The sequence below is a fragment of the Hippopotamus amphibius genome, chromosome 8, assembly GCF_030028045.1.
Source record: "Hippopotamus amphibius kiboko isolate mHipAmp2 chromosome 8, mHipAmp2.hap2, whole genome shotgun sequence".
Classification (NCBI taxonomy): domain Eukaryota; kingdom Metazoa; phylum Chordata; class Mammalia; order Artiodactyla; family Hippopotamidae; genus Hippopotamus; species Hippopotamus amphibius.
The window spans coordinates 133,178,066-133,240,259 of NC_080193.1; the positions used below are offsets into that span (position 1 = coordinate 133,178,066).

Genomic DNA, 62,194 nt, shown 5'->3' on the forward strand with positions numbered 1-62,194 from the left:
AATCCATGATAAAAGGAAATAAGAACAGTAAGAAAAAAATAAAATGCTCAGATGCACTTCTTGTCCTATTTCCAAAATCATGTTAGTCATCAGTCTTCTATTCAGTTTGGGGAAGAACACGTACGTGGTCTCCCACATGCACCCCACACTCCTATCACAACAAAGGACCAGCAACAGTTTTAATGGCAGCGACTATCATTTACAGAGTGCATTCAAATGACAAGAACTTGAAATAATTTTCTCTAGTCTTCACATTAATCTGCAAAACAGAAATTATTTCCTTCTTTATAGCTGAGTAAACACATAAAATGAGCTAACTTGCAAGTCACACAGCTAGGGAAGCAGTACGGTGTGGTATTTCAGCACCACGCTCTCATTTATTCCAGATCCAACTCCTTCCATCACCTCTTCACCTGTCTAAGTTTTTGTTTTTCTTACAAAGTGATACTATACACATATCTTCCCCCATTGGATTGTTGTGAAAATGGAATGAGACACTCAATGGAAAGAGTTTAAGAGAAGAGCATACGGGGTGTGTGCGCGCGCGTACACACACACACACTCACCAGCGTGAATTTCCAATCATGCTGGTTCTCAGAAATGTGTGCTGCCCATAAGTCTTATACTCTTTCTTCACTTCTAGATTTTTCTAATTTATCTGCCTTTCACCATCCAACCACTATTTCTGTTCTCTGACCACAAGATAAGCAGAGATAATTATGTTCTATTCATCCCTCAAGTCTAAGGATAGCATCTCCAAAACTCATCCCCAAAGAATCCAGGGCATGGTTCTCTCATAATACTTACTGTGTATTATATATGTGCTTACCTGTCTGTGTCCACCAATACACTGTGAGATCTCAAGAGACAAGAACTGTGTCCTTTTTACTCAGTGCCTTTCAACACCCACCACAGGGCCTGAGCAATGGGACAGACTCAACAAATATTGGAAAGATGGATAAATGGAGACAGGGATGCGTGGAGGAAATTGCTGAACCACCAATGCTGCCCTCCATGTGGATATTCCAAACTGGAGTGCGCAGGCACTGAATAAAAAGAAGAACAAGAGGGGCTTCCCTGGTGGCACAGTGGTTAGGAATCCCCCTTCCAATGCAGGGAACACGAGTTCGATCCCTGCTCCGGGAAGATCCCACATGCCATGGAGCAACTAAGCTCTTGCGCCACAATTTTTGAGCCTAAGCTCTAGAGCCACAACTGTTAAGCCCGTGTGCCGCAACTACTGAAGCCCACACACCTAGAGCCCGTGCTCCACAGCAAGAGAGGAGACAGCAGTGAGGAGCCCATGTACCACAATGAAGAGAAGCCCCCGCTTGCTGCAACTAGAGAAAGCCTGTGTGCAGCAACGAAGACACAATGCAGCCAATTAATTAATTAATTAATTTTAAAAAGAGAAGAAGAACCAGAGATTTAAGAAACATGTTACCATTGCTGCACTTATCTGGGTTCCCTCCCATGGGACAAAGTACAAACCAAGTTAAAATGTTGTGGAAGGCAACACATAAGTATAAATTATTCAGAATCTTCCCTTCTTCCCTTACCCCGTCTTTGGGAGCCTAAGTTTATCTCAAAGCTGGGACTTATTACCCCTCCTGACACTGGAGTAATAAGCGTGCACATCACTGTCTGCGCATCACCCAGAGCTCCTCGGAGAACAGTGCTCCTGGGCAGTGCTCAAAATTTAGGGACAATGTTTATGGCAAGTAAGGTTAAAAAGCAGATTCTTGACAAAGAATGGATACATGTATATGTATAACTGAATCATGTTTCTGTACACCTGAAACTAACACAACATTGTAAATCGACTGTACTCCTATATAAAATAAAAATTAAATTTATAAAAATGCAGATTCTGATTCAGTTGTTCTGGGAATATATCATTTTTATTAGGTTTTACTCTGTCTGGGAGAAAATTTCACAAAAATTGTGGGCAGTGTTCAAAAATCCCAGAAATAATGGTGAGGCATTTTATTCTAGACCAGTGTTTATCAACTTTGGCTGTACATTAGAAAGACTTAAAAGGCTTCTAAAAACACAATGCAGACCAGTGGTCATCTTTGTCCCTTCCCCTATCAATTAATCAAAATTTGGGAGGATTTCTTCGGTATAATTCTACCATAAAGGTGTCTACCAGTCCACCAGTGCCACTCAGAGTCTGGTCCAAATTTTGGTTCAGTCTGCAAACGTTTGTTACATCTGTGACGAGATAAATACCCAAATCAAGAGTAAGAGTTTAGAAACTTTTACAGCAATATGACAAATTAACTTTATGTCTACCGAATCTAATAATAAAAATAGATGGACTCATTTAAAACAAAAAGTTGACTTAGAAAGAAACATTTCCATACCCTCCCTCAAAAAAGGCTTCTGAGTAATCAAACACCCCCCTCTGGTACTGAGGTTACGCTCGGCCCCTGCAATAAGCTGCTACCTCTCAAAGCTGAACCATTAAGGTCAGTGATTAATTGCTGGGGCAAATCACTCGGAGACCCGGGTACAACAGGGTTAATAAGCAGGAATGGGGTAGGTGGGGTTACAAACCAGGAGCACAGGCCCTCCACGTTAGAGAGCTTTCTTTAATTGCCCTGAACACACACCCGTTCTCACATAACACGGAAGGTGAGAGCTGAATGAAGTTTTCTGGGTAATGGCTTGAAATGTTTTCCTTATGAGAAGTGGTGTTGAGTTACAGCGTGCAGACCCAGAACGGGGAGGAGAGAAGCCGCAGCCCCAGCCCGGCCCCCACCTTTTCTTGGGCTCGTAGGAAGGTGGACATGGGCTGGTGGAGACGCGACAAGTGATCTGTTGAACTGTCTGGTGGCTGGAATGGACTGCTCCCAGAGTGACCAACGGGCCACGTTTAGCAGGGCTTAGCCAGGGGCCAGCCGAGCAGGCACAGATGCGGTGCTGTGAAATGCCACGCAGGCAGAGACTGACAAGCGGTAGGAGCTGAGCTTTCCCCTTGGACGGCTGCTTCCTGCTGTGTTTAGGGGGAGGGGGGCGCTTTCTGGCAACTCTGCTGCTGCTGCTACTGCTACTACTTCAGCTCCCTCTCCACGCAAGGTAAGCAGGCTCTGAGGGAGGGCAGGCTGCAAGGGAAGCCTTCGTACCATGAACAAGATCCGAAAGTTTTTCCGGGGAAGCGGGCGAATCCTGGCATTTGTATTTGTGGCTTCTGTCATCTGGCTGCTTTTTGACGTGGCAGCTCTCCGCCTCTCATTCAGTGAGGTCAACACTCGGGTCCTGAAGGAAGACCTGGTCCGGAGGGAGAGCGTAGGGTTCAGAGTTCCGCCAGACCAGGTGAAGAGCCTTGAGAGCAGAGCGAAAGAGGTGAAGCCCCCAAGGAGAGGGCATGGGAAGGGAGGATGGGGCAGAGAGAAGTTTAGAAAGACTGCGAAGACTGAGCTCAAGGTTGAAGTTGATTTGGACCCGACCCAGAAGGAAAGAAAAATGCAGAATGCCCCAGGAAGGGGCAAGGTTGCACCTTTGTGGCGTCCTGCATATTTGCAGACTGCTCCAGTGACTTTTTCCAAGCGGAAGACAGAGGGGCGAGACGTCAGACCTGAAGTTTCCTCTCGCCACATGACACCAAAGCAAACAGCAGCTCAGGGGGCTGTGAAAACCCCATTCATTGCAGCAAGGGGAACTCCATTGCCCAAAATATCTGTGCACACAGGACCTGTTGGTATAAACCAGGAGAACCTGAAGAGTCATAGTCTTGGCAGTGACACATCCAAACAAGCAGCTGAGAGGAACCCAAATGTGACCATCAGTCTTAATATTAACAGATCAAAGCAGCAATCCCAGGCAATAGCAAATGAAAGGACCTTCCCTGCCAGCCTACCAGTGCCAAAACCCAGGGAAGCCATAGCCTTAAATAATACTGAGACTCAGAGCAAAGAACTAAATGCAAATAAACACAAAGCCAATAAGGACCTTCCCTTTTCCAAGTTCATTGCCAATTCAAGTCACTTAAAGAAGCAATCTATTAATGAGACACAGTTGGGAGGCTTGCCAAAGGATGATGGAGCCAAAGTGGCTGATGGGAAGAAACTCAATTTGTCTGAAAGCCATGTTGTGATCATAACCAAGGAGGAGGAGCTAAAGACAGGCACCAAAGAGGTCCCCAATTCCAAAACCAAAATTGTATCTCCTATAGTACTGGGCAAAAGCCAAGAGAAACACATTGCCAGGAAGAGCAGGGAGGCATCTTTCTCTTCCCTTGCTCTACAGAGAGCAGCAGTGTCTCAAAGCAATCAAGCCTTAGCTGGGGGGCTGGAGCCTGCAAGAGTCAACTTAACTGCCAAGACCCAGCCTGCACAACTCAACCAACGTCACATAAAAGCCCTTTCACCTGAAGACGGTGGAATGCACCGTGTGTTAAGAATTGATGTGACACTTTCTCCAAGGGACCCCAAAGCTCCAGGTCAGTTTGGACGTCCAGTGGTCGTTCCCCATGGAAAGGAGAAGGAGGTAGAAAGAAGATGGAAAGAAGGAAATTTCAATGTCTACCTCAGTGATTTGATCCCAGTGGACAGAGCCATTGAAGATACAAGACCTGCTGGGTAAGATCCATTTCTCTTCTCTTTCCTCAGCCCCCAGTGTTTTGGGTCTTACATAGAGAAGATTGATTTCTAGATAACTTTGTGTGATTTTTGGTCGCCTAGAGAATTAGAGCAACCATAATCATTAGGCATGGTCCAAATAGCCTACCGTCCACACAGAGAAAAATTCTGATATCGGCATACCCATTGTACTCTCTTTACACACTTCCTTCTCTGAGACTTTGGCCCTCATTTCTAATAGCTCATGTTGTGTTCCCTTTCCTGTATTGAAAACCTATCAAAATGATTAGAGGAGCTCAATTCCTAATAAGGTGTATATTGAATGGTAGAGCTTAAAATGCAATTCCGTTAAAACAGTGACAATGAAGTGAATTCTCAATTTCAGAATTTTTTATTATTAGCAAGTTTGTCAGGAGTATATTTGGGAAAGGAGCACAGAGAAGGAGGCTTCTAGGCCTCTCTGGAATCATATCTTAACCAGCAGAATTTTGCCTAATCATGAGTAATGATCACCGTAAGTGAAGAAGTGACTCTACTCCCTGGAATTTAATATGCTTTATAGATGAGAACAGTAGATAGTTCAGGAGGTCAGTGATACAAGACTAATAATGTTGGAAAAAGTCAATCAGCCAACAAGAAGCAAACCTGCAGGACATACAAGAATATATTTTATATTTCTAGAGTTTCACCATTTATGAAGCAACTGCACACAAATCACATGAACTTCAGAGGAGCCCTACAAAGGAGGCAGCAGATATTATGGGTGCAAAGCAACAAGTGAAGGCACTCAGAAATCCTGTCGCTTTCCCAAGGCAGCACAGCTCTACAGCTGCCCAATGCGCCTTCATAAGCCAGTTTTTAAAGAATCAAATTCCTGCAACCAGAAAGTAGATCACAAATATTTGATCTGATTCAAATATAGTTGGTTCCTCACTCTTTTTGGTCCACTCATAAGTGATAGTACCTTGTAGCCATACGTTCACTACCTGTTAATTGATTGAGCTCCATGTGTGCCCTGATATGCAGTTCCTGGGCCAAACAATGTTTGCTGTGAAGTTGGAATTAGAGAATGTCAAGATTCAGACTTAGCACATGTGGTACATAAACGACCATGTCTGGCTTCTATTAAAAAACAAACAAACAAGCACAAAACCCTCTTCCTTGTGACCTGGGGATTCAGTGTTACTAGGAGGAAAGCAGATGGGGATGTGCCTGTATTCATAGTTGTAAGAGGAGCCTCTTCACTGTGGTATTAGCCATCAGCTCTTAGCCATTGGCAGATGGCTGTCGCTAAGGCACTGAGCCCTGGTTTAGACACCAAGCACTTTGCCATTCGTGTTCCTCACCTTGGTGAAACTCACAACTTGAGGAGAACAAAAATATACCCAAAATAATGATGAAGAAACTGACGCCCTGGGAATTTATATTGTCTATGGTCATAGAGCTAGTAATTGTAGAGCGATTACTAGAATCCATGTTCAAAATTATGTTGTGCTGTTGATCGCTCATCTCTTGCTAATTACTACCAAAAAGGATCCCAAAAATTATGTTGGACCAGCTCTGATCTGAAATCCTGTATATCACATATCACATATGTCACATATGTTTATGATACACTATATGACTTTATTACTACGCATACACACTATATATGGCACTTCCAAATATGCCAGTATATGGCATATTACTATACGTACCTTATGTAGCATATACTATATGGCCAACTCTGAACACAAAACGCCAGCGAATGAAGTAGTAAAGTAGCTTTATTTTAACATCCCTTCCGTGGCCTGGCAGACTGCTATGGAGCTTGGGGAAAAATCAGACACTGCACAGGAGCCCAGGCTGCAGTTCCAAACTAGAGAAAGGTAATTGTGTGAGGGCCAAAAGCAAGTAATAATGATGTTATCGTCTATGTGATTTATGGAAGTCTCAATGTCGCCCAGTGCTTGTTAGTTTCTGAAATTTGGTCTGTGGAAGTTAAGCGTTGCTGCTCCGGAGAGTCACAGTCAGGCTTTGTCTTCTGAAGGAGGCTGTCGCGACTGTAGGAGAAAGTGACACGTGTGCTTGAGAGGATGAGTCAGACAGCATGTGGCCAGGCCCCCACCCTCTTATCACACAACCCACCCTGGCTAAATATAAGCGCTCTTGGCAAGCTGCCTACCTGATGCTCTACTCTTCCAACGGGATGGAGGTGACAGTTTAGCCACCAGGGAGCCTATGCACAGAACCCCATTTGTGCTATTCTTACAGGAAAGAGAATAAATCATTTTTCTTTTCTTTTACACAAACACTCTGACTACAAGTATGTGCAAATTATGTACATATTTGGATAAAGTATGTACATAGGTACATACTTTCATATCGATAAAGGTTGGAAGAAAATAAAAATGAAAACATTTGATTCACCAGGTTGGCATGACTTAAAGTTCTCTTGCTTTGATTTTATTTTTCTCAGCTTTGCTCAAAAGGTATACGAGATGCTTGTAAGAACACACGTAATAAGACTTTTTGAGATAAATTTTAAAAGCAGCATGGGGGGCATTGTTATAGAATATAATAAGGGTGTGTGTGTGTGAGAGAGAGAGAGAAGAAAGAAAGAAAGAAAGAAAGAAAGAAAGAAAGAAAGAAAGAAAGAAAGAAAGAGAAAGAAATGAAAGAAAGAGAAAGAAAGAAAGAAAGAAAGAAAAAGAAAGATCTGTTACAATGCAGAAGGACTGGCCTTAAAATTACCTATGGTAACAACCCACTGAAACCTTTAAATTTTAAGAGTTCTGGGGAATTTCTCTTTTACTGCTTTTTTCATTTCCCCCAAATCCACTTACGGATTGATTAACACAGTAACTGACTTATCATAACTGACTATTGAATATACATTGAACCAAAACAAGAGTAAAAGCCATAGATTTGTTAGTATGTTTGTTTAAATTTAGCTCCCCTCAGCAAAGATAATAGGCAGTTACTAGTTCTTAAGGATGATGATTCAACCAACATGCTCGGGTAAGGCTGACATCGAGAAGGAGAAGAGAGAAGCAGCATTCCCAGGACAACTTCACCTGCTCTTGTTCTAAAATCACTCTCTTTTCCCAACCTGCTCTTCTCTACTTCTCTCCTGAGTCCCAAAGAACCATTTCTAAGATGTTGAGATACAGTCACGGCCTTTTCCAAAGGCACAAAAACCTCTTTTTGTCATGGGCATTATTCTCACTGTCCTTTTCAGTGCCACCCAGATTTCTGCCCCTTGCTGTGTGGCGACTGCTAGCTGCATGTGACGGTGTTCTCCGATATACGCCCTCAGCATGAGGATAGGTGCCCTCAGCATGAGGATAGGTAGCCTCATCTCTCTCTACACATCATGTTCATTACCATCCACTGATGTTTTTCTTAACTGGTCCCTCCCCACCGCTTCCCACCATCCTCACTTTGCAGAGCCGTCACCATCCCCCGCCCCCCAAATATATTAACCTGACATTGGTCAAAATCTAATTGTAACTTACCTCCACCTGGACGTGATGTGACTGTGACCTCTAAGTTCCAATGACCCTTAATGCACTCTCGTGGTTACTGAAACATCCCTTGCTGTGTGATCTTCCCTAGTTAGGGTCTTGGGAATCTCTTTCCCCTTCTCAGTGAAATTGCAAGCTTTGGAAGGAGACTCTGTCTTTTATTTTATTTTGTATCCCCTTAGCACTGAGCACACTGCTGTGCACTCAAAAGATACAAGTTTACATAATATGCTTTTAAAGATCAGGTTTTCTGAAATTATTTTTGAAAGTTGACACTATGTTAAAAAAATAAATGCTACACAACTATTCAAATTAGGCTTATGAGAAGTCATCTTACAATTAATAATGACTCTCATTTTTCATTTTGAATATACAGAATACGTTAGTGTCTCATTTAAGGTAAATACATCCTATTCTAACACTATGGTCTATTCATTAATTCATGTTTATTCATTAATTCATATTTTTGTTGTTGTTTGGCTTGTCTTTTTAATGTTTTGACTTTCAATGGGTGAAAATCTCCTTGTTTTATTTATAAGAATGTTTTGTCAGTAAGTAAAATATAATTTCATATTTGCCTAGAATTTTTACCTATAAAATATGCTTCAAATAAAATATTTGTGATAGTCATTACAGATTTCCATTTTTAACCCTTTCTTTATAAGAAGCTAATCCTTGCAGTTCTTGCTCTTAATTACTGAAGTTTGTTTTAGCCAGCAATAAACAATACACACGCGCAGGCTTTCCTAAAACATGGTCCTATCAACTGGAAATGCAGGGCAATTCTACTTAGAGAAGTCTGTCCTGTGGCCTGCAGCTAGAGTGAAGATGCAACTCCAAAAATGAACTTATTTTGAGTGCACTTCCCAAATCTGCATTTAGAGAAAAATGACTCAAAGACATGTTTGCTGCCAGGATTTAGGTTTTTAGAGGACAGTAAGAATTACAGCATGCTTTTCGAGCACTGCTGCACCGTCATGATGTTAGCTGATTATTTAATTTAATGCTTTGCTTTTTCGACAGTACTCTGGCAAGCCCCTCAATAAAACAATTAAAATGCGCCTGTTCTCTTAGCCCAGAACTGGGACTGTCAACCAATAATTTGATTCCTTCCTGCACAGCTAAAAAGAGGTTTCTTTTGGCACATATTAAAGGTAAAAAGCACCATGCATTTGCCACAAACCAGTCTAATTTACTGAGGGGAAAGAAAAACCTTTCTAGAACCTTAATTTCCACCTCTCCCCTACTCTCCCAATCCTAGTGAGGTCAGAAGCACAACTAATGAATTACTGGAGGAGGAAGAGGAAGAGGAGGAGGGGCTAGAAGAGAGAAAATAAACTGACCACATAATCTTCCAAACTTCAGGTTTCTAAATGTGTGAATCAGGCTGAGAGACAAGAGAAACTGTACAGTTAAATGAAGTTCAATATCCTTAGTTTTATGTAGGATTAATATTTTAATTGGTGAAATGAGATAGCTTTTGTAACTAATAGTGATAGGAAAGCATTATCTAAAATTGCCTGGAGACGCTATGAGACTCTAAGAAACCAAACAAGGGCAGGGAAAAAAAAAATCTCACAAGATGGATTTAAAAGGGTTACTTCCTGCTTTCTCTTCTGAGTGTACACAAAGCAATGTTGCTTTTGAATTGTGTGTGTGTGTGTGTGTGTGTATTCATGTACATTTGTGTGTGTGTGTGTGTGTGTGTGTGTGTGTGTTAGAGCACAGTGTGCTATTTCACTAAAATGTTGTATCAGAAAGCTGGAAATGTAAAGCGACATTTGTTTAAAAGGGGCCCACTAGACCATAACAAAACAAAGGTTAAATGTGGCCAAAAGATGATCACAGAGCTTTCGGCATTTTTACTTATCACACTCTCCCCACAACTAGGGGAATGACAAGGAGAGAGAGGATCAGAGTATAGAAAACACACTTTTGCTACTGATTCAAAGAGAACAGTGAAACAGTGCCTAATTAATGTAAAACTGAGAAATGATCAAGCAAATCCATGACTTTGTCTCCTAAATACTACCAAAGACCTAGAAATATTTATGGGAGAGAGGCATTCGTTAATGTAGAAATTCGGAACTGTGTACACTTCTTTTTTACACACCTCATCCAGGGCCCAATTTAACCATCCTAAAATTATTTATCAAATTCTCGTGGTGACACTGCCCTGAGAGCTCTTCCCCTGGAGAATAGCTCCCTGGTGGCTGTTCTGGGAGACCTGTTTAGAGCAGAGCCTCTCAAGAAGGGAACATTTTTTGCTCCAGGCTCAGAAAAATTGGGGAAAAATAGCAGTGTTTAGAAGCTCTGTTTTGTTGTTTGCTTTCAGAATGAAGGGAGCTTTTTAGAGTCTCCTCAATGTTTAAAAAAAATCTATTTTATTCTAAACTAAAGTATCTTCTAAATTGGCCCCCCTTCTAAAACGATGGTATATAGATATGTGTGAGAGGGACCGATAGAGAGAAACTAAGTACAAGAGTTAAAAAGGCCCTTACCACGTGCCTTCTCATGTGTTCCTTAAAAGTATTCCTCAAGGCAGGTACTGTCACCATCCTGTCCCAGCTCCACCTATAGAGAAGCTGAGTCTTAGAGAGGAAGCTGAGGTTTCCGATTGCGGCAGGTCATGGGGTTGGTGGCAGTTCCTTTCAGTCCACGTCTATTTGCCCACTGCCTGTCATGAGCTGGGCAGCTGGCACCTTTCATCCTCCGAGTACACTATTTTGTCTGATCCTTATAACAGCCATGCCCAGTTGATAAAGGGCCACAGATGAGGGGAAAAGCACAGCGAAAGGTAACTTGCCCAGGGACCCACAGCTCATCATTTTGGGATTGGTTTGGGATCCAACCTTTAATCTTCTGATTCTTCCTCACTCGGCAATAATTCTGCTACCCCAGCCTGGCTCTCTCCTCACCCCACCTGCTCTGCCCTCATAGTGACCATCCCCACCACACCTCTCCGGGGTTTGTCAAGGCTCTCCAAACAAGGGGAGTCTCTCCCTTGCCGAGCCTCATCAAAAAGGCGCTCATTTATGATCCAGCAGTGATTTTGTGTGTGTGTGTGTGTGTGTGTGTGGAGATTTTATATGTATGTGGGGTTTTTTTTTTGTTCTAAACAATCCTCACAACCACACTATGAAAGACATACTATCTCTCATATGATTTACAGATGAGAAAAGTTAGGTTTTAAAAGAATAAATGATAGGTCTGCTGTCCCAGCAAGCTAATAGCAGATTTGGGGTTCAAAAGAAAATTGTCTGATTTCTAATTCTAGTGCTCTTTCCATAGGCCACAGCTCTTCCTTCGTTTCCTTATAATCGCATGACTTTAGCAGAAATTAAAACAGCTCTCGTCCTTAGGGGAGAGCGGCGGGGAGGGGGATAGCTTCAGAGATATACGAGGGGAATTAGTTTTGCACGTTGTCAGGGAGAAAATTTAAGGGCCATCATTTTCTATACAGCACTAAGCAAAGGTGATTCTTTAAAACTGCCCAGCAATCACAGCTCAGCAGTGGACAGATTTCTCTGAGCGCCTACCTCCTCTGCAATCTAACATCTAAGCATGGATCCTGCCTTCAAGGCAAGTAGAGCAAAAGGTTCTTCGGAAGCAGAGCGAACTACTGGGGCAAGGAAGAGAAATGCTGAGCCTGGCCTGAGAGAGGGCAGAAGTGTTTGAGCTGATCTGAAGGATAAGGAGTTAGAGACGCGGGGAAAGCAGGTAAAAAGAATGATGCATTGAGAGAGAGGGAAATCTGACATGGGGTTGGGAGAGCAGGGAGGGTGGAAATGGGACCATAGAAGTAAGTAGTCCAGATCACGCAGGACCTTGTTAAGGTGCTTCTAAGGACCAGAAAGAAAATGTCCAAAGATTTAAAGCTCAGTGCAACAATTTAACTTACCTTTTCTCGGGACTCTCGTGACCCAGAGGGAAGCACTTATGGATGAATGAGGCTAAAATTACAAAGAGCATCACTGAAAGTTAGTACTAAATGACGCTTCAGAAGAACTCTGGTCCTGTTTCTTACATTACAGAGAAGTCTGAGGAGGGACATGACTTGCCCACGGTCACAGACCCCAGGAAAGACAGAACTACCCCCAAGGTGCCCTAACCTCCACCCAGAACTATTTCTGCCACATTTCATTACCTCCTACTCTCCTCCCTCCTATCTCAGCCTCACTCTCACAGCTGCCTGCTCAAAATAGACTATTGTTGAAGTGGTGAGCGTTGATGCTGGTAGTTTATATTTCTAAGCCTGAGTCCAGTACCTTCGGTGGGTAGACGGTTACCTCAGGCACCACAGCTTCAGCCTTTGGAGTAGGGGTGCTGAGTGTGACTGAAAACTTCTTAGTAGTCAGGCAGTTCTGAATAAATGTCAGGGCTCGTCTACCCCAGAAAGAACAAAACATAAAAGTTTTATACAACTATACCCTCTTATCAGTGAGAGGAAAAGAAGCCCTAGTCATTCTAAGGTCTTGCAGAGAAGAATATAATTCCGGACAGAGCCCCTCAGCTAGATGCTCTATTCTCCTCTGATCCTCCGGCAGATACCAGAGCTTGGGGAGGGAAGGCCCCTGAAGGCTCACACCGAGGCAGCAGTTGAATTGCAAATAGAAGCTGAGAAAATATTCTCCTCGACCTTCTGTTCAAACCTGCGAACACTGAGACTTGACCCACATCGTCCATTTTGACTGTTTTGGAATAAAAATGAAAAATTCATAGACATGAGGGAATATTATCATTCCCTCAATCTTCTGATTTAAAACCTTCTTTATTCGATAGGCTACATTCAAATCAGGTTAGTGGCTGAGCCTTCAATGCATACAAGCCAAGAAAGCAAAGCACGTCACTTTCTGAGTCTCTTGGTAAATGATGAGCCCTTGATAGCTTCGGATTAAAAGACAGCCTGGGAAAAGGGCAGTGCGCCCAGTCAAAATGTGTGCATGTGCTTTGTGGATAATCATAGGACTTTGCACGGGTTTGTTTTGTTTTTCTTGTTTTTTTTTTTCCTTTTTTTACCATGGAGCTTACAGAAGCATTTTTTCTCCATTATCGCATCAAATCTTTACAGACATTCTGTGATGAAAGTATTGTAATCTTCATCCTAAAAGTGAGGAAACTGAGGTTCTGGAAAGTTCTGACTTGCCCATGGTCATGCAGCCAATAAATATCAGAAAGTTCTCAATATTTAGTTCCCTGTCATCTTCCTCAGATCCAGAGGGTTTCTATCCCACCAGATAGTGTATCCACTGTGAGCAGGACAGAGGAGCCCCACGTTCGAGTCCCCATTTGTTTTTAGTAGCTGGATGGACTACAGTAATTTGGATTTAGATTCCCCCCAAACAAACAGATTGGGTTAATTTTTACGTGTAGCACAAGGCCTGTAAACTCTGAATACCTCACCTGTATGATGAATGCACATATAGAACATGAATATGACTTCTTAACCTCCAAAAAGATTACAAACCCAGAAATATCTTGCATTTAAGTTAGACTCTACTTAAGCTGAAACTCCTCCTTCCAATACAGTAAAAAGGCTTCCAATGGGCAAATTGGAGGAAAGGAAATTTGCTTCAGTTGGGTCAGTGTAGGATAACTTGACACAGTTTTCACAACCTGTAGGAAGTAGGTGACAGTCAATAGGTAAGAGTGATGCAAGAGTTAAGGCTGAAAACTTTTCCAGTCTGACACACTGTGCCTTTGAACAAAACAAGCATGCTGGGTTTTCTAGACACCTGGAAACATGTTTAGCCTGTTTAGTAATGCAGGAAACCAGGGACCTATAAATGTTAGAGTGGCCTGACATCTCAACCACCCAAACCAAGACACTCTCTGAAACTTTGTATTTGAAACCTCTCACATCTCCTTCTGTGCCCTCTTACCCATCCTTTAATGCCACCCCCTTTTCCAGGCACCGCTATAATCTTTACAATGTAATCTCCCACAGGGTCATCTTCAATGTGGTTCCTCAAATGCATCTAAAATATATATTTGTCCATAATAGGCAAAGGTACTATTTCCTGGTATAGAAATCCACATGTGGATCTAGCAGAATCCTTCATGATCTACCCATATATGTTCCTGATGGGGAAATTAAGGCATCACAACAAGTTGAGAGGAAAGGAGGGGCAGATATTTGGCGAAGGGAGGTGCCTTCTCCCAACCTCTCCAATCTCCGAATATTCTTTCAACCTCCAGTTCAGACTGGCTTACATTACCACTTAAAACTTTCATCTAAAAGAGGCCCAAAAAATCGACTGATTTATATGAGAAGATTCATATGCTTGGTTTTATAATATGAGTTAGCCTGCTTGATTAACTCTCTCCAATATATTTTCATTTGTAACTAGATGTTTCCAAAGTCGACCAAATTTTAACAGCAAAGCAGCTCTAGGATTTCACAGCTAAGGCTCGTTGATTCAGGTGGCTCAGGTGAAATTTGTGCAGCTGACCCTTCCTTTCAGGAATTGATTTATTTTTTCAAGACCAAACGTTGTAAAGAATATTTACGTGTGAAATGCATATTTCCCATTCACTGACGCTATAAAATTAGAGATGAGGGAGTCACAGGAGGTCACTGTTTTCTTTACTCTTCCTTTCACTCAGACTAATAAACTCCTCTCAGCTTTACTTCCTCTTTCCCAACTTCGAGCCCAAGATGGAATATTTAACCATATTGCCCCAGTACCTTCAAAATCCTCCACCACTTTTCTTTCCACCTCATTTTCTCTGATGACCCCTAGATCTGGATTAAACTATTTGTTCACATTCCTGTATACATCCTTTCTAGTGAGTGGTATTGGGTAGGTCATTTAACGTCTCAAGCTTCAGTTTGCTCTATTTGAAGGGGAGTATAATAGTATACATTTCAAGTAGTTGTTATAAAGATTGAATTTAACTATGTACATAATAGCATTTTACCAATTGTAAAGTGCCATGCAAATGTGTTTTTCCCTGTGTCTTTTACTCTTATCTATTTCTTATTTATGGACTAAGCACAGTGCAGTTATGTTGTCTAGCAGAAGCGCCTACTCCCATAAAATGCCACATCGACTGCCAGCTGCTTTTATTCTTGTGGACTTCAAACTTTCTGAATAGTTATTTCTGGAGCTGAACTGGACCAGAGCTGCAGTCCCAACTCTGACATTTACAACAGTATAATCATGGACTAGTCACCCCATGATTTCAATTATTCTCCTATAGAAAGGGGAAGAGATGCTGTTGGTTTGAGGTTTAAAATGAAATAATGCAGAAGGCTGATAATATTTATTTATGATCATTGTAATTTAATTATTACATCACTAAGCATAGCTGCATTAGAAAGATGGCCAATACTCTTTGTGAGGTTCCACCAGATACCATCCTGTGAAGAGTTACTCAAACAGGAGATGGAAGATTGCCAGCAGTGAGACACGATGCACTTCGGGACATGGAGAAAACCCAAGATCAATTACAACCCACCTGAATACCAACTCCCACTGTAGCCATGTTCTCATTTCCACGCCAGCAGAATGACTTCTGTGGCTACCCTGTAGCACAGAGAGTCTCAGCAAGGACCCCTTAAATACACAAGGAAGCTGAAGGTTTTAATTAGTATATAATGCATATAAAATATATCCATAAATCCACTCACACGTAGTGAGAAAGAATATTTTCTTTGGCACTTGGCATAAGGCCAGTTGGGAAGGCAATCATAAACTACTTGGTAACATTAAATGATTTAATGCTAATGAAGTAACATTAAATAAGAGAATAAGAATGTTCTCTTGTGGTATATAATCTAAGTAGGATAGCAATAGCTGCCACTTGGTGAATTCCTGTGCCCAGAAACTGCTAGACATTCTATATGCATTCTTACTAAGCTCTAATTCTCACTAATCTCTGTTCAATAAGAACCATTACCTCATGTTACAGTTGAGGAAACTGAGGTACAGAGAGATTAAGTAAAGTATCAATAGACAAAGATCTGAGAAAAATTGATGCTGGGCTTCAAAATAGTGTCTTAACCACCTGCAAAGCCCATGTCCTACAGGGTGATGCCTCCACAGGAAGTTCTCATGTCTTGCATGGCTAGTCCTCTGATAGCAACAATTGTCGTTAGGTATCCTTTCTCTGCTCTTTTATTTTGTTTATAACTCTCCCCAACAAAAGCACTTGAGAAAATCATCAGATAGATAGATACAGATAAAGATATAGATAGATGATGGATGGATAGAGTGAGTGTGTATTCACACACAATTGCACTGTGACTTTTAAAACTGTCTTGTGGATCTTGCTGGCCCACCTTTGCTCCGCTTGTGTTCTGGCCCAGGTGTGCAGAGCAGCTTGTTCACAATAACCTCCCAACCACCAGTGTCATCATGTGCTTTGTGGATGAGGTGTGGTCCACTCTCCTGAGGTCTGTTCATAGCGTCCTCAACCGCTCTCCTCAGCACCTCATCAAAGAGATTCTACTGGTAGATGACTTCAGCACCAAAGGTAAGAAAACTACCGCTGGAAAATCAAAGTTTGATTTGAGGCAATAGCAGTTTGGATGAAAATTATAAACATTACAGGGTTATTTGATAAAGCATAAACATTTTACAAATGCCAAATCATTGTTTGATGTTGTGCCTTAGAGGCATAAGTCCAAACGTCTATGGGTTACAGAAAGTCAGCTCAACCATCCAGGGCTGTTCAGCTAGCCTCTGCAGACTCCCCTTCAGCTGTGAATTCTCTGCTGTGTAGGAGTGACTTTCAACTACAGCTTCTTAGAGATGGGCACTTTGAAGTTCTGGAGACCATAAGATGTTCTCTAAAATTGCATAAATACAAGCAAAGATTCTGCAATTAATGGGTTGACTTTCCTACTGATAATAGCTAGAGTTATAGAAAGCAATGAAATGGAAGGCCTATGGCTTCTTCTTCAAGAGCAAAGCCTATTATATGTTCAGCTAAGTGTTGAGAAGACAAAATGCCAATGGGACCAGAAAAATGAGATTCCAACAAAGTTCAAAGGCAGAATCCACCACTGTCTTTACTTTTGTTTTGCTTCTTACTGTGAAGAATCTTTCTTTTTGGACTGTCAAAAAAAATTGTGTATGTAAGTGGTCCAATGACTGCCAGAGGTCCTAGACAGCATTACAAATTCCCAAAATGCCACGCATTTCAGAAAATTTTAGAAAATAGTGTAGAGACAACAACCTTAATAGAACAGCTTAGCCTTGGTCATAGCCACAAGGACAGGATCCAGCTTCCTCAGCCTCAGAGTGCCTACCAGGGTCACACTGAGCTCCAGGAGCAGTGAGATATCTAAGGAAAACTGCTCGAAAACTTTAAGAAGTGGCCTTGATAGCATAAACAGAAATAGCATCTAGTTACCAGGCAGAAAATAGTCCCTTTAGGAATGGCCTACTAAGATTTTGTGGGACCTAAAGTTTCTATGGGGTCCTCTTTAAGAAAAAGAACACAGAATTAGTAGAAAAGTGACAAGCAGAAGTAGTCCTAGAAGCCATTCCTACCTGGGATAGGTCAATAACTTGATTACACATAGAAGTAACTGCAAGCTACATAAACATAGACCACAAAGCCCCCAAAAGAGCAAGAGAGCAGAGGTGTGGTAGAGGGGCTGTCATAATAGGAAATGACAGTGGTCTTAACCAATTGCAGTTGCGATCTTTCTTTTGCAAATTTTTCAGTTTGCATACAATGCTTAGCCTCTCCCCTATGTCTTAGAAGGGGCCTTAGCAAGGGGAAAAGGTTTTGCAGAAACCTGAGCTTTATTTACTTCAAGGTAAATTTATACCTGTCCTGACAAACACTAAAAAAAGTGAGCCCTCCTCTCGGTAACTTGGCTACACTGAAAATACAGATTTGGGTTTTGGGAGCAGCTTAGAGTATTGAACCCAGACAAAAATCCATCCAAGAAAATGACATCATGGCTCAAAGAATAAAATTTCCTGACTACAGTAAATGCCATAGTTTTGGGAATTTGATGTTGAACAGGAACTTCTGGTATCATCCAGATCTCGTTAATGAAAGTGTTTTCCTGTCTATCCTTTCCCTGATATAGACTACCTAAAAGATAACTTGGATAAATACATGTCTCAGTTTCCAAAAGTTCGGATTCTTCGCCTCAAAGAGAGGCATGGCTTAATACGAGCCAGGCTGGCAGGGGCACAGAATGCAACAGGTAAGAAGCTAATAATTTTCTATGTTGGTTACATTTTTATTTTGGTTTGTTTCCTAAATATACAGAAAATTTGAAATAATAATACAGTGAACACTCAAATATCCATCATTTCATGCCACCAAGTTTTAACTTTTTGCAATATGTGCTTCATCACATACATACACAGACACATACATAGATACACTGTTTTTTCTGGATTTTTGAAAAGGAATTTACAGACATCATGACACTATATCTCTAAGTACCTCAGTAGGCATCTCTGAAGAATAGAGACATTCTCTTACATTAGCACAACTCTCATCATGTAAATATTGGGTTGGCCAAAATGTTCATTCAGGTTTTTCTGTAAGGTTTTTCTGTAACATCTTACTTTTTGGCCAATCCAATATCATCTAATAAATAATCTTTTCAAATTTCCTCATTGCTCCCCAAATTTTTTATAACTGTTTCTCACTTTTGAAATTAGAAGTCCCATTCAGTGTCATGCACCGCACTTGGTTGCTTGGTCTCCCTAGTCTCTCAGTCTAAAATAGACACATTGCTTACTTACCAATGAGTTATTTTTTTTGGAGTACAGTCCATTTGTTTTGTGCAATTAACCACATTCATAAATGTTCTCACTGTTATCTCATAGGATGAGTGTTTTTCATGAATACTATATAGAATTCTACTACATAGGTGATGAGAATTGTGAATTTCTTATTGCTTCAAATTAAGAGGCATACATTGTCAGGTTGTCCCAGTGTTGGTGATACTAATTTTAAGCACTTAGTCAAGATGTTGACAACTAGAGTTTTCCTTTCAGAGTAGGAAGTCATTTGTGGGTGATACTTTGATCCATGTGAGTATTCTGTTTCCTCACAACATTTGTTTTTCACTGCTAACATTTACTTTTTATATTAAAAAAAATTTTTTTTTATTGAAAGGCATTTTATTTTAAATATAGCAATGTGTACATGTCAATCCCAAACTCCCAATCTGTCTCTCCCCCTCCCCCCTTTCCCCTGTGGTAACTATAAGTTCATTCTCTAAGTTTGCCCTCACAGCATTTTATCCAAAAGTTTAGCAACCATTGATGATCATTGCTTGAATCAATCATTACACTAAGGGCTGCAAAATTGTTTTTCTAAATCTCTCATTCCTTCTTCTTTTATAGCTGGCATTCAACTCGTAAAGAAGACATCTCTTTTCCTTTTTTCTTCTTCTCTTTGCCTCTCTCTCCCCTCACTCCCTCTTTCTTTTCCTCCTTCCTGCCTGTCATGCCTCCATCTCTATGGATTTATGCCTTAAAAAAGTCAATGTGTATATTATCAGCATTAGTATTAGCATTAGTATTCATATTTTTGTGTGTGTTCTCAAATCATCCCAAATTTGACCACTAGGAGCTCCTTCAAGCTTGTGACTTTTTGACCTGACCCCATCATTTTTGAGAACTTCAGAATTATCTCTTCCCTGACTTTTGTCTGCTCTTCCTATTGTCCGATCTTCCCAAATAGCAGCATGCCTTCTTTTCCTCACCTCTTTTTATATGTGGGTATTGGTGGGTGAATGGGGGAGAAAGTATATTTTGTCTGTCCCTAAGTATTCTAAAAATAACCTCAAACACTTTGGTTCATTTTCACATACTCTTTGGATGGACTTGTACTCCCATAATTATAGTTGACCTTATATACTAGGTACCATTCTAAAAACTTTCTGTACTAATTGATTTAATCCTTACAATAACTCTGTGAAGTAGGTACAACCATTTTCCTCATTTTATACGTGAGAATAAGGAGGCACATTAAGGTTATGACAAGTTCTCCCAGCTAGTAAGTGGTAGAGCCAGGATTAGAACCCAGAAACCTTAGCTTTAGAATCTACACTCATTTCTACTACAATTTGTTGCTTCTAGACATTTAGCCACCACTCTGCCCCTATAAGACAGCATTGCAGACCTCCACCATCTTGGATTCAAGCATTGTCTGATAGCGAATTATCTGCTCACCTGAGCTTCACTTCCTTTAGACCCCAAATTTGGAACTTTTCTTATCTCATTGGTTTGCTAACAAATTTCTTCTCTCTGTAATGGAAATTTTAAATTGACAACAAACACATCACACCAAAACCGGCATTGTAGTGACAGCTAAGATTCTTAATTACGGACTGAATTTGGAAAAATTTAATGAAATTCTCCATTTGATTTCCTTTGGAAAGTCATTATCCACAAATAATACAAGATACATTCTATCCACAAAGAGAATAGTCAAGAAATAGGTGGGTAACTTTTGAGCTGAGATCTGGGTGACGAACATTCCCAGGCAAGGGGAACAAGAAATGCAAGTGTCCCAATGAGGAAACAATCTCTGTATATTCAAGTTAAAGAAAGAAGTTTATTATGGCTGATGGGTACTGACCATGGAGAGGTTGGTAAGACATTCATCTGGGGAGAAAGGCAAAGGCAGGCTTTTGTAGTTTTCTGAGTCACTTAAGAATGCAGGCGATATTTAATGTGAAGCCAATGAAGGATGTTAAAGAGGAGAATAAAATTGTCTGACTTGACGTTTAAAAGCTCATTCTGGCCATTTTGTAGAGAACGGACATTAGGGAAATCAGAGAGGAAGTAGAGAGACCAATTAGAAGGCTATTGTTGTCCAGGTACCAGAAAGTTACCATGGCAGATGGAGGAAGTGGTCAGATTTATTTATTTTTTTGTTTTTTTAATTTTTTATTTATTTATTTATTTTTGAGGGTATGGTCATTTATTGTCACATTTTTTTTCTCATTACATTGGGCTAGGAAGAAAAAACAAATAAGCATATGGAATTGTGCCAGTCCTTTGTCCTTTGAATCAAATTGGGATGCAGGTTCCAACTGTAATTTCTCCATCTGACTCAGTGTCAGAGAAAGTTGACCACTGTTGCTGGAGGCCAGGGTGTCGGGGGAGAAACACAGGAAACAGGCATGGACTTGACTGTGGAAGGTTCATGTTCCAGGGCTCCAATCGGGGTAACTGAGGATCATCTTATGTAGATCATATGTGGGGGAGTCCACAGCATCTTCTCAAAGTGATCAGGTATTGCACAGGTGGGGTCTGGTACTCGGGTGGTGAGAGGTCAGCCACTTCTGCACAGGGAGGACCTGAGAAGTCCTTGTCGTCCCCTCTTTGTCCTAGGATTCTGTGAAGGGCCTCTCCATAAGGACATGGCAAGGGTCTGCTCCTTGTCCTCTGGTTAGCTTTTTGGATGGTCCAGTACAAGTCCTGCAAGTTTCTTAGCATCTGAAGACATTTTCTCCTGCACTTATTTATGCCCCTTTGCTTGAGATGCCTGGCAATGATTCTTGATGCTAGGTGAAAATTCTTCTTTAACTCTTCCCCTGCAAGGAGTTCCCATTCTTGTAGGAAACTCCTAATCTCATGATCGCTCCAAGGTTTAACACACTTGTCTGAGGGCATTTCCTCTCCCTGGGTTTCTTTTACCTTCTCTGCTTCCTGGAGGTGTGTAGTAATTTCATCCTGAAATGTCACTTTCTCCATTTTTATTCTGAGTTTTCTCTGCAGCCTCAGGGCCTAATCCAAGAGCTGAAGAGAGCTGGCACTTACTCTGCTTTGCTGGAATGCAGGAGGTTAGGTGGTCTCCTGAAATGTGTCTGCTGCTCTCTGCTTCTGGCAGTCTCTGAAGGAAGTGGTCAAATTTAGAATGACTATGCACATAGAGCCTACAGGACTTGCCATCAGATAAGATGTGAAGAGAGTGTTAATGAAAGGCATAAAAACAAACAAACAAACAAACAAAAACCCCTAGGCTTGGAATCTGAACAACTTGGTGGGTGGTGGGACTATAACCAGAGGAACAGGTTTCAGATTGCAACTGAGTTCTGATTTTGTCCATCTAAGTTTGAGATGAAAATTAGACATCCATACAGAGAAAGCTGAGGAATACAGGACCAAAACTGTACTGCTTATAAAAACTGTCTCTCTGCCTGCCTGGAGCACAGAGCATGCTGCTAATGTTCTCCAGAACAGTCCAAACTGTCAGACAGCACAAGTGGCCGCCTTCAGAAGGGGTGCAGTGAACTCCATCAAAGCTATTGCTGTTGGCCTGCTCAGTTACTTGTAGTTACAATCATAAAATAATTTCTTTGAATTTCATAAATCCAAATATAAAAGTGTACATTTGTTCCTCAATCATTCCTTAACGCCCTTGAACACATTAGCTCAGCTTTGGTTTAGTAACTTTCAAACTCTTTTGACCACGACCCATGTTGAGAAATGCATGATGGATTCTAATATCTTCTTTTCTATCTTTTTTATTTATTTTTTTAGATTCTGGCCAGTCCCACTAAATTGTTTTAATGACTCACTAAGGGGTCACAACTCTGAAAAACCCCAGCGAGGTGCATTTTAATGGCTTGCCACTGTGCAGCAGAGAGTGGCTTCCCAAACTATCACGGGAGGACTTTCTTTTCCTAAGTTCTATTTTTGTGGACCCCTTTATAAATGATGATAAAAATGAATTACCTAAAAGAGAAATGGGAAAAATATATAGCTATATATGCAATTATATACATATACGAATATAGATATATGCATAATTATATGTGTGTATGTATATATATACAACACACATATATATGAAATAGACAATAAATTAACAAATTACTCTGGCAAACTGCTATAAAGTTTCAAAACACTTGTTCTCAATTTCTGTCCCTATCTCCCTATAGATGGCAGTGTCTGTGGGCCTCCCTGTGAACAGCATTAGTGGAGGGCTGATGTTTGAGTTTGGAAAGAAGCAGAAAGGTCTGTTGGATGGGGTTAATAACAACCTTGTCTAAGGATAAATCCTACTGCCCTGAAGTGCACCCGAACCTTATGGGGAGTACGAGGGAATTCAGGGGATCCTGTACCAGCTTTAGCCAAGAATGTAATTCAGGGACCACTCAGGGAACACATTGAGCAGGGCTGGCTGGCCCAGTGAGTTCTCCCCAATTCCTGCAGGCATTCCCCTGACCTCACAAGTAGAGCATAGGCAGCAGAGGACTCTGGGTCTGAAGAGTCTCTGCAATCAGAAGTCAGCAAAGATACCACTGTAGAGTCTTCTCTTGGATGCCTTACCAAACAAAGAGATCAAAGATAAGACTCTGAATCCACAACCTGACAGGCCTTGACAGCTCTTGTTCCCTAAAGACTTACCCTTTAGGATTCAAAGAGAAGGAAAGGGAAGCCACAGTCAAGGTTGAGAACAGATATCCAAGGACATGCAGAAACAGAAGTTGAGTTGGCCCCATTTTGGTCTCAGAGTAATACCAGGCTCTCTGAGAGTCCGAAAGAGTCTTCTACAAAATGATAAGTAGCTCTCTGTAACTCTCTGGACTTCTAGCAATGTCCACTCCACATTCAGGTTCCAGGGCATGACAGATTCTTCCTCTGAATCTGATTCAGGCAAGAAGATCAGGTTCAATCAGTTGTTTCATATCAATGAGGAGTTAGAGCAGCCAGGCAGGATTTCAAAGATTGAAGGACAGGCCATGATCCTTTACACAAAGGCAACAGAAGTTTTAAAAAATGGGGTAATTGAGGCACAAAGAGGAAACCATCTATCCAGATCTCATGCCAGTATTGAACACAATGAGCCACTTATGGCCCTGCCAGAAGCAGCCTGCAGGCAAGCAGGTTCAATAGTGTACTCCAGAGAGTCAGAGTAGAGATCAGATTCCCATTTCCTTCATAACATGGCATTTAGCAAAATACTTGACATCGCTGTGAGTGTTCCAAAGAATCGGTTGACTAACTTTTAGTATGTGGACAACAAGTAACATCTAACTTCTGGTCAACTCTCAGGTCTCCTGAAGAGCAACGGTGCTTTTATAAATTTATACAACTTGTTTCTGCTGCAGGGAAAACACGTGGTTTCCTTAGCATCACTTATAAATCATTCTGTAAAATTAAATGTGCAGAAGGTCCACATTCAACAAGGAATTCTAAACACGACATTCTAGCACTAATTGGTGCTAGTAGCAGTATCCTAAGCTGGTCACCTAAATATAAGTGGAGGTTCGTGCTCAACAAAGAGCCAAAGCTATTTGGCACACTGAGCAGGTCTGAGTTGGCCAAAAAATTAAAAAATAAATGTTACAACCAAACCCGTCTGCAAACAATCCAGCATTTCTGGGATCTACTCTCAGGACACCCTGCCAGGTAGCCAGCAAGACTGGGTTAATTATTTTGAGCTCTAGCCTAAATAGTCATTGAAAAACAGTAATCATATTAGCTACCTATTAGGAATTTAGGTATGAAGTAGGTCTTAGAAATATCCCTATAAGGTAAAGCTCAAAGAGGTTAAGTAATTTATCCAATGTGGCTAAGAAAAGCAGAGCTGGGATGAAGGCAGTTCTGGGGGACTTCAACCCTATGTCCATTTCACCACGCCTCCCGGCCCCTTAGGGTCAGGAACAGTGTGTGAGGTGTGCACAGACAATGTCCACCACAACCAGAAATCCCACCTGGAGTCAGCAACACAGACAGCTCCCTGTTCCAATTCCTGGGATCTCATTTTAAAATAAAATGTCTGAATGTAGAGCCGTGACATTCAGGCATGGGAGGATTCTCTTATCTCCCAAAATAGAACAGTATGAAATTCCAGCCTATGTTTTGGGGAGATATTGCTTCCCTCGGGTCCTGGCAGCAAATGAATGAAAATCTTTGCGGGGATCTGTGCCAAGTAGGACGTGAACGCAAGTTTGGGGATCCATCCTGCTGCCCCTGGGGACTGAGGAAGTAGATCCAGACCCTTCCACCCAGCAAGCCTGCTGTGGGAATAGGGACAGTCAGTCTAGTAGGGACTGCTCTTTAGACTCTGGATCTGAAGGGATCAGGAGTAGGAGTGGTGAGAGAAAGAAGACTGTCTTTTATACGTGCTATACCACTAGCCCAGGAAAACGTTAGCAGACTTGCTTATATACCCTACAAGCCTAGATGAACCCTGAGAGCCTCCCCACAACAGGGGGAGAGCTATACAAGAGGACACCTTTAGGAGATAATGGCTTCCATTGTCAAGCCAACCATAATCCCTGGAAAGTGGAACCATCCCCCCGGCCCCCAAATGATCAGGAGATGTAACTGCTGTCTCCAAGAGTAGGGGATGAGGTGGGGGGGGGGGGCTTCTGCCTAGCACAGCCTGTTTCTGTCTAAAGAGACTTCTTAAGACCACACCCCATCAAGACCTTGGCTAAGTCCCTTCACCTCATGCAAACATTCCATTGTTAATCAGGTAATTAATAGGATACTGAATCTATTCACTAAGAAGTGATTTAGAGATGTCAGTAGATAATGATCTATTATCCAGGTATTTATTTGCACCTTTTTCTTTACCTGCTATTGTCTTCTGCTTTTACTTTAAACCTTCCCATACTCATAGCTCTGTCTCTTTTTGGCTTTTTTGGTGGGGAGGGGGGGGGGGGGGAGGGAGTGGACACAGGCAATGGAATGAACTATCTATCGTCTATCATCAGGCTGCCACTTAGCTGTGCAAACGTGGAAAATTTGCCTAATTACGTTGTTTCTCTTAAATGAGAATAAAACTTAGACCTCTGCTTTGGGTTTGTTGTAAAAATTAAACAAGACAGTCATACAGAATGCTTAGAACAGTGTCTGGCTTGGAATAAGCACCGAATAGACGTGATGTTATTGTAGGTTTGTCAGATGCTGAGGCGAGCAGCCAGGTGTCAGAGTGGTCAGTTAATACAATAAACTAAAATAAAAGTAACAGTCAAGTCTTTAATCACTTCCTGCGATCACATAAGTAAACAGCATAAGTAAGAGGGAAAACAGAAGAAAGCACTGATTCCCTGTGTTTCATTTCTCCCCATGAAAGAATGGGCTGGTGCATCAGAGCAGCTGTTGGATCATCTCACCTACTAAGGAGCCCCGAACAATTCTAGGGCCTGGGGACCAGGATGAGAGAAAGGGGGAAGGACTAGGGGTGGGGGGAAATGTCCTGAAGATCTACCCACCACCCTCAAGGTGAGGCAGAGATCTTGGCCTGAGCGAGCCTCCAACCAAATGAACCTGGGCCAGGAATGCGGCTCTACCTAAGAGCATGTCCAGCTGAGGGGGCAGGAGGGCCTGAGTCCTTGACTGTAACTTCCTTCAGGGCATAGGCTGTGAACCAGATCTGGTGTGGGGAGGGCAGCCTTCCCCAAGAGGCCGGCCAGGTGAATCTTTTGTAATTGCCTATGGTTGGGCTTGAAAGATTACACATAGGATTCTGGCCAGGCCCCAGATTCCTCTGGTTATTATTAATCACACACACACACTCCACTTGTATAAAATCATCTAGAACAATGTAGACCATTGCTAAATTTTCACTGGGCAGAGAGTGTTACTTCACACAACTAACAGGAAAGAAAAGAATTCATAACAATTATTTCTAGCCCCCAAGTTTCTTTCCTCTTTCTTCTCCTGTAACTCCTTTTTCTTTTTTTAATTATGGTAAAATACACATATAAAATTAACCATCTGAGTCGTTTTTCAAGGGTAGCATTCACTGTGAAGTACATTCACACTGTTGGGCAACCAATCTCCAGCACTCTTTTCATCTCGTGAAACTAAAACTCTGTACCCATTAAACAACTCCCCATTCCCCCTTCCATAACCCTTTTAAAACTACCTCCTAGTCTTACTAGTTCTCCCACTTTAATTTCTTTTCACTCCTGTAACATGGAACGATTTTTCCTCTTCATCATTCTTAAGGCCAACCTTCTAATCTCAAACTCTTCCTTGTCTTCTGTAAAACAAAGTCTCAGTCCTCCACTCCCAGAGTTCATGGGACCCACCCTCCTTAGAAGGGACAAAAGCAACTACCTTTAATACCAAATATTCCCTTCAGAGCCTTGGCTCCCCATTCTAAGGGGCTTATCAGTTTTTTCCAAACATGAATGATGTTTTCCCCAAGGGACTCTTAGAAACAAAATTTCCGTTTCATTTCATTATAGAATGAAATCAGAGAGACAAGGAAGAAAGTCAGGGAGAAGAAAAGACTACCGCCTTTACAACCATTTTTCTGGAGCAATCCTCAGGACCTCTGAACGTGAAGTACACACATTCAGTGTATTGCATTTGCAAATAATTGTTTTTTTTTCCTGGCTCTGTAGGTGATGTGTTGACATTCTTAGATTCTCACGTGGAATGTAACGTTGGCTGGTTGGAACCCCTTCTGGAAAGAGTTTATTTAAGTAGAAAGAAAGTAGCCTGTCCAGTCATTGAAGTCATCAATGATAAAGATATGAGGTAATATTATCATATTCCACAAGATACTTCTAAGTGAGTTTCTAACCAGCAGCAGAAAGTACTCGTCACACTCCTCATAGGCACATTGTTGCAAATCTAAGTAATAACAATTTATCTGTTTAAACAGAAATACTCTTGAGATCAAAGCAAGATCAATCCAGTTATTTATTTGACTATCATAAATGCTTAACCCTTAATGCCAATACATACTAATACTCATTGTCCAGGTCTTTCCTCTTTCTATTCAGCTGAACCCCAAAATACTTATTTTCCTTAAGATTAGTGCTTCTTTTTGTGGTGTGTGTGTGTATGTATATATATATATGTATGTATACATACACATACACGTATATATTCCTAAGTGGGGTTATTTTTCCTCAAAAATAGCCAGAACATTATTAAAAGAAAAGTATAAGTTAAAAGTGAGCAACCCAGCCAGTTAGTCACTGATGCAAATTATACTCATACATTTTATTGAAATGTTGTGAAAAAGTTTGTGACGATCTAAAATCATCTGCATAAGCACTTGTTTCATTTACTCACACAAGACATGATGTCAGGTTGATTAAGTATGTATATGGGATCTCAGGTAGCACTTTGGTTTTTTTCCTGGACTAGTTACATGACAGTGGACAACTTTCAAAGAGGCATCTTTGTGTGGCCAATGAACTTTGGTTGGAGAACAATTCCTCCGGATGTTGTTGCAAAAAACAAAATAAAAGAAACTGATATAATAAGGTAAGTGTGTGAAACTTAAGATTAGGAAGGAGTCGTGTATCTTTTTATAAAGGCATAGGGAGAATTCCCCAAAATAAGTATACGCTGTCAGTCTAGAGACCACCAAGAATTACAGTTCTAGCCAATAAATGACCAAAAGCAAAAAAAGTTTTCCTGAGAAATTAGTTTCCCACAACCAAAACTCACCTTTCAAGTGGGCAACTGCACCCTGTTCAACCCTGAACCAGAGAAATTCACAAGTACTGCTCCTGTTCTCTGGGATTTGCAAGCTAAGAAGCATAAGCCACTTAAATGTGCTGCATAAATGCTATATAAACACACATAATATTAGAGTCAACATGAGTAAAAATTAAGAGTAAATAATAGCAATAGAAATATCATACTAATTCTTTTTGCGTCTAATCCGATACTTTCTATGGAAGGGTGCCAAATTCTATGAATAAAATGAGAAATAGACACAAAAGCTGAATGAGAATTAAAATTGGGGCTTTATTGCTGGAGAAACTGAATTGAAGAACGCAGCTTAGACCCGAAGCCCAAGTGAGGGCTTCCTAACACTTCCCCCAAAGGCTAGACCTTCAGGACAAGCCCTCAGCCAGCCTCAGGCAGAGCCGTGGGAACCCTGAAGCTTTCCCTGTTGGAGTGAGAACTTGAGCAGACGTAAGCCAGCAGGTCCCAAGAGAAAGCCTGAGCCCAACCTGTGCATTGCAGCCTCCTTTGCCTGAAGTTACCCCTCAGAAAAGCATGCCTCATATCGTGCCAGATGTGATGCGTTCACAGTTGATCCTCCCAGCAAGTGAAGTAAGAGTACAACCATTTATTAAGCACTGAGCAACCTCTCTCTCATCCTAGGAGAAGGGTTGTGGTTTTCCAATTATAGAGATAAGGAAACTGAGATTTAAGAGAGTTAAGTAATTTTCCTGGGGATGTACAGCTTGTAAAAGAAGAAATTGGGATTCAGACCCGGATCTGCCTGGATTTAGCACTCTTGCTCTGATCCTACACCTACAGAATATCTTTGCCTTTTTCAGACTCCCATTGTGGGAATCTGTGTAGTGATTGAGTTCAGATTATATTCAACATAATGGTAGAAAGAGAATGCATTCTGTATAGTCTGGTAAGGACTTTTGGGATACAGAGAGAATATGCACATAAATCCTGCAGGAAGGGAGGTAGGTGTGGGACAGGAATTACTTTACCCTGGAGATAGCTGCACAGCCTAAATGCAAGGCAGGCTCTCCACACGCACCGCCTTCAGCTGGCTCCATGGTGACCACCGTGGGAAGTGATCACTGCCTTGTCTAACTGCTGCCTCAAGTGTAGTTTCTATTCCCCATGATCAATAGCAGTGAAGGCTCTGGAGTCAGACCCTTTGGGTTTAAATCTCAACTCTAGTACATACTAGTGGTATGAGCATTAAAAAGCTACTTAAACTCTTTGGGTCTCTGTTTCCTCGTTTTTACATTAAGACTAATAGAAGTAGCTACCTCTTGGACTGTTTTGAGAATTAAATCAGATAATCCTATATACAAAGTCCTTTTTTTTTTTTTTTTTGCTCTTTATTGGAATATAATTGCTTTACACTCTTGTACCAGTTTTTGAGGTACACCAAAGTGAATCAGTTGTATTTATACACATATCCCCATATTCCCTCCCTCCTGCGACTCCCCCCCCCCACCCCGTCTTGGCCCTCTAAGGCATCATCCGTCATCGAGTTGATCTCCCTTTGTTTTACAGCAACTTCCCACTGGCCAGAAGTGTTTGCCACATAATAAGCTGTCAGTAAAGTTTGTGTACAGTTGAGGCAGTATAGTGGAGCAGAAATCATAGAGTCAAGCCAGACCACCTAAACTAGAACCCCAGAGACAGAGCGCACCCATCTGTGACCTCGGGAAAGCTTCTTACCTTTTCTGTGTTGTAGTTTCTTAGTGGTACATACTCAGGATTTTTGTGAGACCTGAATTAATACATATATAACACAACAGTGCCGGCCAGGTCTTCCCTAAACAGCACTAAATAACTGTTATTAAAAATAACATCTCTGGAGAATTTGTGTCAGAGCATAAAGGACGAGTAAGAATCCTAGTTCCAGGCCCCATCTTTGCTGACCCTAATCAAGTCCTGAACCAGGGAATGTCACTTAGGTGCCATTTGTGACTTACTTCAAGAACTCCCCACACTTCGTAACTATTCTAAAATACCTCCTAATAGGGAACCCATTCTAAAAGTGGAGCTCCCAAGGCATGCAAAATTAAAAACCCAACTTTTCTTTTTGTAGATGCCCTGTCATGGCAGGTGGATTATTTTCTATTGATAAAAATTACTTTTTTGAACTTGGAACGTACGATCCTGGGCTCGATGTTTGGGGTGGAGAAAATATGGAGCTCTCTTTCAAGGTATCACCAAGTGTTTCTCAAATTCTCTTTACAATTAAGAGTTTATCATTTTGAAATTGCTTCATTTTACTAATACAATCATATATGTGACTGCCTCTGGGAGGAAATTTCACAGAAATATTAGGGCCTCTGGATTAATGTCTTCATATCCCAGATTGAATTTGGAAGAATCAATAGCTCTAATGAAATTTCTCAGCGCTCCCTCATATTTCACAACACGGTTTCTGCATCTGAGTGTGGGGGAAATAATTGTCTGCCATTCAGTGTAAATGCTGTGGGATGCATACTTGATACAAAATAACTCTCATGATTTTTTCTAATATATTAGAAATACTGAAATTAATTCGTAATGAGCCATCTTGGAGACCACAAGTGACAGAAAAATAAAAACAGCCTCTAGAGTAGGCCACCAACAGGCGATAGATAATACAGCAACTTAGGACATCTCAGATAACTCTGGGTATTTATATAACCATTGATCAATATCTGAGAAAGCGGTGGTAGCAGCCATGGTGGAGACCATCCAACACACCTCCTTCCTATGGACTGGGGTGTATATAGTACAGGGATATTACTTTGAGCTCTTGACCAAAAAGAATGGTCTTCAGATGTGTTCCACAAGTCATGTGGATCATTCCAAGATGTGAGAGGGGGATGTTGAAAAAATGGAAATGTATACTCTTTTCCTTCATTCTACTAAAGTAGGAACTCATGTTACATATTTCATACATTGGGATTCCGTGAGGATTTCTTTAGGAAAAAAAAGATTTACACTCCAGGATAGGAAAGGAGAAAATATATATTTTAATAATCCTAAAATGGTCCACAGCAAAATACAAAAATAAATAAACCTGTTGAGTTTAATTTTCTGTTGAAAAGGATTTTAGAAGTGAAGCGAATTACTGCAAACAGGGGGGAAAAAGTCATCAGATTTTTTTTTGTCATTGTTAATCTCCTGTGATTGTGGACAGTCATTTAATCATTGCTGCATATCATCAAACTATTCCAGGTGTGGATGTGTGGTGGTGAAATTGAGATCATTCCCTGTTCCCGAGTGGGCCACATATTCCGAAATGACAATCCGTATTCCTTCCCCAAAGACCGGATGAAGACAGTGGAGCGGAACTTGGTGCGGGTGGCGGAGGTCTGGCTCGATGAGTACAAGGAGCTCTTCTACGGCCACGGGGATCACCTCATAGACCAAGGGTTAGAAGTCGGAAACCTCACCCAACAACGGGAACTTCGAAAGAAACTAAAATGCAAGAGTTTCAAATGGTACTTGGAGAATGTTTTTCCAGACTTGAAGGCTCCCATTGCGAGGGCGAGTGGTGTGGTAAGTTCAAACAGCAATTTACAATCTGATTTTGTGAAAAGACAATGCAAAAATTCCTTTGAAAATGTGTGGGGAAGAATGAATTATTACATGATAAATAAACACCAAGTATGAGTACAGAGGAGACCAAGTGTGGTTGAGGACTACATACATCAGGTAAACTTGGGGAAGGCTTCAGGCGGCCGTGTTCATTGATTAATTCCACAAACACTTACTGAGTGTCAAGAAACCAGGCAGTATTTCAGAAATGCATTACAGGGTGATGAATAAGGTAGGCTTGATTCCTTCTCTGTGGAGATTAAAGTTGAGTAGGATAGAAAGATAATAACTTTTATTTAGGGAACTGGCCACAAGTGATGAATTCTTCTTAAGTCAACTCTATGGAGACATTGAAGGCCAGGCCTAAAAGACCAAGCGTTCGCCAAGGTGTAAAGAAGAGAGCCCTGGGCAGAGGATGCCCTTTGTGCGAGAAAGACAGATGATGGTTTGAGGCTTTTAAGAACTGGAAAGAAGATGGATGTTGTTATCAGGATGTGAAGGAGGGAAGAATGGCACCACATGCAGTGAAGAGAGAGGAAGGAGTTGGATCACACAGGTCCTCGTGGGCAGTGTAAGGATTCTCTCTCTTTCTCTCTTTCTCTCTCTTTCTTTCGTCAGAATATAATTGGAAGTTACCGGGCAGGGTTAAGCAATGGGATGACATGATTTAATTAGAGTTTTAGAGATTTCAAAGAGGGATTAAAAATAACAGAAATTGTCAGATAATAGCAGAGAAAATCCCAGGGCAAAGATAACATACCAAAAGGAAAGAAGCCAAACTTGATAGGTTGGATAGAGTACAAAGCTAAGAAAAAATCAAGGAAGGAGAGAAACTCTTAAAAAAAAGAAGCCATTTCAAACCCATTCTATGAGTGATTGGAAGAGGATGACAAGATATGAGAACCCTTGCCATAAACTGGGTTTAGAGATGGTTAGTCAAGCCTTGACCTAGAAGTCTTCCTCAGTAATACAAATTTTTAATCTCTTTTTAGGCCATATTTTTTCAGTTATCCCTAGAAAGTGGATTGTACAAACCAACCTTTCTCTGACTAGGGAATCTCCTGATAACAAGTACACTCAGTAAGGCCATTTCCCTTGCTGGTATAAGGGAGATCCCAGAAAAGTGGGAAAGAGAGGAAACAAATCTGAGAGTTTGTTCTGCTTTTATAGAATTCAACTGACAAATAAGTATATGTAACCTGTTTGTGTATAACACAGTTGCCATCTTTGTAGGTCAAAATACAATAACTGCTACTTCAGATGGTTCAACCTGATATTTTATCTTAGATAATCCATTAGGAAGAATAACCTGGGTTTATACACTGTTCAGATAATATGCCTGTAAAATAAATTTGCATTTTTAAGACTCTATTTCCTGAGCAGGATAAAATAAAAAGAATTTCTCACCATGGTAATTTTTTTCCTGTTCTAACAACAGAATCTTAGCAAGAGTATTACTGAACTTTAACCACCAGAGGGAACTAGAAAACTACCTTTTGCCTCCTCTTTAAGGCTTGCTTATATAATAGTTCCCATGAAATTTTTGAAGATCTCTCCTAACGAAACAGGCTTCTGCTGGATGCCTGAGCTATAATACAACAACAGGCAGAAAATATTTTTAAATGATTTTAACAAATTCTTTCCTTCTATTTTCCTCCCTATTTGTTGTCTTCCTTAGACAAATTTTAATGAAATGACATTTGCTCCCTTCTGAAGCAACCAGTAGGGAGCATTATAACTATTTAAAAAAGAAAAGATAAAAAAAAAAAAAGACCTTTCTCCAGGCAATTCAGAGTAAGATTAACTAGACCACTATTTTGGATAGGTAATCATGTAAAGTTCTAAGAAAATAAAATGCACAACTTTTTGTTACTTGCTCTATATTTTCCCTTCTTTCAACCTACACACTTAGGAAAGTTTGACTTTTTCAAAAATAAGAATAAATATTTTCTCACTGAACCAAAAATATTTGAAAATAAGTAAAAGAACCTCACCGATAATTTGTATTTATATTGGATTAAACTCAGCAAACAGCTTCTAGCCTAGTGTTCAGCAATTCTGAGATAAACCGTAGAGAACACCCACCTCCTAAACTGGAAATAAACTATTTCAAAATGGATAATTTAAAACTTGTGTACTTCCTGATTTAAAAAAAAAAAAGATTGACATGGTTTACAATAAAAACATGGGTATAATTTTTAAAAATACAAAGTGAAAAACCAGTTTTCAAAACAATTCATAATGAGATAAAGAATAACAATTCCTTAGCATTTCATAGACCATTTCTGTATGAAGGAAAGCCATTTCTCTAGTAATTTTCCAAAAAGGAGGGAAGGGAAACAGAGCTTCACATGAAGTAGGGGAGGGGGATGCAAGGATGGGAAAGTCTTCTTTCCTTCTAATGTCTTTCACTGCTTGGAAGAAGGGATTGTGAGAAAGAAATACAAAGAAATCAGTTAAACCAGTGGTTCCCAAACACTGTTCTGGGCAAAGTTATTAGTTGTGCTGTCAAAAATAGGATTCCGTGGTCAAATGTATTTGGCAAACTCTCGTACCACATTGCCTCTCAGAGCCGCAAGCGAAACATTAACCTGCCCTAGGTACTGAAGGTTCTGAGGAGTTCTGAGGCAGGGCAACCTGTTCAACTGCACTGAAGCCAGGGTTTTCCAAACTCACTTAAAGATATTTTCTGAATAATCTATAAGTACAGGACTTTATACTTATTTCTGTTAAGATCCAGAGAGCAATTGGGACACCCTTTCCTTTCTTTCAACTCCAGGATTATTCTACCTCCGTGCACTTTCATCAACTCTCTTCCCTGAAGTTCATGGTGAGGACCTCATGGTGAGGACCTCCCCACTTACTAATGGTGGATGATCTCCTCCCAAAATCTGTCACTTTAAATTGTAAATAGAGCTTCCTTTGAGGATTTCTGATGGAGATTGTCCTTTTAGAATTGTTGTGTGTGCCAGTCACCCCAGAAGTAATGAAACTGGTAGATTTTTATGTTTATTTCTGTGCTTTAAGGGTTCTGTCAGGGTTCCTAGTCAATGCTAGCAGTGTAAGTGTGCATCTCAAACCCAAATGAAGGTGGATGTAAGGTTTCAGATTCCCAAGGGAGACTCTAGCTTCCCCTTTGTCTCCCTGTGCCTATGGGTTGTTTTCCCTAGTAAACAATTCCATTGAGGGTCTAACTTTTTAGTTTTCCATCTGTGTGTGGAAGACTTCAATTCCAACTCTATGGTTTATCCATGCTCAATATTGGTCCCCTGCTTACCAATATTTGCAATATTCCCTCTTGTTTTTAATTTTTTTTTTCCCCTGCACTTTCTGAACCCTAGAGATGCCCCTTACTTTCTTGCAGGAAAAGTTACACATAGAAACGTGAGAACCAACCCAGTGAGCACTGTGTTATGAAGTCTGGCAACTCTGTGAGCTACACAGCCTGCAGCCTACAGTGCTCCAGAGTTAGAGCTCTTGGTTAGGCCCCCTGGAACAGGAAGGGGCACAAATAGTGTCCTTGGCAACAAAGACCTGCCCACTTCCCAGCACAGGGGGCTTCCCTGAGCGTGGACTTAGCTCCACACAGCTCTGTTAGAAATCCGAGAAGTCCAAATTGTACTATTAACCCAGCATCTCATTAGACCTGCCCAGAATGTCAAAGGGAAGCAAGGGAATCAACATTTTTCCACATTAAGTGGTGACTTATAGAAAGCTGCCTCTATATTGGACCCTGTAAATCCATTAAAAACCTGGGGGCCTGCCAGAAAGTGCCTTTAAGCTTGGCTCTGTATTAGCTTTCATGACTTCCCCGTAATGAATTGTAGCTTGCCTGAGTCATTAGGAAGATTCTGACCAGGAGTCAGCTGGACTCTGCTGTTTTTGAAGGACTCAATTTATCTACGATTCAATGCCTAAGCAGTCAAATAGCTTGGAGGGGTCAGCCAGGGAACAGAGTCCATAACCGCTGGTTTGATTAAATTGCAAGTATGTGCATTGACTTTTAATATATGCATCAGACAAACTTGGGACAAGAAAACAATGACTTTTCCTGCCACCTTTTGCTCGTTTCCTATTCAGCATTCCAGGCAAGGGTTAATTAAAAGCCTCTGTGGCTGAATCACAGGCCTAAATTGACAGATTGAAGCTGTACTTTAGCAAGATCACATTATGTGTCTGTTAGACATAGCAACCAATAAAATTGTATAGTGCCAAGTGATGCTAGGCTGGTAACTTAACCATCTTTTAACCGTATTATAGCTTTATCTTCTGTGTTTTCTGGATGTCTTGTTCTACTTCAAAATATTTTTTTCTTAATGCATATTTTATATTTTGCCTCCTAGCTTATTAACGTGGCCTTGGGTAAGTGCATTTCCATCAAAAACACCACAGCCATTCTGGAAGACTGTGATGGGAGTAGCAAGGTATGCTGAGCTGGGGTTTTCTCTCTCATAGTAGGTACAGTTGATAGTAGGTGCAGTTGATAGTAGGTACAGTTGATAGTAGGTGCAGGTGTAGGTGACAAGTGCAGGGTATGACATATTCATCACTCACCTGAGAAGTTCATTTTTGCCTATAGAAACAGTAGTTAATTTCTACATTTCTTTGTAATCCATACAGTTGGTGACACCAAGATCCACCTCTAAATGTAAAAGACAGTGACCCACCTCTAAATGTAAAAGACAGTGACTGAGAGAATAAAGGTAGATACTGTTGTCAACCCACCAGGGACCCAGTTCTGGTTCCATCACTTGTAAAAAAAAAAAAAATGTGTTAACTGCAAATTCCTTAACCCTTAGGTAAATGGCGTGATCATGGTGCCTACTCCAAAGCTGGTGTGAGGATGGAATTAGATAATACATATGAAGCCTGTAAAACAATATAACATTTGGTGCTCTGCAGATGTTCACTGCTATAGTAATAAAGACAAAAATGAGAAAAGTAACACATTACATATAAAGACAAAATGATAAAGAAAATAAATACGGTACATATTTTTAAATAATTAATCTAAGGGAGCAATTTTATTCTCTGATTCCACCCCTCATCCCCATTATCCTACATCTTAAGGGAGTAGTACAAATTGCACAATTCATGATCCATGGTGGAAAACTCTGTAGCAAAATTTCAACAAATTCAGAGCACAACATTTAAGAGGGAGTAGGGCCAAGGAGAACAGACTCCGCAGGGCTGGAGGTGAGCTCTGAACAGGGGCACCTCCCTCTCCAGCGTATTTTTCCTACCCCCTCTCATTCTGTGGGGATAGTTATCAGTTTGGGTACTAAATAGGAACATTCATTCAAGTTGAACTCCGCCCTGTAAAATTGCAGGTAACTCTTTGATAGATAGATTTTTTTGTGATGAGAATCTAGGCTTGCCAAGACTCACTCCTTTGCTTTGAGTTAGAGATATTGCTTGAATTTTCAAGCACATCCCATCCTACCTCTTAATTCAAAGCTGACACTAGGGAAAAAGGAAAGGTTTTTTGTCATCTCTGTTGATGTAATTCAGCTATGGATTGTAAACTTGAAGCTAATGGAGTTCTTTCTAATTAGAACGAGGAGATGGGGGAGAAGAAAAGTGTCAAAAATCAATTGAAAGAAATAATTTTCACATATAAATTATTCAAAGAGGAAATAAAGTCATAAAGTGTAAAACAAAACCAGAAGTAGTCCAAATTATGTGAAAGTAAAATATTAAATAATGTAATCCTTCAAGACTTATCATTATAGTGACTTTCTGTGTCTGATCAACCATTATTTTATTTGAAAACCCAAGTTCTGGTCTAAATCACCACTGAATCTCTTGAAGGGATGCTAGGAGACAAAAAGTGTGAATTATGTAACCCCTGTCTTCCACAAACGCCCATCTTACGTTTTGTCTTGTTACTCATTTTTAGCTCCTGCTTCTTTTGGTTGGTTTGCGTAATAAAAAGTAAAGGAACATGGAAGAAGTTAACTTAGTTTGGGGAATTAATGAGGCTTAAGAACAAGCAAGTGACTGCAGCATTCATCCAAAAAAAGTTCAAAAGGAATAAAACCCTAGGATTGAACCATCAAGTCCTACCCTTCACCTTACTTAAAATGTCTCCTTATTAACTTTTCAACCAGCTGAAATGTCCCTTTTAAAGGCAGCAGCTAGCTTCTCTTAGTAGCCACATAAATCTGTGTGTATCCTTATGACACATGCCCTTGCTTCTCAAGTTTAACATGCACTCAGATCACCCGGGAAGTTTGTTACAATGCAGATTCTGATTCGATAGGTCCATAGTGGAGACCAAGATTCAGGATTTGTAACTAGCTCCCAGGAGATGCTAATGTTGGTCCAGGGACTACCCTTCGAGTGGAAAGTTCTAACACAATAACATACTTGATAATATAAATCTCAGTCACATTACAAATGATTCATTAGATAAAAGTATTTAGATAGATTTTACCAGCACATTGTTTTTTTAAATATGTTTGTATTGGTGCAAAACAACAAATTTCCCACAGACCCAGAGCCTTCGAGTATATTGACAAGGCAGATAGAACTAGGTTGTAAAAAAGACCGGAGAAAAATATTTATAAACAATTAAAAACATGGTTCCATTACCTAAAACAATATTTATTTTAGACATTGGTAACTCCCCCAAACTGGACATCTCCAAGAGCAGTTCCTGTGAACTAGGGGATGCTGCACAGTGCAACCTGTTGAAGCCTTGTGCTATAAGCAAAGAAAGATGTTTAACCTTTCCTATAATAGAACAAAGCCTCTAGGAGTCAGTTGCCTAGTCTTAAAAAAAGAAGCATCATAATTCCCATCAAAATAATTTAGGACTGTGACTTAGATCTCCCTGTAGCCCCAGTGGCTGGGGCCTGAATCATGTGATGGTTTGAATGTTCCAATAGGTCAGGCACCAGGGTAGTCTGGCATTCAGAACACCTAAAATAGCATCCATTCACAGACAGGTACCAATTTTACTAAATAATTTTTATTATTGCAACTAACCCTTATTGAGGCCTTGCGGTGTGCTCAGCACTTGACAGACATTACCCCAAGTTTTGGAGATAGATGCTATAACTATCCAACTTAAAAATGTTAAGAATGAGATTCGACAGGGTAAGTAATATGCCCATATGATCAGAATTGAAACTGGCAACACCGGGATTTGAACACAGAACATCTGACTAGAGTGCCTATATTCTTAAGAGTGACTAACAAAAATGTTTGACAAAGCTGCTACTTGTGTGTGCTGCCGGAAGTCACTTTCTTATTCATTTCACCCACAGCTTCAACAATTTAATTACACCTGGTTAAGACTTATTAAACAAGGAGAATGGTGCTTAGCTCCGGTCCCTGATAACGGAGCCCTGAGGCCGCACCCTTGTGATAACAGAAACAAAGGGCTAAAATGGCTGCATAAATCAACATCTGTCTTTCATCCAGAACTGGTAAGCAAAATATTTGTACCTCTTCCTTACCACAAATCCAACTTTCAGTTAAATGGAACATAAAACGCTCATTGTCAGCTTCCTCAGTCAGAAGCTTGAAATGTGTTTGGAATGACAGAGGCAGTGTAAAAGTTCATACAGAGAGATAAAGAGATATTTTATAAATTGTCAAGTCCTTTTTTATTCTTTTTTACAAAATTTATTTCAAATCAGTTACTTTAAATGGAGGAGTCTCCAGGTTCTCTTGGTTATATTGCTATTATCATCTTTGTTTCTAAAAGTCATTTGCTTCAGTCAATTAACAATGCCAAAAGAAAGGCTTATGGGCTAGAATTGGTTCTCATTGGTTACCAGAAAAGTTTATAGGGACAGTATATGGGAAAGGCAAGAAGCAATGTGCTTCCCACAAGCCCTGCACTTTTTAGTATGAGGCTGGTTCCACATCCTGCCTCCTCTCCACGTAGAGGGACTTTCTCATGCCCTCTGATTCCCAGAGGCATAGGCTTTGACGGGGTGCTGGAGCCAGTTCAACCAGCTTGTGGGAGCTGTGTGTAGCTTTTGCCAACTTCACATTCAGCAGTGTCACACTGGTAACTTGAATCCGGCCATGATGGGAGAATTTACACCCAAACTTGTTGATGAAAAATTAGTCAATCTCAGAAAGAATTGGAAAATTTTATTTGAGTCAAATTTGAGGATATAACCCAGAAAGAGCATCTCAGAAAGCTCTGAGAATTGTTCCGTCCATTAGAAGTCAAGACAGTGTATATAAGTTTTTTGAGACAGAGGGCTACGCATTAAATGATGTATTATTGACAATTTACACAATCCAGATTTAAGCTCCATTGTGGTGGGTCATGTGACCCTTCACAAGATCGAGAAGGACAGTTATCTTTTAAGGAGTTGTTGATGCTAGGAGCATGTTGCTGTTTAGGTTGGGCAGGTATTCCTGCTGATGCGGCAGGTTTGGTCAGTTGTATAATGTGGATACACCATGCACAGTGGCGGGAGAGGGGAGGCCAAAGGGCAGAGAAGAATTTTTACATTTGAATTTTTCTTGTCTTGCCCTAAGTATGAATTTTATTTCACACTGCAGATCAGGGGATGTTTTACCAGAGGTCCAGCTGTGAATATTTACCAGAACATCCATGCTCTATCCTATTCACTCTCAAAGATCTGTTTTCTCCAATTACAATTTAATAGGATACAAAGTCATAAGCTTTGGTGTAGAATCTTGGAGTGGCAGGAATAATTTCAGGCCTGCCTTCTCAAATTTTCTATCTCCCTAGCAGGTAGCCACCAAATCCACTGAATACATTGAGTATGTAGGGACCATCATTTTGCTCAGGGATGACCCCGCAAATTAAGCACACTTTTTTCCTTGGAATGCCGCCATTCTTTTTGACGTCACAGGCGTGACTTTTCTCTTCATGACATTTTTCTTCCTGTTCAGGATCAAAATTAAGACCTAAGCAACACCTTCTCCAATCTTTCTATAGATGGTCCCTGTAATATTTCAGTTCCTTCTAGAAAATATTGTTTTCTTTCTAGTGATGATGGTTATGATTGAGTTATTCAGAAAAATTAGGAATTACTAGTGTGTAAGTTGCTAATTTCATTTTGCATAATGTTGGGAAAATTTGTAACCATCTATTGAATAAATTACATCTTACCTTCTGCTTTCTTAACCTTGTGCCAAAGAGGAGAGATAGAGAGACAAAGATAGATAGATAGATATAGATAGATAGATAGATGATAGATTAGATAGATAGATAGATATAGATAGATAGATAGATAGATGATAGATAGATAGATAGATAGATGATAGATTAGATAGATGATAGATAGATAGATGATAGATAGATAGATAGATAGATAGATAGATAGATAGATGATAGATAGATGATAGATGGAAGGAAAGGGAGGGAGAGAGGGAGAGAGGAGGAGAGAGAGGGGAAAGATTGAGATTGAGAATGAGAAAAAGAATACATTTCTCATCTTCAGAAGTGAATCTGTTATCAGAAAAAATTTTAGGCAGTTGAGAAAATATTTAGGAGCAAGGAGCCCTTAAATTACATAGGGCTTACTTATAAACTGGATTGGTCCCAGTGAGAACTGAAGCCTTTATTCGCTGATTTTCATATAGCCCCAATTCTGGTCTCCCTAATGGTAAGCCCATCTGTAAAGAAAGTAATTTAATTAAGCTGACAAAAATCAGAAAGCTGCTCTCTCCTCTGTGTTTGTGCCTATGACTTTGTAACATGTTACATAGCTACCTTCTGCCTTGGATTCCCCTTTTCATGATGCTAGATGTCATGGAGATGAATATCTTGACAATTATCTTTCTTCTTTTTTCAGTATTTTGGCAGTTTTCATACTAAACCTCCTAGGTCCCCCAAGATGTGTAAGTCTTAAAGAATAAGAGAAATGGAGAATAAGACTAAATAACAGGAATATGTCTCTTCTTTTAGAAAGTATTAGACATTGAGAGCTTCATGGAAGGAGGAAAGGGGATAGTGAGTTTGACCCAGGGTATTAATGAGCTATTGAAATTATACATTTCTGAATGTGCATTTAAAAGATGTTCCCTAGGTCAGCCCTCCTCAAATGCTGTGAAATGTGGCCACCTACAAGGAAAAGTCTCACAGGTGGCATCTAGGATTTGAATATGGGATGGCCCTCTAATACTGGTTTCCACGTTGTATCTTTTGCTGGGAACAAGTTATTTAGTTACCTCTTTACAACCCACCAGCAGAACACTGTAGATAATCCAGAATGATCTTCCCAGTGCCATCTCTTTTACAAAACCTTGAGCATATTGAAGCATCATATTCCCCAAATCCTACAAGAGTGACAGTGTTTTTGTAAGAGCATCTTTAAAATAAATTATTATGGAGTCACTCCTGTTTGATAAATTTTTAAAGCATTTCAAAACTATATACCTATAACTATATATATATAACTAAAATGACCTTTGTCGCAGTATTGGATAATTGAGAGGATTGATACGTTAAAAAATTATAAACCCAGGAGCAAGTTCTAAGTAGGTTATTGATCATTTCTAGGACATTCAATAAATAGTAAGCAATAATAGAACCCTCTGAAATACCTGTGACTTTTCTAATTATATCTGGACTTTCTGGACATCAGGCATCATGTACTATGAGAGATCATGGTAGGAAGCTCATAAATGAAATGCATCATTTCTAGCACTTTGTATTCCAAGTTTGCATTCTAAATCATGGACATCAGAAGTTAACTAACTCACTTTTTGTGAGTGTCAGCCATCGAATATAGTAAATGCCACCTGGAATTATTTCCTTTCAATAATACAGTTATCAGCCATATCATCAGAAAATTCATCTTTTGCCTCCTGAAGAATTAAAAGTCTTGTAGCTTGGAGAATGTGAGAACTTAGTTTGAGATAAAGACAATAATGCCTAAAACCTGTGTTTACGTTATTAATTTTGTTCAGGAGAATTCCTAAAATATCAAAAATATAATTACCTGGTTTTTTTAAAATTGGTTTTTGTTTCCTTGCATCACAATTGTCAAATTCGGTCTGTGGCTTATTCTCAGATCCCCTTTCTCTCCAGGTGAATCATATTGTTTTTGGAAACTCTCATCAGCTGTTATGCTTAGAAGGAAATTTTTCTCAGAAGACCCTGAAAGTTGCTGCTTGTGACCCAGTGAAGCCATATCAAAAGTGGAAATTTGAAAAATATTATGAAGACTGAGGAACTGATGTCTTTGTCTAATAAACCTATTAGACATGGTGACTATGACAGTGAACTTGGTGACAATTTCTCTGTGCTAGTTCAAAATTTTCAAAATTTAAAACATTTGAATGGACGATTTTTTAAAAATCACAGTATTTGAGCTACCAAAAGTTAACTCAGGGAAACAGTCTAACATTGTATTGGAGTCCTTCCACAGCACTAGGTGGCCTTTTCAATTGTCTGCTTTGCACCCTGTGCTGGAACAAAGCCCGCAAGTTTCCTCATACCATCTAACAGGTAACTGGAAATGAAGACAGAAGTACTTGGAGAAGCACAATGATACTGAGTCTGATCATACCAGCTCTTTTGGTCCACAAGTAGGTATAATCAATGAGAACCTGGTCCTTTATTTGCTATTTTAAAAAAAAGAAAAAACAAAACAAAACAAAAAAGAAGGAAAGAAAGAGAAAGAAAGAAAGAAAGAAAGAAAGAAAGAAAGAAAGAAAGAAAGAAAGAAAGAGAAAGAAAGAAAGAAAGAGAGGAAAGTTACTTGAGTTCCTAGGCTAAAAGACCTCAGAAACACACAGCTTTCACCTTGGTGAAATCCCTCTCAACTGTGTGCGTGTTTACCTAACAGTTTGAAATAGTCTTGATATAATACTCCCTGATGGCAGGATTTTGATCTAGATGACTGTATAATGTTTTTCCCAATCTGAGTCAGTGGAAAAATTTTAAGTGAGGAAGTCAAATGCTTATTCAATTCTAGACATGGATGTTGTTTCCGTTCATTTTGTGCTTTTAAATTTCACTTTAAAAGATGGCCGTACTAGTAGCCTCTAGACTTATGTGGATTTTGAAAAAGGAAAAAATGCAAAGAAATAGGGGATGGGTCACCGCACACTGTAATAACCAAAAATACGTTTAATCATTGAACCCACTCTAATGTAGGAGCAAATAAGGGGAGTTGAAATGAATAAAGCAGAAATAGAGCCCTGAAAAACATGAAAGTTCTTTTATGTGAAAATACTGCTTTAGATTCAGCAGTATTCACAGGGATGAAGTACGCTAAAAATGGGCTCTAAAAGATTTCAAGATAGAAATAAAATGAAGGAAACATAAAGAAAGGGGAGGAGAATGAGACAACAGTTAGGAAGAGAGTTAAGAAAAAATTGTCCGAGACATGTCCAAAACAGGAAGGGGATGTGGCAGCTCTGCGGGGGAAGAAAAGAATGAAGTCCTAGATGTGGGCACAAAGATAACACTGATAAATTTTGGGAAAATTCCAATATTTCTTTGATCCAAATTGAGCACTTAATCTTAGGCATACCAGGAGGTAAGGAAATTGATGCCCGGAATCACATTTCCTGTCTAAAAATTCCAGGCAGTTTGTGAGAAAATCAGGATTAGAATTTGGATCTCCAGAAACAGGGCCACTGGCTTCACCAAATCTGCTCCACAACATTCTTAAGAAAGAGACACATAAATTTTTTGGTTAGGGCTGGGTCTCTGGAGGATAATCATGCTGTGTGCTTATTAATAGTAAAAACAAAAACAAACAAAAAAGCCCACAAAAAAACCTGTGCAGTTGAGCTGATGGTAAAACTGGGCATCTTTAGTTCTGATTTCCTACTTAAATTTTAATTCCTGTTTAATTACACAAAAGCAGAGCAATAACTAAGAATTGGAAGAGGAAATAGTTTTGCATATTTGCATCATATTTAAAATGTTTTATTTAAATAATTGACATTCCAGATGAGATAAGACAATGACTAGAAAATGAAATTATTATTTTCAAAACAGAGCCATTTGGGGGATAAAACACAAGTCAGTCACCAAAGGACTAATTGAGTTGCTGACGAAACTAAATATGCTGAATGCCTCATGCAGTTCTTTATGTAACTGAAAAAATGTTGAAAAGTTTTCTGCCAGTCTAAAGAATAGCTTTTATTCAAAAACAGCTCCCACCAAAAGTGTCAACTCTGTTCAGAAAAAGATGAATTATGTTTTGGATACACTTACCTTTGGGTATACCAGCTGAAGAAATTTGAATGTTTTTGCTCAAAAGAAGCTTCTGTGGTCTATTCAGTGTATGCTCCTCCTGGCTTTACCGTGACATACTTGTTATGTGAAGTTATATTTGAATCCATACTGTCAATATAACAAAGAACTGTTTTCATACATCACATATTTGTTCTTTGGTAGAATTTTTAATGCAGCTTTTACCGTGTTATTACTCAATTATTCTGACAAGCAAAGAACTAATCAGTAGTTAGGAATCTCATGGACCAAACCTTAAGACTATTACTAATTGTGAAATCTACTACCAACATTCTTTCAAGCATTGCCCTGTAATTTTTGTTTTCAGGAGACTGCAATAAAGGTATAAAGCCCTCTAAGTCTTTTGGTACTTCTGATGATAACCCCTTGGATGAGACACATTAGGGTCTTAATTAGCCCCAAGTTCTTCAATAGGGGGCCCTTTTCTTGGGGACTTCAGAGTTTTCCCTGGATTGCCTTAAATTATTGCCTTTTCTTAGAAAAATGTCTATGCTTCTTCTTACCTTGAACACAAGCATAATTGATAATACTTTAGAGGACTTATTTGATCAAAAACTAACTTATCAAACCATCTGAGTGCTTCTGAGCCTTCCAGCTTGCACAGTTCTTTTCTTGTTTTCAACAGTTACCCAGAGATTCCACCCTACTCTCTTGAAAGATGACACAGCTGTTGTTTCTACAACTGTGTTTTATCACCAGCATCAAATTTGCTCTGTTCTGCTTGCTGACATTCAATCAGCTGTCATTCACAAGGGCAAAAACCACCAGGCGCCATGATCACAATGTATCATTAGCTTCGAACACTGATTTGGAAATACTTTCTTAGATATTAAAACACCTTGCCTCTAAAATCCCCTTAGGGATTGTAGAGGAACAAAGATACCAGTTATAGTGTATAGGAATTCAATTTTCCCAGTCAACTTTGATTTCATGAATGGTTTAGAATGATTTTCCAGGGGCTTTCATTGCAAGAGGATGGAGTTGATAGTACCAAGAGTACCAGATAGTACCATCTTTATTTGTTGTAACATCTTTAATTTAACTTCCACATTCAAACATAGAAAAGAAATTCCGTCTCAAAAGAAAGACCCAAGATCTTGGATAAAAGCAAGGAAATCACAAGGAGTAAAGAGAAAAGAGATGGGACTAAGTACCTTTGAGTACTGTTTGTACCCCATCTCACTACTGTGCGCAACTCAGTGAGGTAAGTCTCATTCTCCTCGTCACACAGAAAAGAATGGCTGGAAGGGATTGTCTAAAGTCATTCCACTAGTAAGAGTTAAAACTCAGATTCCACTCTATTTGGCCCAAAAAAGAAAAAAAGAGGAAAAAAAGAAAAAAAAAAAAAGAGAGAGAGAGAAAAAAAGATGTCTCTTTCATTACACTGTCCTGCTATGATTCTTCAATTCTTTTTCCTCTCCCCCCTTCCCTTCTTCCTCCTCCTCTTCTTCCTCCGCCTCCTTCTACTTCTTCTGTAAGTAGGGCAGGCAACACCAGTGGGCTCAGTTAAAATCCCTTGGTATAGAGTCACACCTCTTTGGTCTCTCTCTTGCATGTTGTGCCAACAGGATATAGAGGCTGTGCCCCGCTCTGTTAAACAACTGAAGTGTAGGCTTAAGGATAGCTATCCTCACACACTTCACAGAGGTCTATCTCCTTGACTTCATGCAGGACATATTCCTTTCTATTTCCTAGAACACGTATGAGAGGGAGAAGTAGACACAGAGAGATTGCTTCTCTGTGAATGATATTACCAACTCTTTGTTCCCCCAACCATTAATCAAAACTAACAGACTGCCCAATTTGAGCAGAGGTGGGAAGTGAAAAATTGGAGTCCTTTAATTTAAAACAAAAACTAAGTCTTGTAACTTTCACTTCACTGTGTAGATTGTCACCATAGTGCTTTTACAACAAGCTTTGCATATGTTTACTCAACAACTGCTACAAGCCAAGATGCCTTGAAATGAGAAAAGGAACACTAACCACAGTTAATATACAAAAATATTTATTTATTCCATGGACAGGTTTGAATAAGCCATGTAAAGTATTTTCTACTCCTGATAAGGTTTAATGGATGGAATTTCAGATGGTGGTGGTGTCTGTGTCTAAAAGAAAGGAAAAAATACTGTCATGCTAAAATTTAATGCCTCTGTTTTCAACCTAAAGGGTCAACTAATAGTTATCACTGCAATTAGGATCTCTTTGCAAGTTTATGTGAATCTCTGCTTTGCCAAAACACAAAAATCTCATTTTCCAACAAATAGAGCAACTTCTAATATGCTGAGTTTTTAATGACAACATTTGCCTTCAAATAAGTAACAAATAATTTCTTTGATAACTGGAATTTTCTATTTTATTATTGACTGATAGGTTTTTACCAGTTCAAGGATCTTGGTCATAAATATCTTTATAAAGTCTTTATAATAGATGTTGAAACTAAAACATATATATGTGGCTGTGGGTATGTTTCCATATTTCATGCTTTGAATTGAGAGAAAGTAAAACCAGGAGTTTTTACTAACAAAGAAAAGTTAAGAAATGTTTTGGGATGTTTTAAATCCCTTTTAAGTGCATACCTTCATCAGCATCTGGCCTTCTGGACAAAAGTATCTCACATGGACTTTCACTCTGGGTATTGTTTTCCAGATCCAAAAGGAGTAAGCAAACTCTTAATTATCAGGGAGCTTGTCATTCAGTCTGGTTTATGCACATTCTTCTCCTTCAAACAACTGCCCAAATGTTGCTAGTTTTATAAATATTAGCTATAAGAGGTGGGCATTAAAACCAAGAGATGGCAAAGTTTAAATTAGTGAATTTTGTTATTGGTTACCTACAAATATTTGTTAGTGGAAAAACTAGACTGAAACTCTGCCGTAGAAAGGAATTTGGAGTAAATTTGAACACTTTTAAGTACCCAGTTTTTCTGCCTCCAACCAACTAAATTTATTATAAAGAGGGAATCAAATATGTAATTTTAAGTTTCTAAGTAAAACTTCAATTACTTTCCAAATTCATATCCAAAACTCTTCCAAGCTGGCAGTTAATTACAAAACTCTTTGCTTTTGTAGTGTGGTACGTATCTGGGTGATTTCCACAGCTCATGACTACCCGTGTCGTGTTTCCATTGATTGTATGTTCTGTTCACCTTGTGTTCTGCATGAGCTGTGTGCTCATTCTGGTATCCATGTTTATTATGTTACTGTCTGATATTTTAATATTGGCAAATGTTTGCTATAACTTTTGACATGACTTTTTACAGCCTTCTTATTTTTATAGAGCAATGAAAGTTTAGGTTTTAAAAGAAGTGGTGCCTTTTTCATATGATCAGACATTTTTTCTTTATGCTATGCTGGTGTTTCATCTTTTTTCCATAATTCTCTATTCTTACTTATTTTAAATGTTTTCCTATCATTTTGAAAGACTGAAATGTCCATTCTCCATTGGAAAATGTGCCAAAAGTACTACACCATGTAAATATGTAGGAAACAATTACTATGAAAGTGTCAGCATAGTTACAGCAATGTATTACCTTAATGACTACAAAGATAGATAGATAGATATTTTTTTCAAGTTGTTGGAATTAAGATGCATCTAAAGTAATAGTTCTATTCTCCCCAAAAAAATAATAAAAAATAAAAAAAATTAAAAAAAACAAACCACAATGTGACTTGATGAAAAAAATTTTCAACAAATGTGTTAGTAAACTTTACCATTCTTAAAAGGACTTTCATTTAGGGGGAATAAAGGTCCTTAATTAAACTTTAAAAAAAAATAAAGTAATAGTTCTATTCTTGTAAAAATAATAGAAATGTTTCATGAACATTACATAGTTGCACACCAGAAATTCTTTTTGCAATTTTATATACAAGCATCTTAAGACCTTTTTGAAATAAATAATGCAACTGAATTAAAGTGAGATGTTCTCTTGATTTCTGAAAGAGTATTTATTGATGGTCTTAATAGCTGCTGATCGGCAAGGGTTCTTCTAAATTTTAAAAGGCAGCTAAAGAAAATAAAATTTAGACACCAAAAGCAGGACACGAACTTTTATTCAGAGCAAGTCAAACACAGAAGTTCCTTATATAAACTGTTAATAGGTAGATAGAATATGATATATTCTGTGTCTTCAAAGGGAGCATTATGTGAAGGGTAAGTTTTATGTTGACAGAGAAATAGAGCTGTTATTACTTCCTATTCAGCCAGCATTGAGGAAAATAAAAAGTCATGTAAGAAAAACATGAGCATTCTCACAGTAAATCAGCTCTACCTCCTACCAGGCACCAAAGTCCTTCTTCCATCCCTGAACATTGAATCACAAAAGCAGTAAACCTTCACATGTAGTTACCGATTTGTATTCTTAATGTGTCCCATATGCTTTTAAAATATGTTAACTATCCCCCATGCTATTTGAACCAGACTCTTGTCTTTCCTAGGTTACAAAGAATCAAACAGCCACTCATTACCACGATGTACTTACAGTCACTTAACTCTGCGGCCTTAGGGTAAGATGGCAGTATAGGGCAATGGGCACCAATGCCCAATCATAGTTCCAGTGCTCTTCTGCAACTACATTGCTTCATCCATGAGCAGTAAGCATTTACTCATTGAACATACCCTGAAACCGTCTTGTTGATAAAATCTTTCATAGTTGGTTAATCATCTGGTAAGAGCACGAAGCTAAAAGGGCCAGGTTTACTATATTTTTGAGCCCGATAAGAGCTGGTTGCTTGGCCACGTCAAATAACCACAAACCACCCACCTCGCTCAAATTCCACAAGAATGTGTCACCTCTGCTGGAATAATTCAAAATACAGGCTCTGTTGATGGCAGGTTAACAATATGGTCCTGTTCCGTGGTGGATAACACAGTACTGTGCTTTGAAGTTAAGTAGAAAATTGTAGGGGTCATCAGTAACCCAAAAAGAAATAGGTTGTCCAGGTGAAAAGATTTAGAGGCTCTAAATAAATAGGTAATTGTCCTAGTGCATCAATCTTCTACCTAAATTTATCAATAAAGACCTGATGTCCCTGGCTTTATTCTGAAAATTTGCATAGTTGAAAATGAAATGTATAGATCCTACAGATAAGAGTGACAGACTTTTATATGGTTAGGTTGTGAAGTATCTGTTTGAAAGAATAAAAAAAAATTAAAAATTGAGTCTCATAAACACTAAATAAACAATAGTATTTGATACCATGGAAACATATTATATGACAATAAAGAAATAAAGTGCTTTTAGAACGTGTGGGATTTGTTACACGTAAATAAGCAATAATCTGAGAAGGGCGAACCCAGGGTTTTTCACAAAATGAAAAATAAATAAACAAAGGGTTGAATAGTACAATGAAGACTGTATTACATTCAGACAATAAGGAATTGTCTTTTTATTTCCAGGGCCAAAAAAATGTCTTTATCTGCGGTGACAGAAAGCTCAGGGTAATATATATAGAAGCATGAAATGAAAAGTTATGGAACTATCTAAGAATATAAATATAGACTCTCCCTTTTCATAAATATTCAATACACTATTTGACACATTGGTTTGAGTGAAGCTTCACAAGCACAATTTTAAGCATCTTCATTTGGGCTGAGGTCCAGTAAATTATATATTCCCAACAACCATCAGAGCTTTCTCCCTAAAAATACATGCTCACACTCTACTTTGAAAATATTCTCAGATAATTATTTCCATTTTCATAGTAACTAGTACAGTTATGACTAGAGTTGTCTCAGGTTTCCAAGGAAAGAAAATTATTCTGAGATACTGTTAATAGGAGAAAATGTAGTAATAGAGAGGGGTATTTTCTTAAAATTGTGCTAAAGCTGTCATTTTCATGTTTAATGACTTTAACTGTGCTAGACAAGATTTTATTTTCAGTCTCAGAAATAAACTGATATAACTCTTTACTCAATTGCCCACCAATCTTCCAGCCCCTCCCTGTAGCAATCTCACAATGGATTTAATTCATCTTGAGAGCATAAAGCCAACATTTAGTAAACAGAATTTTCCTGACTGGCAATTACTCAGCCCTTCTAGTGAGAAAATTCCGTGAATGGTAACACCTAGGAAGGCGGCCTATACAGAATTTCGCTCTGTAGCTGCCAAGAAAAACAACTTAAAATCTGAGGATAATAGGAAAAGCAAAAAGTATTTTGGAAAGTTTATTGCCAAAGTCTATAAAAACATGTTTTAAAGAAAGAGAGATTTGATACCAGACTTTCTATCACCCGCAACGTACAGGAAGAAAGACAGCAAAAAAAAATACATTTCATCTCAAATAGTCCTCTTTCATTTGATGACTACATTTCCCAGCATTGCTACTTTTAAAGCCAAGCTGTTTAGTGCTTAGCACACGAGGCTATGTTAGTGAAGTTTTTAAAAGCAAATATCCAAGAATGAATCTAAAGCGTTTTGATTTGAGGTTACCAGACTGAATTTTGTCTAGGGTCATTTCCACATTATTCTACAGTGAAAAACAGAGATTAAGCTTCCACTTCTTTAAAGGGGATGACTCAAATAAGACATACAAAGAAGCATCTCAGGAAAATAGAATTAGCTTTTACTTTAGTGAGCATGAGAACTTCTCAGTTCCAGTTAGTTTATAAATGCATCATAGACTCGAATTCATCAATTCTTTGCTTGGTGTTCCCCTTTCTGATTTTCCGATAGGATATCGTGTTGTATCTTGAATAAGCATTTCTGGAGATATCACCTTTCTTCTCGCAGGTTGGCTGCTCATCAGGTGTGACAGGTTGGGAACTGGGACTGCTCAGTGGGGAGTCCTCACTTGCATCGCCTTCCTCGTTTAACTGAGAACCCTCTTCATGTTTTTTCTTGAATTCTATCACTCGAACTTCACCTTCATCATCTTTGCAACCATCATCATTGTCGTCATTAATTTCTTCATCCCACACTTCTTGCTCCTCATCATGCTTAGAATGTAACACATCAACTTGGCTAGGTTTCCGAAATCCTAACCATTCAATTTCAGTTGCCTGATGAATTTTGTTCTTCGCACCCTCATCTTCTCTCTCTTCTAAAGGTTGTTCAGTAATCCTTTCCTTTTGTCTTCTTAGTTCTTGGTTACTGCTGCTCAAAGGAATCTTCTCCCACTGATGCCCTGTAGCAAAATCAGTTGGTAGTTGATATGTATAGAGATTTCAAAATACCCACATATTCTCCGGATTATATTTCTGGACAATCGTTTTCCACCACACATTTTATGGGATACCGTTGTGTGGGTTATTAATATGTTTTACACAACAAAACAGCCTACACCATCAAATTAGCTAGGAAAACACTGCATTAAACACAATTAAGTAAGCGTCTTCAGAATTTATCCATGCCTTTAAAATGCTAATGAATATTAGCATCCAGGAACCCAAACTCATTTGACTGTGGAACATTTTTGTCGTGACTACTGCATCTAGTGAGACTGGTACTTCCGGAGACACACGTTTAAAAATCCTGTCTAGCCTGTCATGGCTGGATATGTGAATATGTTAAAAAATATTTGGACCTAGCTCCTACACACACGCGCGCACACACACACTCCTCAAGGAGAATTAGAAAAATATCTGATGGTGAAAAAAAGGCTTTCTTCTTCCAACAGTAACAATAATGAAATAATGACTGCCAGTGACTGGTAACACTCAGAGTAGCAACTTCAGTACTTACCACCACACTTCTCAGAGTTCTCATGTCCTAAATTACCGGGTGTAGAGGAGGAGCAGGGAACCACGGATGGCCAAGAGTCACATGCCGGGCTAATGGAGGCACCAAGTCCACTAAAGGACGCACAATATATAGTCTAAGATCTGCCACTGATTGCTAGTGAGTCGAGATTTAAAAATCATGTTGAGGTCATATCTCCATAATGCTAGGTTAGCATATTGTTTTAGACATGTCCTTAACCGACAGCTAATTAACTCAGGTTGTTTGGTATCATGTAGTGACTTTAAGAGGCTCCTTTAATTCATGACAAATTTCACTTTTCAAACAGATCCTATCAGCATATCCTCAATAACATTTATTGAGCATGTAAAACTGAATTAATAATAAAAGGGCAGAGGTGGTTCTCAGAGCTTTCACCCCTAAAGGACTTCTGTGGGAAGCTTCAGCCTGCAGAGCACACGACTCAGGGTAGTGTTCATTCTTCCCCTTCAACACCGTAACAGTCTTTAAATAAAGCTAGAGGCACCATTCCTCTTTGCCCGTCTCCTCCACAATTTCCTATTTTCACTGAAAGATGTTGACAAGTCCATTTCCATCAAAGATTTTCAATCTCTTTTCATTTTGTTTTCCCAACAATAGGAATCAGATTGTAAACTTACACAAAGAGAGAGAAGTGAAGATGGGTCACTACTCCTCATTGGTTGTGTCCAGCTCCTATCAGCCTAGCCTTCTTTACATTATAAATAAATACGCATTAGAATATTTGCTATAATCTTCAGCTTTGTTTTGTTTTCTTTTTTTCCCTCAAGAACCAAAGAAACTGATTTGTTTGCTCGTATTTGTGACTCAGGCATGGAGTTGCCGTGCATGAAATTACTTCTTGACTTTAAATTATAGTTTTTCCTCAACATTTTTAGCATATTCCTTTTTTTCAACTTAGGGTAGTCTCTCCCTTTTTTTTTTTTTTTAATAAAGTTTTATTTATTTATTTACTGGCTGCATTGGGTCTTCATTGCTGCCCATGGGCTTTCTCTAGTTGCACGGGCTCTAGGTTCATCGGCTTCAGTAGTTGTGGCATGCAGGCTCAATAGTTGTGGCTTGTGGACTCTAGAGCACACACTCAGTAGTTGTGGTGCACTGGCTTTGTTGCTCCACAGCATATGGGATCTTCCCGGACCAGGGCTTGAACCCTGTCTCTTACATTGGCAGGCAGATTCTTAACCACTGTGCCATCAGGGAAGCCCCAGGGGTATTCGCTTTGGAGGCTTTATAACTGTTTGCCATTGTGAAAATAAAAGACACCAAAATGTGTCCTCCTATCCTACAGAAGAAACATATGTTCCACCAAACACAAAAGGATTCATGCAAGGCAAAATTCATCCTGAGACCATCCACTTTAAAAATTCAGGCTGCTTTTATTCTTTATTTAATAAAGATGAAAAATCCTAGAAAACTATTGTCTCCGGTTGACTTTCTGGCCAGAAATTTAAAAGGCGCTCTAGATGAAAGGTTGAGAGCCCTGCCTCTGAGAGTTTGCTCACTCACTGGCAACAGAAGAGTTAGGACAAAAAAGTTCATTTCATGGGGTTTAGGTCTCATAAATTATCTGTGATAATGTAAGAGCTTGACAATGATGTTGCATACTACATTCTTCCTTGAGTGACTACACAGTGGACCACCATATGTAGTCAGCATTCTAAGAGGTGTCCAGGCAAAGTGGACAAACCCAGAAATCTGTCAACAGCCATGTCCTCTTAGACATCTACTATTTTATGTAATGTTCTAATATTTCAACCAATAATCTCTTCAATGTTTTGCTTGTTAGGTTTCTAATAAGCTCAGTTGCTTAGGTCTACCAAGCTAACTTCAATTTTGAGATGTTATTTGTGTCTGCAAGAGAGGAAATGAATGATTAATTAATAGATTCTTATCTTGCACTTTATTTGGAAATTGTTTGAACGTAGGTGTCTCCTTAGAATTCTAAAAGATTTTGTGTCTTTTAGATTCTTGCCTTTATTTGAAAAATAACATCGTCACTTAAAAATCAATGTTCTTTTTATTCTCCAATTTTCTGAAAGAAGCACAATTAAAATTAACTTCATCACTTTGAAGATTTCTCTGACAAGAATTAGGTGCCCATTCTGTATTTACCTCAGAGGCCTAGAATTTTCCTAGAGATCAAATAAATGTATAAGATTATTTTAAACTGTATGTCAATGGTAAACTTTTAGGATAAACCCATTTTTGAAACATTCACATTTTGCAAGGTGCCTGACACAGATTTGAAGACACTAAATCAAAAGGAAAAGTTGATTTAGGGGACTAACTTATTAAGACACAGATATCATATCATCAGGTCTAAGTGTGCCAATCAGTTATGTTGATACCTGTAGTCCCAGGGCTGAAGAGTCTGTAATGCTTTCTAAGGTGGAACCCACAGATAAGCCCAGACTCCCTGATCTGCCTAGAACAGCTTGGAGATTTGAAGGCATTACCTGGATTGCTTTTTCCAACACCACACTCACGCAACGTCCCATGCAAAAACCATCTTCCATATCCAGTCAAACAATTTCTATGTACAAAATGGAAGTTCCTCTTACCTTCTCTGAATGTCGTTTCATCAACACTCGTTTCTTGGAGAGAAAGATCTGTGATGGCCTTATGAACAATATAGAGATTCTCTTCTGGTTTTTCTGGGGGGTAACACCCACAAGAGTAATATTTTAACATTTAAGTAGTTTAAAGTAAATAAATTACTAATTTAGACTCTAACTAGGTAGATGTCTTTGATTTTTAATTGTGGTCACTAAAAATAACTATTTCACTCTTTGAGCTCATCCTTCGTTGATTCTTTTTGTTTATAAACATAACGATAACCTCTTCTGTAATGTCTATATAAGGTGTAATACGATGGGTCCAAATACATCAGGTAGATTTAGAAGGGAAAACTGAATTTATGAATTCCCTTTGACCAAATAATAATGGAGCTGTCCATATAACAATAAATAACCGTGGTTAACATTTAACCAACAGTAATTTTCACAACAACTCTACAAATATCAGTACTATTTTTCTGCCTTCTTCTAATTAGAAAACTAAGGCTTCAGAAGGCCAGGAAAGTTGTCCAGGGTCATGGAGCTGTCAGATAAATGAGCCTGGACTTGACTCAAGGCAGAGGTTTAGTCCTTATGCTCTGAAGCCCCCATAGAATAAGGGACCACATTTGGGCAGGGACGGGGGTGGGAGGATGTGCAGCTTATTCCTGTCATAACAGTTTATCCAAAGATTCCTGAGTGAGTTTACAAATCAAATCAAGCAAATCAGAGAGAAGCAAATGCTTTACCTTTTAGAATCTTCTCATCCATGGACGAGTTGAGCAGTATGTTCTCTTGTAATTTTTCACTTTTCTCCTGATGTCCTTCTGTGAGTACATCTTCAAGACTAGGTTCTACCCTGCAGTATGGTGGGGTGCTGTCCACATCACTGGCTTCTTCCATGATTTTAGTGATTTTTTGTTGACCATTTTCAGGGGGTGTATCCCCATTGCACTCAACCTGACTGAGTGACACTGGAACGTCTGTCATGATGTACAGTTGTGTCCAACTTGGAGAGAACTTTGGGGAAGATCCTTGATAAGCTCTCTTGCCTTCAAATCCAACTCTTCCTCTAAGAACACAAATTATTTACTTTAGTGCATGATAACAAACTTCTTTTCCTAAAGGTGTCCAGATAGAGCGTACAACAAAAGTAATAGACTTTGTCAGATTTGCCACCAACCCATGAGCAAGAATCCGGCCAATCACCACCTTCCTTGTTGCTCCACGGTCCCCCTTGCAGAATTAATGGCAGCCTTTTGATTTACACAAACAAACAATCCGAGGCAATCAGGCTTTTGTGTTGGCATGCAGAGGGGGACTTTCAGCTTGTCAGTCCCCCTCTGGGAACAGAGATTTTTGTCCCTTTTCATAATGGCCCTTTGTCATTTTCCTTGTAACAGGAGCCACAATTGTTCCACAGCTTTAATCCAGAGAGAATGACCACCTTGAGGCATATTAGTTCTGTGTAACCAGCTTAACATTTCCAAACAGATCTTGTTCAAGTAAAACCTCAGCTATTTTGTAAAGGACAATGGCATCGTTTCTTATTTATTAAAGAATGAAAACAGCTTATCAAAAACCTGTAAACAGGACAACTGTATTGTAAGTGGCTCTGGCGGCAGATTCCATGGCGTGCCTTGGGAGCCCAGAGGAGCAGACCTAAGAAAAAACAGACGCAAATTCTGCCATCTTGCTAATACCAAAAGTTTTACGTTTCAGAAAAATTCATTTGGTCTACAGCTTCACATTCTAGTTTATTCACGTCTACTGTAGCTCAATCCATCCTGTAAAACTCTAGTATAATTGCCTCCCTGAAATTTTCCTTTCCCCCAATCAGAATTATTTTCAACATTCCCTACTGATGGTGCATGATGCTGGTAAACTTAAAGGGTACCAATACTGTCTGCCCTTGGGGGAAACAGGTGATTATATAAAACATCTGCCACCTATCACTCCTTCCTTCTTAAAATAAGACATTAATTCTTTTTTGGAGGATTTCTTGTAGACAATCACCTGTTCTTGTTGTTGTTGTTGTTGTTGTTTAATTCCACATGGTGTTTTATTTTTTAATTTTTATTGGTATATAGTTGATTTATAATGTTGTGTTAGTTTCAGGTGTACAGCAGAGTGAATTAGTTATACATATACATATATCCACTCTTTTTTAGATTCTTTTCCCATATAAGTCATTACAGAGTATTGAGTGGAGTTCCCTGTGCTATACAGCAGGTTCTTATCAGTCATCGATTTTATAAATAGCAGTGTGTATATGTCAATCCCAGTCTCCCAATGTATCCCTCTTCTGCTTTCTCCCCTGGTAACCATAAGTTTGTTTTCTACATCTGTGACTCTATTTCTGTTTTGTAAATAAGTGCATTTGTACCCCTTTTTTTGCATTAATTATTTTTCTTTGTTGAAGCTCATCTAGTGCAAAATAACTCCAGAGCCTTTGTCCATGCTGCTCCCTCAGCTTGGAACGCCTTTCTCTTCCTCAAGGCCAAACCCCTGGCCTAAACAGCTCCTCTAAGGTCTCAGCTCTTAGACCGATATACCATTTCTTTAAAGACACTTACCCTGACCCACAGAGTTAGGATGGGACCCCTGTTACACATTATCTTTGTCCTTCAGAGTGCTCTTCACAGTTGTGATTAAATAATTAATTATCCACGTAATGTCTCTTTCACCAGCTAGACTCTAAGTCTTATCTGGGCAGGACTGTGGCTGACTTGCTTACATGTGTCCCCTTCGTGTAGCATCTTCCTTGAAATAAGTAGGTACTCAATAAAGAAAAAAAATTACTGTTGAGTAAGTGAATAAACATTACTGCCTAGAAATACATTTTGGATCTTTTCTAAAGGGAAGAAGAATAGAGGTTGGAGGATAATTGCACATTTATCACCTTCAAAACTGTGTCTAGGGCTGAGCCCATTCGGGTCTATATCAGGGATGGCAAATACAAGCCCTCTGGTCTCATCGCCTTTTCCCAGGTGCTTGGAGGACATAGCTATGATCCTAGAATTCTCTCCCTTCCCATCATCAGCTCTTTTCTACTCAACACACTGATTGTTTGTTTATTTCTGTACAGGAGGAAAATTAATTTTCCTTCTACCCTCTTCTGAATTCTTGCCTGAGATCCCTGTAATAAAAGATGGATTGGCAAGAGAAAGGAGGACATAGGTTTATTAATATGTTGTTAAAAGGTAAATTGAGGCATATTAAATTAAGAGGTTTTTTGAGCAAAAATCGATTCTCATTGGGTAATGCTAAACTGGAAGTGGCTAGGAGCACTCCACAGGACAGGAGATGGGGAGGCTTTTATAGAGAAAAGGCAGGAGCAAAGTAAGGAAATGATTGATTGACTACAGCATAAAGCCTAGTTGGCTGTTTGTGATTGGTTGTGCTTAGCATTTTAATTTTGTAAGCCTGAGGCATTTACAGGCTTTTATTCTGGTTTGCTTATGCAGGCCATCAGGCACTAGAGCCACATTAACCCAATGGCCTCCTTGTTTAGTTACTTCAACAACATATACCTCATGTATAAACGGGAGAGACCCTGGGAAACTGAGTAACTCCCTAAGATGGCCTAAGCCTCTTAAATATCTTAAAATCTCCAGCTAAAAACAAAAGAGAAAGGTATGTTCTGGTGGGGGTGCAGGGGGAGGGGGTGGGAAGCCAGTTAGAGGCTTCCAGGAAAAGCACAATAAACAAGGGTACAATGTGTTATGCAGATTTAAGTGGCCGCCTTCCCCATTGACAAGATTCTGTTAAGATTTAAAGTCATTCTTCTCCTCCTGGTACAGAGAGGGAGACACATTTACAAAGGGAGATCTCCTCTATAAGTGCCAATTTTCCTTACGAAAGATAACTTTCTATTTTCTGAGCTTCTCCGGTGTCCGCTGTTTCTCAAAAATGATTAGCTCAAAATAATCCTTATGCCAAAGAGACACATCTTGGGGTGGCATATCCTAATGCTCTTCATTTGTTTTTATTCACTTATTTTTTTACAAACTTTCATATAGCATTTATTCTATACCAGGCACTGTTCAACTACTTCACAAATAGTAACACATTTGATCTTCAAAACAGCCCTGTAAGGTAGGTGCTATTATTAGCCTCATTCTGCAGAATAGAAGAATGAAACACAGAGAGATTAAGAAATGTGCTCAAGGTCATACATCTAATAAATCTACTGTTGCGAGTTTGCAGCTTAGATGAAACCAAGAGCCAACTCTGGTCTGGGTGCTAATGTTTCCTTGATCCAGAGAACCCACTGGGCTCCAGCCTGATGAATCAACTACCTGGGTGACAGTAGTAGCCAGTGTCAACTGCAATTGGCACTCGCCGTTGGCACTAACCTCTACAAGGATTACATCCTGTGCTGCTGCAGCTGCTGATTTTCAACACCCCCTTGAAAGGAGTTCAGGGTGCAGAGCTAAAATGAGGCACTCTGTGCTCTGGAAAAAACTGGCAAAACAGATCTTCAGATAGCCAGGTATTTTCAGGAGCCAATTTTAGGAGCCCAATCCCTGTATCTCCTCATATCTAGAAAAACACTAAAAACCTTCATGGTGATGACTGCTCCTTGTGACTAGCAGAAACCTTCTGCTAAAATAATATGTGCTCAATTACATGTACTCAGCCTTTGTTACCAAGTCCAAGTTCTCTCTGCTCGCTGCACCACAGGTCAATGAATTGAAGACAAGGTGTTGAGGCTAGGAATACGACTTTATTCGGAAAGCCGGCAGACCAAGAAGATGGCAGACTAGTGTCTCCAAAAAACCATCTTATCAGGGTCTGGATGCCAGTTTGTTTTATAGAATCAGAGAGGGAGAGGCTATGAGGAAGCAAAGTGAAAGGGCCATGAGTCTTGCAATCCCCAGAAATGACCAGCCTTGGTGAGGGGATATGTTAATTTCTTCTTTTCTGCAGCCATTCACACAGGTGGGCAGGGCAGATTGTCTGCCTGTGAGCTGAACAGAGGCACTTTAGTTTAACACACAGGCAGAGGGGCAGTGCTCCCTGAGGCAGGCCATCATGTATGATTATAATAACAAAAGCAGCAAAAAGTAAAGGTTAAACTCAAAGAAACAGATCTAACATGGAGTCCAATTTTGGTCTTCCCTGTTATGATGAGGAAATTGAAACTTCCTCTCCTCTATCTTGCAAAGGCCTGCTCGCCACTCTCAGTTAAACAGTAAAATGAATTACTAAGAGCGATCAGATAAGGGAAGACTCTCTCCTCTCGCTCTCAGGCACCCACCCCAAGCCTTTGTTTGAGACCCTTTGCACATAGACTTGTTAAGTGACCATTAACTTCAACCTGCAACCAATGTGAGAATGCAAATTGTGACCTTAGTCCTGATAGGAATGGAATGTCCCGCTCCTACAAGTTCCTGTTAGGACCCCCTACTATGTGCGTAACCCCTGGCAACTCCCGCTCTGTAACTGCCCGTGACCTATAGTAATTTGTAGCCAATCAGTTTGTACCAATTATAGCTGTATGTTTTAACCTATATAAGGAGAAGACTCCCCTGAAACGGGGCCCCAGAATTTTGGAGCGTTAGCTCTTCTGGGTCCACTGGCTCAATAAACCTGAGTTCTCCAACTCTCCGAGTGTTGTGCTTGGTTTCTCATGGGATCAGTTTTTTTTCTGCAACAGTTACACCTTCACCAAAATCACATATATACTGACCTTCCCCCCTGTCTCTTTGGAGTGGTTTCTCAGAGATCTCTGGGATGCTTTCTCCAGGGCTGCAGTCCTCATTTTGTCCCAAATAAAACTTAACTCATAACTCTCACATTGTGCTTTCTTTTTTTAAGTCGACACCAGGAAAGAGCAACAGAGGGCCTGAGATGGTATCAAGGCCTTCCCAAGACAGACACCCCAGCTGTTGAGGACAGGGTTGGGAGGGTCGGGGAGTCTCCTCCCACCAAGAATAACAGAACTATTCTCTTAATTCGAAAATCAGAATCCGGAGCTTCAGGACCAGGTTGGTCCACTCTCACTAACTTAGAGTTAGAACAGCCCAGAATCTAGAGCAAGAAGAAAATATTGGGAGAATCAGATAAGGGGATGCAGAAACTAAAACCAAAGCTAGGAACGCCTGGGGACATACTAGATTGTGAGATCCTTAAGGGCAGGAAGCAGTACTAATTCAACCGAATGCCCAGCAATACACATAGAAATGTAGAAGTACTCACATTAGCTTTAAAATCCTGTCTCCAACATCTGTCAATTCCCTCAAGACTGCCAAGCACTTCACTTAAGGGACACAGCAGAGTTTAGTTTCTCTCTCTTACTTTTAGATTTCTATGACCCTATAGTAATTTGCGACGTATACCTAGAGCTTAGTTTTCATGGAGATTAAAATAATGGGGGGGGGGGTATCTTTTTTCTAATGCCTTGCTTTGACATTTTTTTTCCCCTTTGGTATTAGAATTAGTTCAGATTTAGAAAGATAGAAAAATGATCTAGAGTTCTATCAGCCTCAGCTAACCAGTGTGTTCACGTCTATAAAAATGTTTTGTAACGTGTACAAGTTTTCCTACAAGTAGATGGCAACACAAGACACATTCAGCACCAAGATGAGTCTGTCAAATAAAACATAGGATATTTTATCCATTAAGAGGTATATGGTCACTCATTGTTTATAACAACCTATGATTTGTAAAGTG

General features: G+C 39.6%; 2 protein-coding genes and 1 pseudogene across 2 annotated transcripts; 1 reads left to right on the top strand and 2 right to left on the bottom strand.

Moving 5' to 3' along the window:
- Window positions 1–3,059: 3,059 nt before the first annotated feature.
- On the top strand, window positions 3,060–43,610 carry GALNT5 (polypeptide N-acetylgalactosaminyltransferase 5). Its single transcript, XM_057746047.1, has 10 exons — window positions 3,060–4,583; window positions 16,401–16,567; window positions 18,141–18,260; window positions 27,396–27,531; window positions 28,150–28,269; window positions 30,548–30,665; window positions 31,675–31,998; window positions 36,381–36,461; window positions 39,309–39,470; window positions 43,067–43,610. Exons 1-10 carry the CDS (start codon window positions 3,130–3,132, stop codon window positions 43,205–43,207), a joined length of 2,823 nt encoding a protein of 940 aa, XP_057602030.1. The 5' UTR covers window positions 3,060–3,129; the 3' UTR covers window positions 43,208–43,610.
- LOC130858369 (putative uncharacterized protein MSANTD5) lies at window positions 21,091–21,777 on the bottom strand (annotated as a pseudogene).
- Window positions 43,611–49,284: 5,674 nt separating the features above from the next.
- Window positions 49,285–56,676, bottom strand: ERMN (ermin). The gene is made up of 3 exons (XM_057746027.1): window positions 56,266–56,676; window positions 55,523–55,615; window positions 49,285–52,368 (listed from the first exon to the last, which is right to left on the bottom strand). Exons 1-3 carry the CDS (start codon window positions 56,504–56,506, stop codon window positions 51,848–51,850), a joined length of 855 nt encoding a protein of 284 aa, XP_057602010.1. The 5' UTR covers window positions 56,507–56,676; the 3' UTR covers window positions 49,285–51,847.
- Between the last annotated feature and the right edge of the window lie 5,518 nt (window positions 56,677–62,194).

Bases quoted from the DNA above. Each gene is read 5' to 3' on its own strand.
- GALNT5 (XM_057746047.1), top strand. From the start codon at position 3,130: ATGAACAAGATCCGAAAGTTTTTCCGGGGAAGCGGGCGAATCCTGGCA. The intron at 27,532-28,149 runs GTAATATTATCA...TTCCTGGACTAG, and splicing joins ATCAATGATAAAGATATGAG to TTACATGACAGTGGACAACT. The intron at 31,999-36,380 runs GTAAGTTCAAAC...TTTGCCTCCTAG, and splicing joins TTGCGAGGGCGAGTGGTGTG to CTTATTAACGTGGCCTTGGG.
- ERMN (XM_057746027.1), bottom strand. From the start codon at position 56,506: ATGACAGACGTTCCAGTGTCACTCAGTCAGGTTGAGTGCAATGGGGAT. The intron at 55,616-56,265 runs GTAAAGCATTTG...GTTACCCCCCAG, and splicing joins GGATGAGAAGATTCTAAAAG to AAAAACCAGAAGAGAATCTC. The intron at 52,369-55,522 runs GTAAGAGGAACT...ATTTTGCTACAG, and splicing joins TGAAACGACATTCAGAGAAG to GGCATCAGTGGGAGAAGATT.